This window comes from Phaseolus vulgaris, chromosome 4 (assembly GCF_000499845.2).
Source record: "Phaseolus vulgaris cultivar G19833 chromosome 4, P. vulgaris v2.0, whole genome shotgun sequence".
In the NCBI taxonomy this organism is placed as follows: Eukaryota; Viridiplantae; Streptophyta; class Magnoliopsida; order Fabales; family Fabaceae; genus Phaseolus; species Phaseolus vulgaris.
In genome coordinates, this window is record NC_023756.2 from 40,635,354 (window position 1) to 40,707,442 (window position 72,089).

At 32.4% G+C, this 72,089-nt stretch overlaps 2 protein-coding genes and 1 pseudogene across 2 annotated transcripts; 1 reads left to right on the top strand and 2 right to left on the bottom strand.

Moving 5' to 3' along the window:
* Window positions 1-13,465: 13,465 nt before the first annotated feature.
* On the bottom strand, window positions 13,466-16,136 carry LOC137837658 (cytochrome P450 736A117-like). Its single transcript, XM_068646752.1, has 2 exons — window positions 15,132-16,136; window positions 13,466-14,251 (listed from the first exon to the last, which is right to left on the bottom strand). Exons 1-2 carry the CDS (start codon window positions 16,077-16,079, stop codon window positions 13,640-13,642), a joined length of 1,560 nt encoding a protein of 519 aa, XP_068502853.1. The 5' UTR covers window positions 16,080-16,136; the 3' UTR covers window positions 13,466-13,639.
* Window positions 16,137-40,396: 24,260 nt separating this feature from the next.
* LOC137836514 (cytochrome P450 736A117-like) lies at window positions 40,397-42,242 on the bottom strand (annotated as a pseudogene).
* Window positions 42,243-52,600: 10,358 nt separating this feature from the next.
* Window positions 52,601-53,473, top strand: LOC137838825 (uncharacterized). Its single transcript, XM_068648047.1, has one exon. It carries the CDS (start codon window positions 52,601-52,603, stop codon window positions 53,471-53,473), a length of 873 nt encoding a protein of 290 aa, XP_068504148.1.
* The last annotated feature ends 18,616 nt before the right edge of the window (window positions 53,474-72,089 follow it).

Sequence of the window (72,089 nt, forward strand, 5' to 3'; positions counted from 1 at the left end):
TTTTTCTTTTGCTTTCCTTTTCATTTATCCTCACCCAACAATAAAATATGTATATTATGTTAATCACAAAACTATATTCTTTAATATTATCACAAAATAACATGTGGAGACAACTAAGTAAAGTAACGGGCCAAGATAACAACCACGCCACTCATTTAACAGAAAAATTAAATAGAAGAGACTCAATTGAAAAATATAACTTTTTTTAGTACTAATAGACGAAGAAAATTGAATAGGGACTCAATTTGAAAATACAACAAAAAAATATTAAGAACTTGAAATAATTAAGTATTTTTTTAATAATGAAAGAAACATTATTCAACAAAATCAAATACCAATCAACAAGTAAAGTAGTATATCAACTAAAGAGGTTATTTCTAATATTGTATGAATGCTAAATATACAAAATTAATGAGTAAACCTCTACTCTGATTTTTGAGATATGTAAACGTCTAGCCTTATTTCATTGGTGAAATCTCTTTACTTTTAGTCTTTTCTCACATCAACTTTGACATTAGGGATTGAACTAAATGATGTTTTTGAAAAGTAAATATTTTATGAAGTTAGAAACTATAGTAGTGATCAATTGGAAAATATTAAGAACTTATGCAAGATAACACATTGTATTAATCTTACTTACTAGGATTAAAGTCTTTATGGGCCTTTTATTAGTTTGGAACTGATAAGTGCCATAATTCAACTATATTTCATACAAAAAGATAGACACTTATAAATTTTAATTGATAAAATAGTTATAATTCAACTTCTAATTTAGGAATATGAATTTTTTTACATAATTCTGATTATAAGATGAATGTGAATGATTTATTTCCAAATTGTGTTAATTTTATGGTTTTAGGGGAAAATAGAGATAAAAAGGTTAAAGAAGAATGAACAAGTTAAAGACAAGATGAAAAGACAAAGTTAGAACATTGAAAACTCGCTCAAACTTGACCAATGATCGCTTAAGCGAGTTCACTCCCGTGAAGTTGGATTTTTTCTCGTAAAACGTGCTTAAGTAAGTAATATCTCACTTAAGCGAGATGTTCACTTAGCCCAAACCCAATTAAGTTAAATAGAAGGCGTGGGACATAACTATATATATCATTGGGAGGATGTGGAGAGATACAAAACCCTAGAGGAGGCATCCGTCAAGGGGAAACATCTTGGATCTTCTTTTCTTGCTTTCAATGTTTGTAATGACCAACATGAGTGGCTAATTCTTCCCTTTGGGATTGAGAGTAATCTGTTCAAACTCATGTATTAAGGTGATATTCATTTATAATTTTATGTTTTTGATTAATGATTGATATTATCATTTTATTATTAAAGTTTGAATCTTGATTCATGATTCTGATCCTTAGATTTGTCTGGAAAGTACTTCTAAGCATCTGACCTAAATGATAATGCTTAACATATTTGAATGTTAGGAATAGATTTGAAATGTTAATTGCTTTATAACATTTGTTCGTAATGATAAGGAGTTTTTATAAATATGCGAGGAATCGATATTTAGGAAACTATCTTAATAATTTTGTATGCGATGAATCAATATGAATGATTTTATATGTGCATTAATGTCAATCAAGATGAAATGTTATATGTTTTTTTTATTAAGAATACAAACGAGTGAGAATGATGAACCCCAATCCTAATTTTAGTAATTGACTCATCCAAATCATTTATTTGCTTTTATTTAATTTTTTACAAATCCATCATACAAGCTCTAGTGGTCTTCCTTCAAGCTCTAGTGATTCAACCTTCTGGGAACGAATGTGGCTCTTCCTGCGATGACACTCCAATGCTCAAGTCAGTAAGAGCATAAAATATAATGAGTATAATATAAAATAGAGTTGAGAGTACTCCATGTGTTGTTTATTAGATTAGATATATGAGATGATCCTTTCTGTATAGTGTAATTTGGTATATATAGATTGAATTGTAACCTCTCCACCTTTAGTCATGATTATGTCATAATTGAGTGATTAAGGCTAATTGATTGAAATCCCTTTATTTGTGCTCCTTCATAACGTTAGATACATAGGTCGGGAAACGACCATAAATGACCAACTATCGGGCCAATCCCATGACCTAAGATGCCCCCCAGCCTCAGGCGTAGGCCAATGAGGCAATGGTGAGTTTGAAGGTCGAAAGATGAGCCATTTGTTATATTCCATCGGGTCAGGCCCATGACTTAACATGCCCCCCAGCCTCAAGCGTAGGCCAATGAGGCTAATAAGTTCATAGGCATTATTTACATAGATCGGTATCAAATCCATTTCACCACATGATTGGGCTAGAAACTTCTTTTACCTGCAATAGATATAAGACAATTACTTCTTGCACCCAATCAATTTTGACTGACACCCGACGAAATTTTTAAAATCCCATTTTGCCCTCGTCTTTTTTATTAAGAAAAACGGCGATAACCTGGATATTGACCTCCGGATACACGAGTCCGGAAGGCATTGTTGTTCATTCCAGATATAAAAATGCGTAAAAATTAATATTTCCAGTTTAATATTCTAAACACACATATCCGTAAGACAAAGATTAATTCTAGACACAAATGTCCATAAGTGGAAAATGGGTTATGGATAAATTTATCCAGAATTAAGCAGTACAGTGCAAACAACCTTGCTTCCGGACATAGGCATCCGCAGTAGAAAATCACACTTTCGGATACCACACATCTGGAACCAACAAAATGACATCTGGATAACAATATTCGTAGGTGATTAAGCAATCCGACTTAAAATATCTGGAATGCCTAGGCAAAGAGAAAACTAAACTTATGCGTGTCGTCTTCTCCGGTGACTTCGTTTTTCTCGTTCTTTGTCGCCTTCCAATTCCCTCACAGATGATGTTGCCTTAGTCACCACAACAATGGACGTCGCTCCTCAGTGAAGATGAAGCGTCACTGCCTAAGTGAGAATGCGCGCAAAGAAGAATGAAAACGACAGTGGGTGGCTGCTGTGTGTGTTGGGTGCCTGGATTGGGTGCACATCCTTAACCTAATTTTCATTTCATTAAGGACATTTTAGTCTTTTCAAAAGAACGATTGGGTACCAGTCAAAATTGATTGGGTGCAGGGAGAATCTTCCTAGATATAATTTAAAACTTACAAACTGGAACGAGTGAGATCGACATCCCCTTCCTAAACTAGAAGGATCTTTGTTTCCATTTTCTTCATCTGATAGATCGCCATTTCTTTCACTTGCAAAAAATATAATAATTTTTTTTGTACCTTATCAGGCTCAGCTCCATGATCAAAATGAATTTTACTTGAATCAAGTGTCTAGCTTGACACCATGATCAACATGGATTTTATTTGGATCAAGCGTCTAGCTTGGCACCATGTCCTTTCATGGTTTTACTCGACCGAGCACCTCACTCAGCACCATGCCCATCACGGTTTTATTCGACCAAGAGCCGAGCTTGGCACCATGTCCTTTCATGGTTTTACTCGACTGAGCGCCTCGCTCAACACCATGCCCATCATGGTTTTATTCGATCAAGCGCCGAGTTTGGCACCATGTCATTTCATGGTTTTACTCGATCGAGCGCCTTGCTCGGCACCATGCCCATTATGGTTTTATTCGATCGAGCGCCTCGCTTGGCACCATGTCCATCATGATTTTACTCGACCGAGCGCCTAGCTCAGCACCATGCCCATCATGATTTTACTCGACCGAGCATCTAGCTCGACACCATTACCTTCATGGTTTTATTGGACCAAACATCTAGCTCGGCACCATCACCTTCATGGTTTTATTGGATTGAACATCTAGCTCGACACCATGTTAGGTGAACACCAGTCCATGATTTTTTCTTCAGATGAATTAACCAAAGTTGATCCCTTACAAATTGCAAACTTGTACAACATGTAGTATATTGAATAAACAATCTTATTTTCAATCAAGATAAATTTCAAATAAATCATATTGTACCAAACACAAAGTAGACAAATCCGCAAATTTTTTACAAATACTTAATTAGTTGTAATAAAAACATAGATTACCCACGTTCCATATTCTTAGTATAAGTCTCCTATCCAATAATTTAGAAACAACTAAATGAATACTCTTCAACGGAATGGCCATGGTAAGAGAAAATGTTCAAAACACATAAACATTCTATATTTTTTGTTAATTGCTATCTTTAAATCTTGAATTTCAACATTTTAATTTAATAAACTTTCTATCAAATGAGTTTCCAAAATTTATGAGATTCATTATTATCTTTTGTTGATCAAAATATATTTAATAATGAAACAACATAATTCATCCTTAGTGCAAAATCTTATGACCCATTAGTGCAACGTGCCAACCCATTAATTTTGGTATGCCAAAATAAAGTGAATTAATAGTATATGTATTCTCACTTAAGATAAGAATTATTAGAATAAATAAACTTGATATAAATTTGAACCTTCATCATTATTTTTCACTCTTTCACTTACTTCTATACTCTTTCTTAACAAAAACGTCATTGTAATATAGCTATTTTTTATAACAAAATGTGACATAATCTTAAAAGCTTTAAAATTAAAAAGGTAGTGATGAATGAGTAAGTTGTATAGGTAAATAACCAAAACATTAATTTTTAATTTTATTTATTTATTTTTAAATCTGTTATAAAATAAAATAATATTCAGAAAAAGATCATAATAAGTTTTCTAATGTATATACAACATAAAAGATAATTTTATAGTAAAAGAAATTTACCTAAATAACAATAATAAAAACATATTTAAAAACTTGTAAACATTTTCATATACTTCTATGGTTTTACTTTTCATCAATTTTGAAATCTTAAAAAGTTCGCCGTGTATATCAATTATATTAATGGAAAGCTATTGAATGATATTGTAACATTTAAGAAAATTCATAGACACTATATGAGCAACATAACATTTCTTCTAGTTTTCCATAAACACCTCTTAAATATTTTAACCAAATAAAATCCAACACAAGAGAAATTCAATCAATAAATAATAATATTCATTTAAGAATAGTAAAAAACTTCTTAAAATTCAGAAAAAATACTAGAGGTTGCGAAGGCAAGTAAATTTACGGAAATTTATTATATACACCATTGCCACCCAAAATCCTCCCAAGAATTTACCTCACCCACCTTTATATCTTGATCCATTGAAAAAAAAATAAAGTCTAGGAAACAAAAATTTAAGTTTAATGTTGTGTTCCCAGACGTCCTCCCAAAATCCAACTTTATCCCCATTACCTACTTTCCAAACAACAACGTTTTTGAACCATCATTCTTCCTCTCCCTCCTCACAGACTTCAGTTAAATCCCTCCACCACCATGATTGATATTTCGACTGAGCCAAACTTCTACCTCTTTTCGAGCCATATTTAGATATAAGGATGTATTTCCATTTCCCTTTTTAATCACTCATTAACCGTCATTTCCATTTCGTCAAGAGAGCGCAATTGAGCTTTCTTATATCATCAATCCTCAACCCACCTTCTTGAAGGGGCTTACAAACTTTCTTCCAACTTACCCAAGGGATAGCCTTGTTATCTCTGCCCCAGGCCCAAAGGAATTTCCTATGTATACTAATTATACTACTGCACACTGAAGCTGGAGCTTTAAAGAAAGACAAATAGAAAATAGGTATGGCGGTAAAGACCGATTTAAGTAGGCATATTCTTCCTGCCATAGATAAAAATCTCCCTTTCCAAGAGATGAGTCTAGCATTTATTTTGTTGACAACAAGCTCCCAAAACTGTTTCTTCCTAGGATTACCTCCAACTTCTATCCCCAAGTATTTAAAAGGTAACCGCATGGTATTGCAATTTAAAGATTTTGCATAGGTATTAAGGGAATACCTGTCAACACAAATACCTGCCAACTTAGATTTATGGAAGTTGACTTTCAAACCAGAAACGAGTTCGTGGCACCTAAGTATCGCCTTGATAGTGAGGATATTGGAGAAAGACTCGTCACACAAGAATAAAGTGTCATCAGCAAATTGTAACATACAACAATCAACACATTTCTTCCCACCTTCACTCCTTTGAGCACATTCTGTTTTAAAGCTTATCTCACAAGCCCGGCCAAGCCTTCGGTCACCATAAGAAACAGGAATGGGGCCAAGGGATCACCCTGTCTCAGCCCCCTAAAAGGTTTGAATTCCTCCGTGGACTACCATTTACCAAAATCGACACAGACGAAGAAACCAGGTATCCTCTAACCCACGAAATCCATTTGCTATGGAAACCCAACCTATGAAGCATATCACGCAAGAAGTTCCACCTAACCGAATCATATGTCTTTTCGAAGTCCACCTTCAAACAAAGCCCAAACCTCTGATATCTCCTTACCTCCTCAACCACTTCATTAGCCATAAGAACACTATCTAACACACCTCAGCCACTCAGAAAGGCGGACTGACAATCCTCTATGACCAGAGGTAGAGCATTTTTCATGCGACACGATAACACCTTAGTGATAATCTTATATAGAGCTCCTACAAGGGATATTGGTCTAAGTTGATCAAGCGATGAAGGATCTCTTAATTTGGGGGACTAAAGCAATGAAACACACACACACACACACACATATATATATATAACGATTTTAATTAAACCAAGAGTCTTTTCGGCATTTCGTTGATACAAAACTCCTTATGTCTGGGGGTTAGTGTATTGTCTAGTTAATAATATGATCGAGAGGTTGAGAGGTTGAGAGGCCGCAACTATAAGAAACTCTCACTCTACCAAATATCATGTGATTAATAAGGATCAAAAGACTTTATTATAAAATAGGAAAATGTAAAATAATGACCAGCCTTAATACTATATCAAAGTCCAAAGATTAAGTCCAAAATATTAAGAATAAACTCAATAAATATAAAGTACAAAAAGTAAAAGTCCAATAAGGTTGATAAAGTCCAATAAAAAGTAGTATAAATAGGTGACTTGATTAATAGTTAAGTAAAGTATTTTTAGAGAGATTATCACTTAATCAAATTGATTCCTACTTTATCATCGAAACACCTTGCAAATACACCCACATGTCTGAGAGAACTGAGACCAACCTGTTCGAGAGAACCGAGACGAATCTGCTTGAGAGAACCAACATCCACCTGTTCGAGAGAACCAAGACCCACTTGTCAAAAGAAATCGAGAGATTGTGAAGAAGAGATCACTGAAGTATATTAGAGAACGAAGGAGGAAGAACGAGAAGTTTTTTTTTATCAGCAAAAACAATATATATAATGGAGGTATTTCAGGGATACATCAACCCGTATACATGGAACCAAACACCTGCACTAAGCTTTTAAACACTAAGCTCTCAAGCGTAACATCTACCTTCTCACCCTAAAAACATAACGGACGACAACACCTCCTATACCTAAAGGTTCGTAGTCCTCTCAACCCCCCTCTCAGCTGGCAAACCTCTACCTTTTATAATTTTTAATAAATCTCATACATACTAGAGGTTCAAGACACCAGTTAGAGTAGGAAAAACATGTTAAACGTACCTTCGCAGTTACCCATGACCAGACCTTCAGTTGAGACATGGTGAAAATTTCAAGATGGTCAATACGTCCATTTTTAAAGATCTTCTTATTCCTTTATTTCCAAAAATCTTCCAAAACTGCTATCCACACACAGGACCAAACTTGGTTGATGGTTTTGTTAGAAATGTAGGGCTAAACAAGAGAGCGGGGTGGGGGGAGTGAATTTTTTTGAAGCATTTATGGATAAGAATGAAATTAAATACATAATTACAGATAAAACAATCAGATCAGCCAAGAAACAAAATATATTTAAACTGGTTCCAGAAAAACAATCGGTTATTTCTGCGAATCAATCGATTATTCTTACCAGCACTTCAACAAGAACATATTTAAAATAGATTTAAAAATAGAGAGGGAGAGAGAGATTTACACACAATGTTTTTATAATGGTTCGCTCATAACCTGAGCTACATCCAGTCCCAGAACAACCTTTGGATAATTCACTATGTAATCAACAACAAATTACAAAAACAAACACATCAAAGAGCCTATCTTGATACCTTCAAGACTGCACACCCTCTTTGATGTACCACCACCACACACAGTTAGAACACCCTCTGACTTGAAATACAACACACTTTACAGTATTCAAAAGTAAACAGAAATACAAGAATGAATAGGAAAGATTACACTTGATACAAGAAGAAAAACACAACTCCTATTTCACTCCTTTGACCAAGGCAAAGCATATATCAATCTTGCAATCTCTTTGAAAAAAATTCTCAAGCTATTTTCTGTAATTTGATTTATGTGTTGTTAATTGAGATTCAAAACCCAGTTATAAGCCCATAAAAATAGTTGTTTGATTCAGTTAGACAAAGCCCAAAACAGATGCATATCAAGCCAAAATAGTTTTGACAGTTAAAACATAATCTGTTATGTTTTTCAAAAAAACAATCGATTGAAACCTCGATTCAATAGATTGATATGGCTTTGACTCGTAAATTCAGCCAATTTTAGCTTTTCAAAAATCCATTTCAAAACACCAAGTGTAAAACAACCGATTGAAACGTAGAAACAACAGGTTGTTTTTCACTTACTTTGAAACAATTTTCTTTAAAAGATCTTGATTGTTTCAACTTTGGATTGGACTAAGAGTGATTTAACAAATTCTAAATACACTGAACAAAAGCCCCACAAGCAACAACCCAGCTTTAAGCATCCTTCTTGGATTTGAAATCATCAAAGCTTCATCTTCAACGGGTTTCACTTTCCATAACCATCCGAAATTGTGAAAAATGGATTTTAGGGTCCTGGTGAACCACTGATGCGAAGCCAACCCACTCATAACACTTTGATCAAACCAGCCAAGCTACCCTACAGATGCAAAAAAGGTGGGAAGTTGTTTCCTCTTCTTCCCACACATACAACACGTGTTACTTCCCCTTTATTCACCAAATTTACTTCAATCGCAATTTTATTCTTCAGAATTTTCCAGAACAATAAGTATTGAAGTAGTAGTTATTATTATCTTGTTGAAAGCCTATAATAATAAATTTTAATCAGATATTTGTGAGCGGTAAAAGTCATCTATATTTATATGCTAGGTGTATTTGTTCAAAATATGTATACGTGAGATGATTTCAGCGTTAAAGATATGTATGAAGCAATAATGTTAAACATTAATGAACCTTCTTAGATACATGGAAGAGAGTTTTACTAGTTAATTATTTATTATCATATTATTTTAAATTATTTAAATTTTTTTGAGTATTTTTTTTATCAGCAATGAATAAATTAAATAACAGAGATACTTAAGGGGTATCCCAACCCATATACAAACCCACAAGGTACTCCCCCTTGTGGTCTAGAACAAGAAACAACCATTATGTGGTATAATCTGCACTATAACAACAATCTGGGTACAGATTCTACACCAGAACTTAAAAAAAATCACAAAAAAACCAGCACCCCTTCCTGCAATGTAGCCTTGAAAAAAGGAGGAGTACATCATGTAGCTGCAGCCACTAAGGATTGCATCGAGGGGCACACCAGCATCACCTAACAAATTAAAATGACTGTGGCAGCAACCATATTAAAGATATATAACCTTCCAAGTTATGCAGAAAACTTGCCAATTAGCACAATCATTGGTAGCACGAATCAGACCTTACCATAGAATATATAAGCCCCTAGCCAACTTTATATCAGACACCTTAACATAAACAGAAGCTCACTCCAACGTTGCCAACACCTTAAACTATTCTTTTCTCAATTCCAAAATGACTTCAAGTCAAACGTGCCAGTCCTTTGCCAGTGACAAAATTTAGGATAGATACATAAGCGAGTCCCTCAGAGAGAATCCCTTTTTCATTTAGAAACACAGGGCAGTATCTGATAATCTTCCGCAAAACCACTTCACCTTCCTCTATTACAGTCATAAACAAAAACCTTCCAGCCTCTACATAGTTGAGCTCAATTCCTAAACAATCCACTACAGATTCCAAATATTCATTACCAAAAAACTCCCCTCTTCAATATAAAGTCTGTCCATACTCCAGCCAAAACAATACATTCCCAATTGAAAAACCACCTGCACCCCACCTTTTCCATTACCTTCAAATCCTTTTAGTTGGTTTGCGTGGCAACACCATATTACTAGCCACGCCTTTCACCCCTTAAAAGTACATCAGCAGAGAGCTCCCCCTCATATTGATAATGTATCCTTCCAGTTCTGAATTCACATTTAATCACCCGCCAACATTCTATTACTTGAAGCTTCTACAACTAATTAGTGGATTTAGAATCCAGTCCTTAGAGACCAATGAAACTGGTATGAGTGTAGTTGACCTCCAACAGCCACGACTCAGATCAAACACCTTCCCCTCAGTAGCCTTTGGCAAGGCACACAACAACCCTACAAAAACTACTCCTCCGTGGCACCAAAAAGATAAGTGCTTAGAAAAGTGATTCAACAGCACCAACTACCTGCACAAAACCAGGGTTGAAAATTTGAAAGTGGCCCTCCACTGTACAACTAGAGTCAATCCCTCCAAAGCCTCAGGGGCATGTTCTGTTCGTGCCCAACTACTCCAGCTTCATCACAACCTTCTCACAAGAGAAATATGTTGGAAAAAACCTTTACATCCTCACCACAACACCCCTTTTAACAGGAGGGATTCCAATATATCAGACAGAGAGCTCGCCTTCAAGAGCTCAGCTATCGTCCAACACTCCACTAGCTGATTCTGATAACTGAACCTCTAAAACCGCCTACCAGCAACCACTCACTTTGAACTTCTAATACAGATAATTGGATTGAGAATCCAGTCAGCAAGAGTGTAATTAAAAGAGTGACTTTTGTGCTTCAACCATTGCCAAGACTTGAGCTGAACCATCATGAAAATCTCTTCCCCATCTACAACACCTTGTTTGAAAACTATCAAGTTTCTATGGTCCCAAATACACCTCACTATGGTAGCCCATACTCCTTTCTACAAAAGATTTTGCTTGCTATTCAGATGTGGCAAAAAGAAGCTTTCAAAGTGTTTTGATAGCTCATTGTGTTGTACAAACGTAATTCCTATCCACTTAAAGCATAACGTCCACACCCTCTGGGCGAAAGGGCATTCAATGAAGATATGTTGGCAAGATTCCTCCTTCGTTTGGCAGAAAACACACAAAACTGTGTTAAGCATTACCCCTCTCCTTCTCAGACACGTTCTAGTTGGCACTCTACCAAGGAGAACCCTCCAAGCTGTTATAATAATATTAGGAAACGCTTTTATTTTCCAAAGGGGCTTGAACACTTCCTGATGGGGGTTGCTGGCCCTCTTCGCTAGAAATTCATATGCTAAACTAACAGTATAGGACCTTGCTTCTTTGCCCCCCCACGTCAGTACATCTCTCTGTTCCCTTGAAAGCCTTACCTGGGATATGTAGTGTAAGAGATTAGTTTCCAACAAGGATTCCCATTCAAATCTATCCCTCCTCCATCTCAAGTTCCACTGCCATTCTGCATCTACCCATTCTCCTACCTCATTCACCTTTAGACCCTGGTTCAAGGACAGAGTGAACAGCCTAGGGTAGAGGGACTGAAGGCTGTTGTTTCCTATCCACACATCCTCCCAGAATTTCACTTTATCGCCGCCTCCAAGTTTCCATGCAATATGTTGCTGGAACCATCCTTCACCTCCTCCCTCTTTACATACTTTTTGGAGGTCTCTCCACCACCAAGACTGTGTTTTCACTGGGGTACGCAATCCTTCTGTGACCATTCCATATTTTGTAGCCAGCAAGTCCTTCCACCTACCTTCCTCATTTGACACTAACCTCCATCTCCATTTGGCCAAGAGGGCAAGGTTGAATTTGCGAATATCTCTGATCCCCAAGCCACCATCCTCTTTCGACTTACATACATCTTCCCAGCTAACCCATTGTATCAGTCTCTTCTCCTTCCCCCACCCCCATAGGAACCTCCGTTGGATACTGGTAATGTTCTTATATATTGACTCTGGTGCTTTAAAAATGGATAGGTAGTATAGCGGGACCGAGGAGATAACTGTTTTGACAAGAGATATTCTCCTTGCCAGAGACAAGAATCTTCCTCTCCAACCATTGAGTCTAGCTTTCAGTTTGGTTAGAACAGGCTCCCAGAACTTAACCGTCCTTGGATTTCCTCCCACTTCTAAGCCTAGATACTTGAAGGGAACTCTCATCTGAGCATAATTCAGCATCTTTGCATAACTTGCCACAACATTTCCACCAATGTTTACTCCAGCAATCTTAGACTTATGAAAGTTTACCTTAAGGCCTGAAGCTATCTCGAACCCCCTTAGAATTGCCTTCAAGGTTACCACATTACTATGTGACTCCTCACATAGAAAAAGAGTATCATCTGCAAATTGCAGGATACACAGTTCTACCTCCTCTCTACCAATCTTAACCCCTGACAACAGACTGGCCTTAGTTGCTTGCCTTACTAGCCTAGCTAGCCCTTCTACAACCACAATAAAGAGGAAAGGTGCCAATGGGTCACCTTGCCTTAATCCTCTTGTTGGCTTGAACTCCTCTGTTGGACTCCCATTCACTAGCACAAAGATGGTAGACGATTTCATACATCCTCGCATCCACATTATCCACTTATTGTGGAACCCCGTGCAGAATCTTTACGTTGGGCTCGATAATTTTCGTAAGGTATCAATTTTGTCAAAAAATTAAGACTGAAAGAAAGTTACTTATTTGTTCACTTATTTCTTAACACGCGTTCCCATTATTTTCAATCCGAAGAAACATGAAGTGCTTATGGAAGTGCGTATGACTGTTCTTGATTTTGTTTTCAAATACAGCACGCATGTAGCTTCGTTTCCAAGACATTTTAATTATTAGAAAATTCTTGATGGTTCTTGGTGGTAAAAAGCTCTTACATTCAATTTTACTATAACTCTTTTTTTTTTCTTTTTTCTTTATAATCTTTTATGCAACAATATCTATTCAATCCTTTTTTTCTCTCAATTTTTTTGTTTATATAATTATAATCATTTCCATTTTATCCGAGGTTCCACCAAATACTTTTTCTAACTCATTTCGAATAACACAATCCTTTGTATTAACTATTCCTCTTCCTTTCTTGATTTATCTATTTTAGATATAAGACATGATTAACTTACCATTTACAATAGATACACTTTCCAGGAAAATTCTATAGCAAAAACACTGCTAAAAATTCTGAGACAAATTTTATGTCTTTGGTCTATAATAATGGTGTTCCTTCCCATTTTACATCCTTTGTCACAATTCCTATGAAAGAAGATTTAAGGTAATAGAGTCACTTGAAACACCAATGTGAATAAGAGAAACATGTCTTAGATATATGGTGTGCTAGCTATTGAAATGAAGGAAGCACTTAAGTCATTATTGGTAGATAAAAGAAAACCTTCCCATAAAGAGAGAAAGAGAGAGAGAGAGTTGACCAAATTTTAGAAAATAGAATCATAAAGATCACTTATCAAATATTACACATAAATTGAGGACAACTTATAGTTACAATAGCAAAATAACAAGAACATGATAAACCATTGTATATGGGCTGAGAATATAATCCCTTATTTTTTCTTCTAAGTTATTATGTTTATCTTTAACAGTAACTTCTTAGGCATCATAGGATGCAATTGCTATGAGAGGAAATTTTCTATGACTGGTCAAGCCATTAGTTTCAGTCATGTTCAATGTCTGTTGCCCCACTTCTCCGCTTGGAACTTCCCAATTAAATTGGAGAACAAGGTTTGCTAGGACCAGCTCAATCACATTCATGGCAAACATTATTCCTGGACAACCCCTCCTCCCTGCTCCAAATGGTATCACTTCAAAATCATGTCCTTTCACATCTATTGAACTATTTAAGAATCTCTCTGGCTCAAATTGTTCAGGTTTATCCCAGTAAGAAGGATCTCTTGCAATTGCCCAAGCATTAACTATTACTTGTGTGCCAGTTGAAATGTCATAGTCCATCACTTTGGCATCTTCCATGGATTCCCTTGGAAGCAACAAGGGAGCTGGGGGATATAATCGAAAAGTTTCTTTAATCACTGCCTTCATATAATGCATACTAGTTAAATCTTCCTCAGTTATGCGACTTCTGCCACTAACCACATTCCTTATCTCACCTTTTAGCTTCTGCATCACAGTTGGGTGCCTTAGGAGTTCTGTCATTATCCATCCTAGGATTGTGGAGCTAGTCTCAGTGCCTGCAGAAAACATATCCTGAAAGAAATACCCATCAATTGTCAATTTCATTGTCTACCTTGAATTACCATGAACGAAAATAAACTCAACATGTATTATGATTCTGTGCAACTAATGTGACTTAACTTTTTATTGGGAAAATAGTGTATATGTCTTGAACGTTGAAAAGAAATAACAAAATCTAATACAGTGTTGAGAGACTATAGAATAAGGATAGGATTAGAGTTGTGCGTGAATATCGTGAAGGATAAAAAAGACATACAACTAACCTGTTTATAATTTACCCTAACCTTTATTTTATTGTTATTGTTTTAGAGTTTAGGTTTTAGGAAAGAAAATAATAACATAATAAAATAACAATCACATTAATCAGTTAAAAGAAAAATTTAACTTTTGAAAAGAATTTTTGAGTAATAGACAACGAAATTTAATAAAAATTAAAATTACTGAAGTTTATTAAGAAGCAGAAACTTGATCTTTTTTAATAATAAAATAGATATATTCAACAAAACCCAATATCATTTAACAAATATTTTACAATTAAAGAGATTATTTATAATATTGTACTAATGCTAGAGGTACAAAATTAATGAGTAAACGAGTAAACCTCTGCTTTGATTTTTAAAATATGTAAATATGCCAACTTATCTTAAAACTTTCACCAAAGCTTGCTTTAGCCCTTATTTAATTTGTGAGATCTCTTTTCTTTTGGTCTTTTCTCCTATCATCTTTGACATTAAGAATTTTAGTCTTTTCTCACATCATCTTTCACATTAAGAATGAGCTTAATGATGTTTCAGAAAAGTAAAGATTTTATGAAGTTAGAAAGTAGAGTAATTGTCCATTGGAGAATATTAAGAACTTATGCAGGATAGCACATTGTATAAATCTTACGTACCAGGATTAAAGCCTTTATGGTTCTTTTATCAATCTGGAATCCCAAGGAGTTTGTCTCTTGGATCCTCAACAAAATGTCCACCAAATCATTCTTCTCTTCATTATCAGCACCATGCACATCATGGCCTCTCCTACTAACATGCTCATCAAGAACTTGATCAAAAAATTCATCAAGCTGTTTAGCCACTCTCTTTGCCCTACCATACATTCCATTAACGCTTCCCAACCAATCAAGCCAAGGTATGTAGTCCCCTATAACTGAAGCACCCAACAGCTCCATCATCTCATCCATTGGCTCCCGAAGCTTACTCCCTCCTTCTCCACTGTATCTCCTTCCGAGAGCAGCTCTACACACTATGTCATTTGCGACTGTAGTAAATAAATCAGTTAAATTCACAGGCATCGAAGAAGAACAACACTGCTTAATCTTATCCATCATTGCGGAGATTTCCTCTTCTCTCACTACACCAAAGGATTGAACCTTTTTTGCACTGAGAAGATGCAAGACAGAAATACTCCTTATCTGCCTCCAGTAGTTGCCATATGGAGCAGTTGCCACATCTTTGGAATCATACAACAAGATATCGAACATCTTACGATGTGGTCTGTTGGAAAAAACAAGGTCGTGTGTTTTCATAACCTCACGAGCTGCCTCAGCTGTGGAAACCACAAGAACTGGCACCCTTCCAAAGTGAAGTAACATTAAAGGGCCATAGGTTTGAGCAAAGGATTGGAGATTGCGATGAGTGAGGGCGCCAAGTTGGTGGAGATTTCCTATTATTGGAAGCTTTGGAGGAGATGGTGGTGAGATTTTTTTGCTCCTTGCAGAATTGAAATTGTGATTACATTTGGATAAAAGATTGATGAGAGTAGGTAAAAAGAAGATGATTAAGGTAGCGATTGGGAGGAAAAACCAGCATGAAGAGTTTTCATGCAGAGAAGTGAACATTGTGTCGTGTGTTTTCTTTAATTTGCTGTATAATTAATTAGCAATGCAGAACGAGGTATTTATAATGTTTGTAAGCTAGGTGTATTTGTATACGTTTCTTAGATTTTTTTTTTTTTTCAAATACAGTACGTATGTAGTTTCCGTTCCAAGATATATTTAGAGATTACGTGAATGATTTGAAAGTAGGAAAATGATACCTCTTAACACCACAGTTCATTAAATATATATCTAACTAACAACTAATTTTTTAATAAAATATTATATAATAAAAAAATAATAATCATATATGAATGTAGTAGAATGGTTCTAGATAGTTAAAAGCTCTTAAATTCAATTTTGCTAGAACTCTGTTTTTTATTCTTTTTTTCTTAGTAATATCTTTTGCAACAATATCTATTCAATCCTTTTTGTTTTTGTCAATTGTTTTGGTGTCATAATCTTTTTCATTTAGTCGATGTTCTATAATTTCCTGAACAGAAAGTAAAACATAAATACTTATTAAGTTTAATTTTCTTGACATGTTTGAAGAACTAGAAAAAGAAAAAGAATTTGGGAACAATGGCAATAAATAGATAAAGGTAAAACTTCCAACCATTTGCCACTAAATTAACAATACAAGTTTCTTTAATAATATATACAAGTTGTTTCGTTTGTTTCAAAAGCCCTAAATATTGGAACCAAGACTTTTCTATAATTGCAAAGTTTACTAAAATCACAATGATAGTAAATTTTATCTCGAGAATGGAAAACATATGTACGACCCATTTGACCACATAATAAGATACGTGTTACTTCTTGCAAACCTCCACTTTATCATTTTGTATGGTTTTTGAGCTTTGACTATGCTATGCATGAACTTTCAGCTATTCAGCCTAAGATCATCTTATGATAGTGATCTGATTTGATATTATAAATGTCAACGAGCCATTTTTTTTTTCCCAAAATAAATTATTTCACTGACTTTTAAACTTAAAAATGAAAAATTGTTTATAAAGATATTATAATCAAATTCTATTTATAATTTTTCACATGTTTAATAGAAAAGATGACTTTTAAACTCATCGACTAAATTTAATTGAAATTTTGTTCTCGAACAGGTTTTGATTAAAAGAATTATTACCTTTCTCTTTGGTTGGTCGGTCGTTTTCTACTTCTTTCCTTCACTGAATGTCTTCCTTCTCTTCTTCATTGTCCTCTTCCATGTAAATTCCAAATCTGGATGGTACTTTCCGTGAGATCTTAGTAATGGGTTTCACAACCTTTTTAAAATACTATGGGTTTTAAAACCTTCGTAAAATACTATGAGTTTTAAAACCTTCGTAAAATAGTATAAGTTTCAAAACCTGCGTAAAATATCATTGGTTTCACAACTATAAACATTCATGTGCTTTATGTATTTTTTGAATCATTTATTATTTAAGCATTCACGTGCTTTTTTAACCAAAAATAATTATTGTTTTTTGAAATACTTGTTCCAATTTTCACAACCTCTAAGCTAATACAAGTTTCAGAACCTCCGTAAAATAGCATAAGTTTCACAACTATAGACATTCATGTGCTTCATGTGTTTTTTTACTTATTTATCATTTAAGTATTCAAGAGCTTTTTTAACCAAAATTAATTATATTTACTGTATTTATTTATCTTTTATAAAGTACTTTCTTAATGACAGTAAAATGCTTTAAGTTATAAAAAAAAAAAATTTTATCAACTTAAATTATTGTTTCGTATTTGTTCCAATTTTCACGACCTTAGTAAAATAATATATAGTTAAAAATCTCTGTAAAATATCACATTATTTTAAAATTTTCATAATATATTTTAAATTTGTTCCAACTATAATCATTCATGTGCTTATGTGTTTTGTTTATAAATATATATATATATATATTTATATATATATATATATTTATATATATATATAATCAAAATTAATTATATTTATTTATTTATCTTTTTAAAGTACTTTTTTAATGACAATAAAATATCTTAATTTATAATAAATATTTTCTTATCAACTTGAATTATTGTTTGGTACAATACTTAAATACTTTTTCCAATTTTCACAACCTTCCTAAAATAATATAAGTTTGTGTTGTGTGTTATCTTTAATTTGCTGTATAATTAATTAACAATGCAGAATGAGGCATTTATAAGCGTTGGAAGTCATCAGTATTTGTAAGCTAGGTGTATTTTTGTATACGTTTCTTAGATTTTTGTTTTCAAATACAGACGTATGTAGTTTCCGTTACAAGATATTTAGAGATTACGTGAATGATTTCAAAATAGAAAAACAATACCTCTTTAACACCACACTTCATTACATATATATATATATATATATATATCTACTTAACAACTAATCTTTTAATAAAATATTATATAATAATAAAATAATAATCATATGATTTTAGTAGAATGGTTCTAGATAGTAAAAAGCTCTTAAATTCAATTTTGCTAGAACTCTGTTTTTTTTTTATCTTTTTTCTTAATAATATCTTTTGCAACAATATCTAATCAATCCTTTTTTCTCAATTGTTTTGGTTTATATAATCATAATCTTTCCCATTTATTCGATGTTCTATAATTTCCTGAGAAAAAGTAAAACATAAATACTTAAGTTTAATTTTCTTGACATGTTTAAAGAACTAGAAAAAGAAAAAACACTAGGAACAATGGCAATAAAAAGATAAAGGTAAAACTTCCAACCATTTGCCATTAAATTAACAATACAAGTTTTATTAAATTTTTTTTAAAAAAAATTAAAATAAATTTAGTGGGACACTTTAAGGATGTTCCAACCCTTTTACAAATCCATTAAGCATCTAGCTTAGATGCTTAATAAACATATACCACGAACAAATCAGGTTCAGGTGCATAGAAGCCCCTGTGAACAACTAACAATATCTAAGTTTCTAGACGTAGCACAAAACAGGGACCCAGGCATCAACACAGCAGCTTAAAAGCACCCCCTTAAGACAAAAAATCATGCTAAATTATGGATTCTAATTGTTGTTTGCACGGTCCTAAACAAGAACACGAAGTAGCAAGTTTGCAAAGTCAAACCAGTAATTGCCACCTCAACCAACTCCTTGCACACAACTCCTATTTCAGGTCACGTTACCCATCCACTTACAGATGCTTAGTCTAGCATAAAGTGCATACCAAGTGCTCACCAGAAAAATCTTAGAAGAGCCAAATAACCTGATATAACACAACACGGTATCTTCATTGCTCCTTCACGGCTTTGGACATACCTTGATGGAGATCAAGTAGAAGAGGATTTCACTAATGGAGGAAGGCCTTCCACCCAAGCATTTAAAGTTCTTCCTTCTAGTTTTCTCAAAAATAAAGAAGAAATTAAATAAAGAGAGGACCAAACTTAAAAGAAGACTACAAGCATTCAAAAATGGGCTCCAATTAATATCTCTCTTTGTAATTTTCTTTTGTATAAAATTGTAAAACATATAGGAGTAGTGTTTAGGAAGGTGCTAAGAGGGAAACCAAAAGACACCTCCTTTGTATAACACTTTAGACGCTAGTTTTGGTAGAAAGAGACTAGAAAAGTGCCTTTTCACACTCCTTCTCTCTTTAGGCGCTAGATTGTCCTAGAAGGAATTAGAAGGTGACCTTTCAAGCTTCCTTCTCTTTTGTAAATTTGTGACTAGCCCTCTCTATTATAAAAGGGGTGCTTGGGTCTTTGAAATAAGAAGTTAAGATTGATTTTTGAGAGTAAAGAACCTCTACCAAATTGGTGAGTGATTGAGAGAGACTTGTGTCTTCTTCTCTTCTAGTCTTATCTTGAGTGAATTCTTGGGCTCTCAAGTGACGGCAACAACACTCATCTTGAAGCCAACCATTTTTCAAGTGGCGTGCACAATTCCAAGAGCTCCAACCACATAAGTTTCCTTGTCCTTTTCATCTTCTTCTTCCATTTCCATTCAAAAAACAAACTCTAAAACATGTCTTTGTTGTTTCTTGTTGATTCAATCGATAGAACTTGTTTAGTTTGTGTTCATGTTCTGTAGATTGTCTTAGTTTGCTGTTCTTATGGTTTTAAGTGTGTTTCTTGAAGTTTTAATCGGTGCATTTGTGTTCTTCTTTGTTACATTCGGTTCATATGTCCAAAAACGGGTTTCTATGTGAGTTTGGCTTGGTTCTTGTGATTTGGTGAGTTCTTGAATGATTAAGAAGATTGATCCAATTCTTAAAAAGTGCCTAATCATATTCCAACTCTTATTGAATCCATAACATGTTCATATCATATCCCAATCATGTTCTTTGGTTCACATCATGTGGTATCACATCATGTGGTATCATGAGTCTTAGGTGTGTTCTTGTGTGTTAGAGTTGTTTTTTGACACTTTTAATTCAAGAAATTTACATTAGCATTCTGTTTTTACTGTTTCTTTGGTATTTCTTGTTGTTTTCTTGTTCTTAATACATTGTGTTTGTGTCATTTTGATTTTTGAGTCTCTATAAGTTTTGTCAAAGTCATGTTTCTCCAAAAATGTTATCAATTCTATGTAGTCCTTTTGTTGATAATTTTGGTTTCTTGATTTTTTATTGAGTGCAGTTTTATGTGTTTTTTTCTTGATCCTTTGGTGCCTTTTCTTTTTATATTTGAGTTCTTACTTGTATTTTAGATCTATACAAGTTCTTGAAACATCAATTCTATTATGTCTTTTGAAGTTCTCAATTCTGTTTTTCATTCCAATTAGGTTTCCTCTGTTTTCTTGAAAATGTGCTGACTGTTTCGATTTATTACAATTTCTGTGATTACTAGAAAATTCTGAAATTCTGGATTTGAGTTTTTGAGAGTGTTATAAAATAGTAGAAAAAAGAAGTCAGTCAAAATTCCAAGTACAAAAAAATGATAAATCAAATATGTCCAGTGTGTAATTCTGGCACAAAAAAATACGGTAAAGTGGCAGTAATTTTGCAAAATTTATCACAATTAATTGGCGCAATATTTTGTGTGATTCCAGTGCCATTGTTGAGATAAGATCTTCAACTTTCATTGGTTTAAATTTTCAGCTCCAGTTAAATCTGTAAAGTCACGCACAGTTTACATAAAATTCCAGTAGTTCTGTTTTTTTTTGTTTTCTTCATCTATTCTAGTGCTTTTCTTTAGGTTTCTTTTGAGTGCCATCTTTTAATTGAGTATCTTTTTTTTTTATTGTCTTTTCTTCACTATTCTTTGAGTTTGTCATATATCTTGTATTCCTTTTGCTATAGCCTTTTCTTGTTTACACCTTTTCTTGATTGTCTTTTATTGTTCTTTAAGTTTTGTGGTGTATTGGCCTTAAGAGAGAGTACTTTGCTTTGACATTTTTCATTTGAGAGTACCAAAACTTCAACAACAGATTGGTTGAGGGAAGTATTCTTTCTTGGAGTAATTTCAGTGTCTTTTAATTTTCATTACAGTACCATAACTGTTCCTTTTTCTAACCTTGTTTTTCTTGAAATTGTTTGTTCTTGTGTTTGCTGTTTTCTTTTTCTAATGATTGCATATTCAAGTGGTGACTCTTCCAAACCACACTCTCCTCATAGAGCTTATATTCTTAATGAATTAAAAGAGGCAAAATGTGTCCTTGCTCTAAAGGACGAAGCTATGAAAAAGTTGGAGGAAAAATTACAAAAAGTTGGATTGAAGCAAGATAGGTCATCTGCTTCCATCCATGGAAGCCACCATTCTCATAGACATTCTTCAAGAGGTTCTTTCAATGCTCACGACCATGAAGAAGAACATAGAAGGAGGAGACATCACCATCATTCTCATGGAGATAGACATCACCGTGAAGAAGGACATCACCATGAAGAAGTCTCATTTATCTTTTGTAAAAATACCTAGCTTTAGTGGTAATAGTGATCCTAATGTGTATTTAGATTGGGAAGCTAAGGTTGACCATATTTTTCATGTGTATAAGGTCCAAGATGACCAAAAACTTAGGACAGTTTCTTTACACTTTTTGGACTATGCCAAAGAATGGTGGCATCAAACTCTTAGGGACATTGGTTATAACAAGAGGCCTCTCGTGGTCTCTTGGAATGATTTGAAAAAGTGTATGCGCGCGAGGTTTGTTCCTCCTTCTAGGAAGGAACACTTGTTGAAGTTCCAAAGGCTTCCTCAAGGACATAGGACGGTAGATGAATACTTTAAATCTTTTGAAACAACTTTGACTAAAATGAATATGCATGCTAATGAAGAGTCAAAGATAAAATGGTTTGTAAGTGGTTTGAAAAGAGATATTAGAGAATTTGTAGAATTAAATGAGTAATCTTCTTTAAAGAAAGTGGTTCGCCTAGCCATCAAGGTGGAATCATACCTTTTAAAAACAACTTTCAAACATACTCATGATGATGGTTTCTACAAATCTTCAAAGAAGGATGAAAACATACTTTTGCCTAAACCTTCTCCTTCAAATTTTTCAAACGCTACCTTTTCTAACCAACAAGTTTCTACAAAGAATTCTTCTACATCTCCTAAGTCACCTATCAAACTTCAAAAATAAAATGTTTTAAATGTTTAGGTTTTGGGCACATAGCTCTTCACTGTCCACAAAAACGAACCTTAATGATAAACAAGGTAAAACAAGACCTAACTCAACCACCTACCAAAAGTGAAAATGAAAAAGACAGAAAGGGCCAAGTTGACATAGGTCTTATCCTTTCACCTCCAAGGTGTTTTCCTTCCTTATCTTTTTTATTACCAAAGGTTCTAACTTCACCACCATCTTGGTTAAAGAATGTTAGGAATGATTTTTTCATACCTCCTAATGGTTTTCACCATTTAAGAGGACTTTTTCCAAAAAATATCATCATTCCCAAACAATTTTTTCCAACTTTGTTTGTCTATAGGACCTCCTTTTTTGAACTCCCACCGTTTACAAATTCTAAGTCATGTTTGCCTTTCTCTTATTCAACTGTTAATTTTTATAGTAAACTGACTTTGTTATATGCAGGGATTCAGAATTCGTGGACGAATTCTCTCCAACTCGGGGAGTATGATGGAGATCAAGTAGAAGAGGATTTCACTAATGGAGGAAGAGGCCATCCACCCACTTCTAGTCTTCTCAAAAATAAATAAGAAATTAAATAAAGAGAGGACCAAGCCTAAAAGAAGACTACAAGCATTCAAAAATGGGCTCCAATAAATATCTCTCTTTGTAATTTTCTTTTGTATAAAATTGTAAAACATATAGGAGTAGTGTTTAGAAAGGTGCTAAGAGGGAAACCAAAAGACACCTCTTTTGTATAGCACTTTAGGCGCTAGTTTTGGTAGAAAGAGACTAGAAGAGTGCCTTTTCACACTCCTTCTCTCTTTAGGCGCTAGATTGTCTTAGAAGGAATTAGAAGGTGACCTTTCAAGCTTCCTTCTCTTTTGTACATTTGTGACCAGCCCTCTCTATTATAAAAGGGGTGCTTGGGTCTTTTGAAATAAGAAGTTAGTAAAGAACCTCTACCAAATTGGTAAGTGATTAAGAGAGACTTGTGTCTTCTTCTCTTCAATTATCTTGAGTGAATTCTTGGGCTCTCAAGTGGCGACAACAACACTCATCTTGAAGCCAACCATCCTTCAAGTGGCGTGCACAATTCCAAGAGCTCCAACCACATAAGTTTTCTTTGTCCTTTTCATCTTCTTCTTCCATTTTCATTCAAAAACCAAACTCTAAAACATTTATTTGTTGTTTCTTGTTGATTCAATCGGTAGAACTTGTTTAGTTTGTGTTCATGTTTGGTAAATTGTCTTAGTTTGCTGTTCTTATGGTTTTAATTGTGTTTCTTGAAGTTTTAATCGGTGCATTTGTGTTCTTCTTTGTTACATTCGGTTCATATGTCCAAAAACGGGTTTCTATGTGAGTTTGGCTTGGTTCTTGTGATTTGGTGAGTTCTTGAATGATTAAGAAGATTGATCCAATTCTTAAAAAGTGCCTAATCATATTCCAACTCTTATTGAATCCATAACATGTTCATATCATATCCCTATCATGTTCTTGGGTTCACATCACACCTGCTACTCTTCAACCTGTATTACACACATATTCTCCCAGCATGTACCTAATCATATTCCAACTCTTATTGAATCCATAACATGTTCATATCATATCCCTATCATGTTCTTGGATTCACATCACACCTGCTACTCTTCAACCTGTATTACACACATATTCTCCCAGCATGTACCTTACCCTGTTTTTGTGTATGCCTTTGAAAATAGGCACTCTCACCCTGTCCAGCCTTTCCCTGCACCAAACCAGCATCCCAGATGTTCCTGAACCATCAAGGCCTCCCAGACTTGGCCACCGAACCAGTATAGATGCTCCAGTAACCAACAAGCCTGCTTTACGTTCTTACTTTTCCAAACTCCATAGTTCCACCCACCAGCCAATTCCCATCCAGCACATGTTCCTTCAGCATACCAGAAAAAGAGAATATATTACAACACCCTCAACTTCAGCAGCTTTGCAAGCACTTGCCAGGATTGAGAATCCAATCCGAGAAAGCATAACTAAAGGAGGATTGCCCCATACTTCAGCTTCAGCCACACTGAGAGTTGGGCTAGGTGGAAAATTTCTTCAGCATCGGCTATCCCTTTCTTAAAGATAGCCAAATTTCTCTGATCCCATATACACCGGACTATAGCGACCCAAATTCCCTTCCATACCTGATTCTGTTTAGCATTAAAATGAGGCAGATAAAAACTCTCAAAATGGTCAAAAATGTCCTTATGTTGGACAAACAAGATGCCTATCCATCTTAAGCATAGGGACCAAACACGTTGTGCATAAATACAATCCAGAAAAAGATGTTGGGTTGTTTCTTGTGCTACCTTACAGAGCGCACATAGAGAAGAGTTTACAACCAAACCCCTCCGAATAAGATTATCATAAGTTGGAAGTCTGCCAAGCAAAATCCTCCATGCAGTAAATAACGCTTTTGGGTGTCGCTTTAGCTTGCCACCAAAGGGAGAAAATGTCATGCGAGGAGTTATTAAGTTGACTACACAAAGTCAAATATGCAGATTTCATAGAGAACACACCATTATGGTCCCCATTCCATACTAAAGCATCCTTGATTTCCTTACACAAACTCTTCCCTGTAATGAGATTGAGCAATTCTCCCTCCATAGAGCTTTCCCAATTGAATCTAGGCCTTCTCCACCTTAAACGGCAGTTCCATCCTAAATCCTCCCAAGTGCCTACTTCAGCCACCGTCTTTCCTTGGTCCAAAGAAACGGAAAACAGCCTAGGGAACAGAGTTATAAGCTTGTTATTCTCCAACCAAACGTCTTCCCAAAATTTGACTTTGTCACTGACTCCGACCTTCCATCCAAAGGATTTATGGAACCATCCATCGCCTTCTCCCTTATCACATGCCCTAGATAGATCTCTCCACCACCAAGAAAGATAGTTACCAGAATCTTGACTTCTTACTCCACTCGTACAATACTTAGATGCTAGAATCTCTTTCCATTTCCCTTTTTCCTCACTCAACATCCTCCATTTCCATTTTGTTAGCAAGGCACAGTTAAACATTTTAATATCCTTGACCTTTAAACCCCCTTCCTCCTTTGATTTACACACATTTTCCCACCGAATCCAAGATATATGTTTGTGATCATTACCCCATGCCCAAAGGAACATCCTCTGAATGCTAGAAATTTTATTAAACACTGATATCGAGGCTTTAAAGAAGGACAAATAAAACAGGGGTATGGAAGTTAAGACCGATTTAACCAAACATACTCTACCTGCTAGTGACAAGCATTTCCCCTTCCAAGCACTAAGTCTAGCTTTAACTTTATCCACTACTGGATCCCAAAACTGCATCCTCCTTGGGTTGCCGCCTACTTGTAACCCCAGGTATTTAAAAGGAATCTGCATTGCGCTACAATTAAGAGCTCTTGCATAAGTTCCTAACAAATTCCTTCCAACCTTAATACCTGACAGCTTTGACTTATGGAAGTTAACTTTGAGACCTGAAGCCAACTCAAAAACCCTGAGAATCGCCTTAATTGTTAAGATGTTGGAGTAAGAGTCTTCGCACATAAACAGGGTGTCATCAACAAACTGTAACATACAACATTCAATCTCAGCTCTCCCCACTTTCACTCCTCTTAATAGGTTCTCCTTTAAAGCGCTACGTACTAGACCAGCTAGACCTTCAACAACAACAAGGAAAAGAAAAGGAGCCATAGGATCGCCTTACCTCAGACCCCTGGATGACCTAAATTCCTCCATCGGACTACCGTTAACCAAGACAGACATTGTTGTCGACTTCAAACAGCCTTGTACCCACTTAATCCATTTCATGTGAAACCTCATCCTATGCAACATATCCAACAGAAAACTCCACCTGACCGAATCATACGCCTTTTCAAAGTCCACCTTAAAAAACACTTCACTTTTCTGACTTCTTTGTACCTCCTCGATCACCTCATTGGTCATCAATACACTTTCCAACATTCCCCTATCTTTCAGAAAAGCTGATTGATTTTCATCAATAACCAGAAGTAGAACAACCTTAATACGACACAACATCGCCTTAGTAATGATCTTATACAGGGCTCCCATAAGAGAAATGGGTCTGAACTGGTCAATCACAATAGGGTCTTTTACCTTCGGAACAAAAGTAATAAAAGACGCATTGCACCCCTTCGGAAAGCTCCCTGATTCATGAAAAGAATGCACCGCTTCCATAATATCCTTCTTTAAAGTCTCCAAATTGCTTTTTATGAAGTTGAAATAAAAACCATCTGGACCCGGCCTCTTAGATCCCTCACACTACCACACTGCGTCCCTTACTTCCTCCTCAGAAAACACATGGGTTTCACAACCTTCGTAAAATACTATGGGTTTTAAAACCTTCGTAAAATAGTATAAGTTTCAAAACCTCCGTAAAATATCATGGGTTTTAAAACCTCCATAAAATATCATAGGTTTCACAACTATAAATATTCATATGTATTTTTTGAATCATTTATCATTTAAGAATTCACGTACTTTTTTAACCAAAATTAATTATTGTTTCGTGCAATACTTGTTCCAATTTTCACAACCTCTAAGCTAATATAAGTTTCAGAACCTCCGTAAAATAGCATAGGTTTCACAACTATAAACATTCATGTGCTTCATGTGTTTTTTTACTTATTTATCATTTAAGCATTCAAGTGCTTTTTTAACCAAAATTAATTATATTTATTGTTTTTATTTATTTTTCATAAAGTACTTTCTTAATGACAGTAAAATGTTTTAAGTTATAAAAAAATAATTTTTTATCAACTTAAATTATTGTTTCTTAATGACAGTAAAATGTTTTAAGTTATAAAAAAATATTTTTTTATCAACTTAAATTATTGTTTCGTGTTTGTTCCAATTTTCACGGCCTTAGTAAAATAATATATATTTAAAAATTTCTGTAAAATATCACATTATTTTAAAATCTTCATAAAATATCATAAGTTTCACAACTATAATCATGCATTCATGTGCTTATGTGTTTTGTTTATCATTTAAATATATATATATATATATATTAATCAAAATTAATTATATTTATTTATTTATTTTTTTAAAGTATTTTTTAATGACAATAAAATAACTTAATTTATAATAAATATTTTTTATCAACTTGAATTATTGTTTGGTATAATACTTAAATACTTGTTCCAATTTTACAACCTCCCTGAAATAATATAAGTTTGTGTTGTGTGTTATCTTTAATTTGCTGTATAATTAATTAACAATGCAGAATGAGGCATTTATAAGCGTTGGAAGTCATCAGTATTTGTAAGCTAGGTGTATTTTTGTATACGTTTCTTAGATTTTTGTTTTCAAATACAGACGTATGTAGTTTCCGTTACAAGATATTTAGAGATTACGTGAATGATTTCAAAATAGAAAAACAATACCTCTTTAACACCACACTTCATTACATATATATATATATCTACTTAACAACTAATCTTTTAATAAAATATTATATAATAATAAAATAATAATCATATGATTTTAGTAGAATGGTTCTAGATAGTAAAAAGCTCTTAAATTCAATTTTGCTAGAAATCTGTTTTTTTTTTATCTTTTTTCTTAGTAATATCTTTTGCAACAATATCTAATCAATCCTTTTTTTCTCAATTGTTTTGGTTTATATAATCATAATCTTTCCCATTTATTCGATGTTCTATAATTTCCTGAGAAAAAGGAAAACATAAATACTTAAGTTTAATTTTCTTGACATGTTTAAAGAACTAGAAAAAGAAAAAACACTAGGGAACAATGGCAATAAAAAGATAAAGGTAAAACTTCCAACCATTTGTCATTAAATTAACAATACAAGATATTTTTTTATCGGCAATAAACAATAAATAATATATGAATAATTTTAGGGGTGATTCAACCCTTATAGAAGAACTCACCCATATTCTTCATCACAAGACTTAGTTCAAAGTCTGCCAAGACAGAACTCTCCTAGCTAACCTAGAGGAAGACCTCTAGGGGAAACTGTCAAACAGCTTGAATGAATACGTCATGAGATCATCCTCATACAAACCAACGGATGTACACACCAATCAGAAAAGGAAAAATTCGCAAACTGTGACTTGGATGTAACCCATGACCAAGCCTTTAATTAAACCAAATCAAAAGCTTCCAGAACATCCACTACTCCCCCGTTAAAAATAACCCTTTTTCTAAGCTTCCAAACCTTGTTGACTATTGCGATCCAAACAACACCCGAACCTCATTCACCGAACCAGACGCATTGTTCAACCTAAACTGGGAAAAATTTAATAATGGAGCGTTGTGAAACACGCTCAGCACGCCCAACCATGCACAACAATGGTTCCACAATAACCAAGCAAATCTCCAATAAAAGAACAAATGGGTGCTAGTCTCCTCCTCAACCCACAAAGGCTACACGTGGAGCTTGCAGCAATGATCTCGCGCCTTTCCAGGTTAGTCTTAGTGGCTAACTTGTTTTCCAACACCCTCTAAGTCGTAACCAAAGCAATAGGTGCAACTTTACTCTTCCAAAACTTTTTAAACATCGTCGCATTCTCCCCTACTCCATCCTCCCTTAGACGGAGGTATGCCGATTTAACTGTGTACCCAAACTCCTCTCCTTCCTTTCAGACCCACCTGTCCTCCTTATCCAAGTCGAAATTCACACCTTGGACTTCCTGAAAAAGTCGTTATGCTAATTGCTTCTCCCATTCAAATAGATTCCTTCTCCAAACAAAATTCCAGACCCAATTTTCGTTGATCAATCCCAAAAAACAGTCATCGCAGAAGCTTTTGTCACACTCAGGGAATACAACCTCGGGAAAACCGTCTTCAAAGGCCTTCTCCTACCCAATTATCTTCCCAAAACAAAACTTCCTTCCCAGTTCCCACCTTCCATATTAAGGCTTCTTCGAAATTTCGGCCCCAACCCTCCAAGCTCCAGACCTCCTTCAAGTCTTTCCACCAATGAGAGTCTTTACTATCTTTCCCTCCCTCTCTCAAACTTCTCCACCCCCCATACTTGGAAACAGTAATCTCCTTCCACAAACCACCCTTATCTGACCCCAACCGCCATACCCATTTACCAAGTAACACCAAATTGAAAGTCCTTAAGTCAATAATCCCAAGACCTCCGCGAGCTGCACACACCTTTTCCCAGGAGGCCCAAACGACCTTTCTTCCATCCGATCCCAACCCCCATAAGAAATCCCTTTTGATTTTCACGAGCTCGTTTGCCACCACCACCGGCATTTTAAATAAAGATAGGTAAAACAATAGAATGGTAGACAATACTAACTTTATTAAACAAATCCTACCTGTCAAAGACAAGAATCTGCCTTTCCACCTACTTAATCTTTTCTTCATTCTAACAATCACTCCATCCCAAAACGGCCTTCTCTTATGGCACCCTCCTACCGACAAACCCAAGTACAGAAAAGTGGTTATCATTACATATTTAGGAATTATATGTTCGGTTTTATTAAAAACTAAAGTTTCTTATACAATATTAAAATAATAATTTATTAAGTTACGAAAAATTGTCAGATTTGTTTCAAGAATTTAACAAACAAACAATTTGTTATTTACAAATTACGTCTTTTAAGTTTAATTTGTTTTTTAATTATTATTATTTACGAATTATATATTCAATTTTATTGGAAATTGAAAATTTTGATATATAATGTTAAATGAGAATTAATTGTTGTAACATCCCTAATTTTACCCATATATGATAAAATAAAAGTAAAACAAACACTATCTACTTAACATATGAATATACATGACTATCTCATAATTGTATCTAAAAAAAAATATCCTTTTATTACCTACAATCTCATCTGCTCCCGTGTACAACACGATCATCACAAATAAAGAAACAAACACAAACAAATAACAGCGTAAGCTAGCTATAACAAAATTTTCTATATAATTTAAATTTCAAATTGATACACAAAATTCATAAATTTTCATACAATTTCTCAAACATTTCACATAATCATCAAGTGTGTATCACGTTCATCATCCACATTACTCCTTTCAGATTTCTACTGACTCACATACTCAGACACTTGACTCTACTTCCAGAAGACTCGTGTATTGACATTAGCATCCAGAGACCTGCACCTGTCATACTACTGTTGTGAAACCCACACAGCCATGAGCATAATTATCTCAATATCTCATCATTTCATCATCTTCATATGACAGGATAAATCCATTTGATCTGCTCTGATCAATTCTTTCAAACCTCAGACTCAGCCAAATGGACCTCCTTCGACTCTCACCAACTGAATAACTTCATCTATGTTATTCCATTATATCAGTAGAGTCAGGATCGTCTCATTCACAGGACACTCACAAATCAATACACCCTAATAACAATCTCAACACAGTATTTCCTTTCCTGAAAATACTATGTCTTGATCACACTTTAACCTCATTACATACATCATTTAACATATCAATGCACTACTCAATCACATCATTATTTAAACTTTCTAAACAATCCAAATATATCTCAAACTTTACTTAAACACATAATTGATTCCAAATATATGCTCTTTAAATCAATCATCATCTAAAATCAAACAACCACTTCTCATCAAACATTCAAACATCTCACTTAAGTAATTCAATAAAATATTCAAAAAAGAACAGTTCAACTCATTTATATTATCATTCAAACACTTTCAATTCTTAATCACAAACACTTTCAACAATTTATTCACCTTAAAATCAATATAAAAGATTCAAAATCAACCATTCTAGTCAATATATTATTTTACATTTCAAAAGAGACAATCCTATAAGTAAATATTGGAATTGGTGACCACGTCATCCTCATATCACGATCTTTTAACCTAGGGTTCTATTGAAAAGAATAAGACTAGCTTCCCTTACTTGGACTTGAGCAGATGCTCACTAAGAGCTCTAACCCACCAAAAGCTTAAGATAACCCAACCTGCACCACAAAGTCCTGATCACAAATCTAACTATATCACTATGACCCTAATCTAACATAGACTAATTCTGAAGATAAAAACCTCACATGCAAACTTAACTAAAAGAAAACCCTAACCAAATCAAAACTAACTCCAAAGAAAATGAGCCAAGAATGAACTTACTCTATCTAAGATTCTGATCGGGCAATCTCGTAGAGTTCACTGCCAGGAGTCCAATGGCAGAATCTGATCATCAAACTGGTGAACGAGCAGGTCAGAATCATAAAGAGAAGGGAGAAGAAAGGAAAAAGGAACAAAAATGAACTTACTCTATGCAAGATTCTAATCGGGCAGTCTTGTAGATCTCGCTGCCAGGAGTCTAATGGTGGACTCCGATCGTTAAACAGATGAGCGAGGAGGTCAAAATCTTAGAGAGAAGGGAGAGGAAAGGAAAAAGGAAACTTCTAGAGAGATGGTGGTTCTTTTAAAATGAGACCTGAATAACTAATTTTTTATTTATATAGTTTTTTCACTTTAATAATAAAATATTTCGGTGTCATTTTAATTGTATCATTTATACTCTAAGACTATTTTCTCGGTCCTTACAATTATCAAATTGATTCACTCTCTATACGTGTGAATAAATTATATATATATATAATAATTTTTATTTAATTAATAGAATGAGTAATTAATTTAAAATTAAATTAGTACCTATTTTCTATCTTTTTATTGTAATATTTTTTGTTCCAATTATCTAACTTATATGATTTTTATTCAATATTATTTTAAAATGGATAAATAGAATTTAAAAAATTAGAAAGTGCAATCTAAATTTAATTTATCAAACAAAATATATCACTTACAACACACAAAGATCAAAATTATTTTTATAAAATAAACTAAGAAAAATTAAATTTACTTTACCATAAATATTTTATTGATTATTTTGAAAATTTTAAAATATTTTTTTATATGATTAACATATTTTAATTACTTATAAAAAGTAATTAAATCATCAACTTTAAATTTTTAAATTTAGTGTCTAAATATAATTTTAGACAAATAATTATATATTTCTTACAAATTATTTAACATTTTATTTTGTAAGGATAAATTTTAGACAGTATCATAATTAATATATGTATATATTAAAAAAATTATATAATAAATATATTACAATTTTATTAAAATATGGTCTAATTTTGTTTAAAATTTTGTCTCTAGCTACATAAATATTATTTTTTTAAAATAATTATATTAATTGGAAATAAGTGAATTTTATTACGAATAAGTATTAATACTCAATAATACATCATGATACGGAAAACTTTTCAATATATATATTTTATTTGGCATGTTTTATCATAAATGAAATGTTCTATAATTATTATATACATTATTAATATTTATTTATATATAAAATTACTTATGTTTTAAATTTTAAGTTAAACATTAAGGACTTGCTGGTTCAAAAATAATAATATAAAAAATATTTACTATTTTCTATAATTAAAATTTGTAATTTTTTTATGAATATAGACTTCAAATTATATATATTAAAATCACAATTATAAATATATTACAACTAAAATATTATTACTAATTTATATATTGTTTATATTTTGATATGATTTAGTTACTTATGTATACAACAATTTTTAAAAAAATTATAAATTATGTATTAAGAACTTAATATACATATTTACAAATTTTGATATATAACATAATTGAATAATAAATAAGATAAATATGATATTGTTTTTACTTTTTTATAAATTTTATTTCATACCTTAAATCAACTATATCTTATAATTATATTTAGAAAATTAATTTTTATTAATAGTAATATGGTTCTTTGTAAGTCTCTTCTTTTGACAAGATATGAAGTCAATGTTAATAAAAAATATTACAACAAGGTCAAATTCAATAAATTATTTCTTAAAATATATAAAAAAAAATTTAGATAAAGTCCTACATTGAAATTAGTGTTACTTCTACATATTCTACCTAAAAACCATAACAACTAATTATTAATGAAATAAAGATTGTTACTACTTATTACATTTAGAATTTATTTATTTATAAATTTGAATTATTTATATTTTAAAATTATTTAATTATTTATTATAATTAATATATAATAACTAATATATAATTATTTGTTTATATAAGATATGTTTTATATATTTTATAGGTTTCAAAATCTACACATTACATTATATCAAATTATTCTTAAAATAATAATAATTCAAATTAATATATACAATTCTGTAATATTTTTTATTATAATTATTTTATGATATAATAATATGTTCCTGATGTCTGTTTTAATATAATAAAATGTTTTTTTCAATAATAATAATAATATATAAACCAAAATTATTTATTTTTATTTTTTAAATTATTTTATTTTTATCAAACTAAATATATATATAATAAATATTCTACATTTTTAAAACAAAGTTTACAAATTCTGCTTTTTTTATATGTTTATTTATTATAATTATGTTATACTTTTTGTGCAACCTAACCTCAGTTCTATTTTTTTACTGTATTTTGTATAATAATGTTATGTTATTACTGTTATTATCACAAATTCATTAATATATATTTCCATTTTTTTACTGTACTATTTCTGATTTTATTACTATATTACTTGCAAGGTGATATAATGCTATGAAATTATACAAGTATTATTACATTTGAAAATTATTATTAATATAATATTTTTTAAACATATTCTATTGAGTATGACGGTCTATAAACATGTTTTCTTTGGACAGTATGATATGTATAAATCATTCTTTCATACTTCTTATGTTACTGGTCTCCTAATTGATGTTATTTAGACTTAAATTTGTTTTTGTGTTTATTTTGTAAGTCTATCTTAAGTCATTTGTTGTATGACATGTATGACATTAAGTTTCATATTTCTTAATTCTGAAATTGTGGCAGCTAAAGAAAAGAAACTTAGAATTTCATTATTTTACTTTTTTTTTATTATGTTATGTTTTGTGAATAATTGGAACGTTTTTAAAAATAAATAGGATATGAAATGAAATGCAAAGTGATAACAAGTATAATATATTTCAAGGTGTAGATTTGACAGTAACAAATTCAAACTGTTCTAATAGATTATGTTATTTATTAGTGAGATATTTAAACTTTTGTTCTATACAATTCCTTTAAGATCGGGTATGTTATGCTCTAAGTGATACTTTGCTGCCTTAAAAGTTATTTATTTAAGAGTGTAATGTGTTCAAATGTGATAGCTAGAACTTTTCACTTCTTCATTCTTACATATATGTTTATAGTTTTTTTTTTATAATGTTGAGTGTTGTCATATTAAAAAGGTCTTGACTCCATCTTTACATTGTCAACATTAAAAATTTGGCAGCTACACTATTCTTTTTTATCATCTCTCATTCTATTTTTGAATTTTTAAAAGTTGTGTCAAATTTAATATTTAATCATTGTAATTATGACTCTCCAATATAAATTTTATTCATTCTAAATTTTGTAATTTGTTATTATATGTAGGAATTGAATTATCAGTCATATTGCTTTTTCAGGTCTGATTACATATATAAAACAATGTAATTTTGTAACATTTTTACAAAAAAGTCTCATGCACACGGGTCACGTACTAGTTTTTTTATTAACAAGAAAAAAAAATATAAATCACTTTAAGGGTGGTCCAACCCTTTTACACAACACCTCACTCAGAAGCTTACCACAAATATCCTACTTGATGAGCAACTAAAAAACAAGCCATCAAATCAAAATAAAGACACATAAGAAACAACCTAACACCTCATCCTAACCTTTTAAAAAACAAAAGGCCTAGAGTTTCTAAGTTTCTTGATCAAATACATACAAACTAGAGAATCAAGGCAACAATCAGAATAAAAAAAAGCATGTAGAGAAAATTTAGAAGTAACCTAAGACCATACCTTTAATTGAACCAAGGAAAATATTTCAGAATGATCCTTCACTCCACCTCTAAAAATGTGCTTATTTCTGGGTCTCTACATCTCACCAACAACTGCAGTACCAACGCTTCCTCATACAACATTGATATAAACAAGTACATTAACAAGTTTGAAATGCTAGTAGCGTGAATAAGGATCACAATAATCTACTGAAGTCAACCATAACCATGCATAACATTGGTTCCAAACGAGCAGAGACAATTAAAAGCAAGAAAAACCCCTTTATAAATTAACTCTTCCCTCTTGCACTCCCGCCAACAAAAAGCTGCTACTCTTATAAAAGTCCACTTTTGTTAACATAAGAACGTCTCCTCAAACATGCAAAACATCTTGCTACATCCTCCCTAAAGCAAGGGGTTAGCTATACAAATTCTTTAAATCTAAAACACTACTTGTTAACATATATCATACATTCTTATTGTTCCAAACACTATATATTCAGAATAAGAGAACTCAGCATATTTTTCTTTACATGTAATCAAAGCTCGGGTTTTTCTATGTACCACCGCAAAGACCTCTAAATAATAAGCTCTCCCATTCTTAAAACTCTTATGTTCCTATTTTCCATATTTTACCTACCAAAGCAATCCACATCCCCTCAAACTCTGGATAATTGACCATTCACAGTAACAGGGCAAAACATCAAAAAATGTACCTTAACATCAAAGCGATTCATCGACAGACAACTCAGCCAAGACAAACACAATTCCCAAACTTCCCAGGCAAATTTACACTAAAAAAAGAGATGACTAACATTTTCCTCCTCCTCACGGCACAACCCATATAAACTATTTACCAAGATAACACCTTACCTCAATAGATTATCCTTTGTTGCTATACTATTTTGCAACACCCTCCAAGCAATAACTTGTGCAGATGGGAGGGACTTGACCTTCCAAAACCTCTCAAAAAGGATCATATCACCACCTCAAACCTCTTTCTTTAAAAGAATTATAAGCAGATTTGATGAAAAACCCATTTTTTCATCATCCCTTCAAATCCACTAGTACTTCACAAATTGAAATCATATTTTAGACAATAATAATTTTAGAAAAAAAAAATACAATGGCTCTGCCTTATCAGGAACAACAAAAATGATATTGTTTCAATTTTCTACTAGCACCGATTAGCAATAGATACACTTTCCAGGAAAATTCTATACCTAAAACACTCACTAGTGTTTTAAGTATAGAATTTTCCTGGAAAGTGCATCTATTGCAAATGGTAAGTAAATAATGTCTTTGGTTATAATAATGGTGTTCCTTCCCATTTTACATCCTTTGTCACAATTTCTATGAAAGAAGATTTAAGGCAATAGACTCACTTGGAACACCAATGTGAATAAGAGAAACATGTCTTAGATATATGGTGTGCTATCTAAACCTAAACCTAAACAGGAGGGTAATAAAACTATTGAAATGAAGGAAACACTTAAGTCATTATTGGTAGATAAAAGAAAACCTTCCCATAAAGAGAGAGAGTTGATCCACCAAATTTTAGAAAATAGAATCATAAAGATCACTTGATCAAATAGTGTATACATAACATAGAAACTGAGGACAACTTATAGTCACAATAACAAAATATTAAGGGTGGTCATGGATTGGATTTTAGGTAATTCGATCTAAATCCAAATATTTGGATCTGATTTATAATCCAAATCCATATTTTTTATAAAAACAATTTGGAAATCCAAATCCAAATATTTGGATTGGATTTTAAATCCAAATATTTGGATTGGATTTTAAATCCAAATTCATACTTTTATATATAAAAAAAGTAAATATTAAGAAAGTATAATAAAATTATAATTTAATAATACCAAAAAATTAAAGATAACATAATATATAAATTCTTAACATTAAAATACACCTACCTATAATACTTTAATTAAACTTTGAAAATATTATATTAATTTATTATATGTAAAATATTGGAGCAAAAACAATTATGAAAAAATATATATAAAATTTGATTGCTCCATGTGTGGGTGAGAGAGAGCAAATAAAATTTCAAAAAATGAATAAGAGGTGCCGCTGGAGAGAGGTTTTTTTTTTTTGATCAACAAAGAATATAATATAATAAAAGAGATACTTCAGGGGTATCTCAACCCGTATACAGAACCACAATACCCAAACCAACTAAGTTATAGGTTTCTAAAGAAGACAATAACACTCATTCAGAGTCAATGAGCATTCCTTCCACCAACCTACACAAGTGGTCTAATGAAACTATTGCTTAAGGTCCCCACAATACCACAATTCAACACTCATTATGACACTTGTGCAGTAAAACCAAGTATAATAATAATAAAAGAGACTGTGGCAGCATCTAAGGAATTAAATCCAAAGCTCATCTATCTACTACCTACGTATGCCCTTCTAGTAACACTTCTGCCCTCCCTTCCTCTCCATCATGATGCTCCCAATTTGTTCCAAGCTTCTTTGGCCATATTAACATCTCAATTCTGGCTCAGAGTCTCCCTTCCACATACTAGTTTACTGATATGCAATGTCTTGGCATTGTTCATCTTCCATGAACCAGCAGCGGTCTTAAGCGTCCAATATACCTTACATGGCCACCTGCAGGATTCATTTGACAGTGTTCCATTCCTTACTTCATCTTCATACCCAACACCAAATTCCCTACACCCTTACTAGCATTCCTTCAACCATACTAGCAAGCCAATTCCTACCATTCTGCTTCCATTATTCCTTATGTAGCATCTTCAGCAGCAGACCCCAATTTGATTTGTGTACTTCTACATTTCACCATATAAAAAGGGAGCTCGTACGATACTTCCACCATTACTTTAGCACCAACCAGCTGCTTCCAAGGCTATTACACCTAGCTCCCTGCAAGTAATATTCAACCCCACCAAAATTTACACCAAACACATAACAGAACATTCTGTTTACTTTAGTGTCTCCAACCCCAAACCAAAATTTCCACTGCATTCCCATTTCTTCTAAATAGAGCCCACTTCGTTGGTGCATGGTATTGTCACACAGAAAAACTTGCTCTGTTATCCCTTCATTAGTGACTCCGTATAGCTGCCTTTGCTTACTACACACCTGCATAACAGAACCGTAATACTAATAGCATCAATACAGTAGTAAACTAAACCATCACACCAAACAGTCCAAAAAGCCTTTCCCTTAAACAGAGCACACTTCCACCCTGAAATCTGCATAAACCAGCCATGTTATAATCATTTCTTTAGGAAAATTTTCCAACCTTCCATCGGCTCCTACACACGTTCCAGCCCTTCCATGTATATACAAATTCCATCAACCTAACCATTAGTCAGAACAATTCACTACTATTTAGGTTCAATCTATGGGCTCTTCAACCTCCTTAGAAGATTCCATAGCTGCCTATCTCCGAGGTTGATAACCAACATGTTATCCCCCCTAAGATACCTGCATACACAAAACAGGATTGTTCCCGTATGAACCCTTATGCTCCGGGCTAAACTTATCTTACACAAAGAAGGCATTGGACTGGATTCAATAACCAGTCGAAGAAATAAGAGAAAGCACTTTCCCTGTGTTTCAACCATAGCCAGGACAGTAATTAAGCAACTTGAAGGATTTCCTCAGAGTCAGGAACCCTTTGTCTAAAGATCACATTATTCCTGTGCTCCCATATGCAACGTACAATCGCCGCCCACACTCCCTTCCATACCTGATTCTGTTTCTCGGACATATTAAATAAGTGAAAGTTCAGAAAGTGATTACATATGTCCTTGTTTTGAGCTCCCAAAACACCTATCCATCTGAAACACAAAATCCACACTCTATATGCCACACCACAGTCCAGAAACAGATGTTGGGTGGATTCTTCGGAAAGGTTACACAAAGCACAGAGAGGGGAGTTCACCTCTACACCTCGTGACATAAGATTCTTGAAAGTTGAGATTCTGTCCAAAAGGATTCTCCATGCAGTGATTAGAACTTTTGATAAAGCTTTGGCCTTCCAAAGAAGTCTAAAGACATCATTACCCGATCCAGTTCTTTGGTCGACCAAGATAGAATATGCTGATTTCACAGAAAAAACCCCCTTGACATCCCATCTCCAAGTAATAAAATCCTTGGATTCTTTATGCAAAACTCCCGTAGAAAAAATTGATAGAAGTTCTTCCTCCATGACCGACTCCCATTGAAACCTCTCTCTCCTCCAATTTAAGTTCCAATGCCAACCATAATCATCCCAAAAACCGGAGTCACCCACTGTCATCCCTTGTTTTAAGGACAAAGAGAATAATTTAGGGTAAACATCCTTGAGATTATTGTCAACAATCCAAGAATCCTCCCAGAATTTGACTAAGTTCCCAGATCTGACGTTCCACACTAGAGCTTGTTGAAACCAGCCTACACCCTCGCCTTCCCCACATAAATTAACTAGGTCTCTCCACCACCAAGATTGGTAACACGGTCGGGTGTGATTAGACCCATTTATCTCCATATATTTCGACTCCATAATATCTTTCCATTTCCCCTTCTCATCACTCATTAATCTCCACTTCCATTTCGCCATTAAAGCATAGTTAAACTTCCTGACCTCTTTGATCCCTAAATGAGAAAGAGGTAGGTTTGGAGAGAGAAAGACGGAACTCCAAATGAGAAAAAATATAAAAAGGTAGGTTTGGATAGAGGACTATAGAGAAAAACTACTTCCAAAAATTTGGATTGGAAATTTGGATTTTTCAATTTTTAAAATTTGTATAAATAAAATGGAAATCTGGTAAATATATTTTTAATGGATTAGAATTGTGTAAAAATGGAGTAGTTTGACAAAATCCAACCTTACAAAATACCAATAACATGATAAGCCAAATCTACTATAACAATAGATTGTATATGGGCTGAGAATATAATCCCTTATTTTTTCTTCTAAGTTATTATGTTTATCTTTAACAGTAACTTCTTAGGCATCATAGGATGCAATTGCATGAGAGGAAATTTTCTATGACTGGTCAACCCATTAGTTTCAGTGATGTTCAATGTCTGATGCCCCACTTCTCCACTTGGAACTTCCCAATTAAATTGGTGAACAAGGTTTGCTAGACCAGCTCAATCACATTCATGGCAAACATTATTCCTGGACAACCCCTCCTTCCTGCTCCAAATGGTATCACTTCAAAATCATGTCCTTTCACATCTATTGAACTATTTAAGAATCTCTCTGGTTCAAACTGTTCAGGTTTGTCCCAATAAGAAGGATCTCTTGCAATTGCCCAAGCATTAACTATTACTTGTGTGCCAGTTGCAATGTCATAGTCCATCACTTTGGCATCTTCCATGGATTCCCTTGGAAACAACAAGGGAACTGGGGGATGTAATCGAAAAGTTTCTTTAATCACTGCCTTCAAATAATGCATGCTAGTTAAATCTTCCTCAGTTATGCGAGTTCTGCCACTAACCGCATTCCTTATCTCACCTTTTAGCTTCTGCATCACAGTTGGGTACATTAGGAGTTCTGTCATTATCCATCCTAGGATTGTGGAGCTAGTCTCAGTGCCTGCAGCAAACATATCCTGAAAGAAGTACCCATCAATTGTCAATTTCATTGTCTACCTTAAATTTCCATGAACGAAAATAAACTCAACATGCATTAAGGTTTTGAGCAACTAATATGTGACTTAACTTTTTATTGGGAAAGTAGTGTATATGTCTTGAAAAGAAATAACAAAATCTAATAGTGTTGAGAAACTATAGAATAAGGATAGGATTAGAGTTGTGTGTGAATATCGTGGAGGATAAAAGACATACAACTATCCTGTTTATAATTTACCCTAACCTTTATTTTATTGTTATTCTCTTAGGGTTTAGATTTTAGGAAAGAAAGTAACATAATAAAATAACAATCACATCACTCAGTTAAAGAAAATAATTTTTGAGTGATAGACAACGAAATTTAACAAAAATTAATCATACGTACCAGGATTAAAGCCTTTATGGTTCTTTTATCAATGTGGAATCCCAAGGAGTTTGTCTCTTGGATCCTCAGCAAAATGTCCACCAAATCATTCTGCTCTTCATTATCAGCACCATGCACATCATGTCCTCTCCTACTTACATGCTCATCAACAACTTAATCAAAAAATTCATCAAGCTGTTTAGCCACTCTCTTTGCCCTACCATACATTCCATTAACGCTTCCCAACCAATCAAGCCAAGGTATGTAGTCCCCTATAACTGAAGCACCCAACAGCTCCATCATCTCATCCATTGGCTCCCGAAGCTTACTCCCTCCTTCTCCACTGTATCTCCTTCCGAGAGCAGCTCTACACACTATGTCATTTGCGACTGTAGTAAATAAATCAGTTAAATTCACAGGCATCGAAGAAGAACAACACTGCTTAATCTTATCCATCATTGTGGAGATTTCCTCTTCTCTCACTACACCAAAGGACTGAACCTTTTTTGCACTGAGAAGATGCAAGACAGAAATACTCCTTATCTGTCTCCAGTAGTTGCCATATGGAGCAGATGCCACATCTTTGTAATCATACAAGAAGATATCAAACATCTTACGATGTGGTCTGTTTGAAAAAACAAGGTCGTGTGTTTTCATAACCTCACGAGCTGCCTCAGCTGTGGAAACCACAAGAACTGGCACCCTTCCAAAGTGAAGTAACATTAAAGGGCCATAGGTTTGAGCAAAGGATTGGAGATTGCGATGAGTGAGGGCGCCAAGTTGGTGGAGATTTCCTATTATTGGAGAGAAGTGAACATTGTGTCGTGTGTTTTCTTTAATTTGCTGTATAATTAATTAGCAATGCAGAACCAGGTATTTATAATGTTTGTAAGATAGGTGTATTTGTATACGTTTCTTAGATTTTTTTTGTTTTCAAATACAGTATGTATGTAGTTTCCGTTCCAAGATATATTTAGAGATTACGTGAATGATTTGAAAGTAGGAAAATGATACCTCTTAACACCACAGTTCATTAAATATATATCTACTTAACAACTAATTTTTTAATAAAATATTATATAATAAAAAAATAATAATCATATGAATGTAGTAGGATGGTTCTAGATAGTTTTTTTTTTTTTCTTTTGGCAAAGAATTAATGAAATTAAAAGAGGGACACTTTAGGGATGGTTCTAGATAGTTAAAAGCTCTTAAATTCAATTTTACTAGAACTCTGTTTTTTATTTTTTTTTCTTAGTAATATCTTTTGCAACAATATCTATTCAATCCCTTTTTTTTTCTCAATTGTTTTGGTTTATATAATCATAATCTTTTCCATTTATTCGATGTTCTATAATTTCCTGAACAAAAAGTAAAACATAAATACTTATTAAGTTTAATTTTCTTGACATGTTTGAAGAACTAGAAAAAGAAAAAGAATTAGGGAACAATCGCAATAAATAGATAAAGGTAAAACTTCCAACCATTTGCCACTAAATTAACAATACAAGTTTCTTTAATAATATATACAAGTTGTTTCGTTTGTTTCAAAAGCCCTAAATATTGGAACCAAGACTTTTCTATATATGCAAAGTTTACTAAAATCACAATGATTGTAAATTTTATCTCGAGAATGGAAAACATATGTACGACCCATTTGACCACATAATAAGATACGTGTTACTTCTTGCAAACCTCCACTTTATCATTTTGTATTGTTTTTAAGCTTTCACTATGCTATGCATGAACTTTCAGCTATTCAGCCTAATCATCTTATGATAGTGATCTGATTTGATATTATAAATGTCAACGAGCCATTTTTTTTTCCCAAAATAAATTATTTCACTGACTTTTAAACTTAAAAATGAAAAATTGTTTATAAAGATTATAATCAAATTCTATTTATAATTTTTCACATGTTTAATAGAAAAGATGCCTTTTAAACTCATCATCAAAGACTAAAATTAAATGAATTTTTTTCTCGAACGGGTTAGGACTAAGAGAATTATTACCTTTCTCTTTGGTTGATCAGTCGTTTTCTACTTCTTCCCTTTACTGAATCCTTCTCTTCTTCATTGTCCACTACAAGAAAATCATCAAATAGAAACCAATTTTTAGAAACCAAAATAATTAGTTGCAATAGTAACTAAATTAGAGACCATTTTAGAAACTAAAACAAAAATTGGTTTCTAAATTAGTTTCTATTATTTTCTATTATTGTTAAATAGTTTCTAAATTGGTATCTAATTAGCAACCAAGGTTTTATCTACCAATTATTTAGTTTATAAATTTAGTCTCTAAAACCTTGGTTACTAATTAGAGACTAATTTAGAAACTATTTAATAATAATAGAAAATAATATAAACTAATTTAGAAACCAAATTTTGTTTTAGTTTCCAAAATGGTCTCTAATTTAGTTACTATTGCAACTAATTATTTTGGTCTCTACAAATTGGTTTCAATTTCATGATTTTCTTGTAGTGGTCCTCTTTCTTGTAAATTCCAAGTCCAGATGGTACCTAGAAAAGACACTCCAATGTTCTAGTGACATCTTAGTATTCGGTCTAATTAATGCGTGATGATGATATACCTTTTTATCGAAATCTATGACTATTTATATGATTATCATGGGCCCTTTGTTATTGGGCCGAATTAGGGTTTTAGATCATAATTAAGAGTGTATTACCTAATGCTTAATCGTTATTTGATCTTGTTAATCTTCTGTTAGTCTTAATGAATTTGATCGTGTCGGTCGGCTCTAGTCGGATGTTGAGACCTCCATCTATCGTTCAGATCCAATCGGTACAACTTTTGTTACAAATTAAATACACTAAAAGAAAATGATTAAATAAAAATCAATTTTAGAGACAAAATATAATTAGTTGCTATATTGATTAAATTAGATATTATTTTAGAGATTAAAAAAATTATTAGTATCTAAATTTGTTTTTATTATTGATAAATAGTTTCTAAATTGGTATCTACACTACAATAAAAAAATGTTTTAACAGAGGTTTATTTTTACAATACCAAAGGTTAAAACCTTCGTTAAGTCATTTATCCTAGGTGGCAGTTTCCTCCGCTAAATCATCTATGGGGAATGTGTTACTTGGGGTGTTTTAAAACCTCTAAAAAAATCAGTATTAACCTTAGTTAAATACAATTGGTTTAAGAACCTCCGTAAAATACCATGGGTTTGAGAACCTCCATAAATACCATGGGTTTCATAGCCTCTTTAAAATATTATAGGTTTCACAACCTTCGTAAAATACTATGGGTTTTAAAACCTTCGTAAAATAGTATAAGTTTCAAAATCTCCGTAAAATATCATGAATTTTTGAAACCTCAATAAAATATCATAGATTTCACAACTATAAACATTCATGTGCTTTATGTATTTTTTGAATCATTTATCATTTATGCATTCGCGTGCTTTTTTAATCAATATTAATTATTATTTCGTGCAATACTTGTTCCAATTTTCACAACCTCTAAGCTAATATAAGTTTCACAAGCTCCATAAAATAGCATAGGTTTCACAATTATAAATATTCATATTCATGTACTTCATGTGTTTTTTTTTTTACTTATTTATCATTTAAGCATTCAACTGCTTTTTTTAACCAAAATTAATTATATTTATTGTATTTATTTATCTTTTATAAAGTACTTTCTTAATGACAGTAAAATGTTTTAAGTTATAAAAAATATTTTTTTTATCAAGTATTTTTTCATGCTATACTTGTTTCTATTTCCTCCGTAAAATAATATATATTTCAAAAATATCACATGCTTTTAAAATCTTCATAAGTTTCACAATTATAATCATTCATATCCTTATGTGTTTTGTTTATCATTTAAACATATACGTGTAACCAAAATTAATTATATTTATTTATTTATCTTTTATAAAGTACTTTTTTAATGACAATAAAATATCTTAATTTATAATAAATATTTTCTTATCAACTTGAATTATTCTTTCGTACAATACTTGTTCTAATTTTCACAACCTCCCTGAAATAATACAAGTCAACATTGTATTGTGTGTTATCTTTAATTTGCTGTATAATTAATTAACAATGCAGAATGAGGCATTTATAAGCGTTGGAAGTCATCAGTATTTGTAAGCTAGGTGTATTTTTGTATACGTTTCTTAGAATTTTGTTTTCAAATACAGACGTATGTAGTTTTCGTTCCAAGATATTTAGAGATTACGTGAATGATTTCAAAATAGAAAAAACAATACCTCTTTAACACCACACTTCATTACATATATATATATATATATATATATATATATATACACTTAACAACTAAATTTTTAATAAAATATTATATAATAATAAAATAATAATAATCATATGATTGTAGTAGAATGGTTCTAGACTCTTAAGTTCAATTTTGCTAGAACTCTGTTTTTTTTTCTTTTTTTCTTAGTAATATCTTTTGCAACAATATCTAATCAATCCTTTTTTTTCTTAATTGTTTTGGTTTATATACTCATAATCTTTTCCATTTATTCGATGTTCTATAATTTCCTGAACAAAAAAGTAAAATATAAATGCTTATTAAGTTTAATTTTCTTGACATATTGAAGAACTAGAAAAAGAAAAAGCACTAGGGAACAATGGCAATAAAAATATAAAGGTAAAAGTTCCAACCATTTGCCATTAAATTAACAATACAAGTTTTTTTAATAATATATATACAAGTTATTTCGTTTGTTTCGAAAACCCTAAATATTGGAGCCAAGGCTTTTCTATAATTGCTAAGTTTACTATGTACGACCCATTTGACCACGTGTTATTTCTCGCAAACCTCCACTTTATCATTTTGTATTGTTTTTTAGCTTTGAATATGAATATGCTATGCATGAACTTTCAGCTCTTCAAGGTCATCCTAATATAATTTTATGATAATTTTTTTATTAACAAAGAATAAAAAAAAATAAAAAAAAATACATGCCCTAATCCTTATACAAAAATTGGTCAAAGATGAACTTATTTAACACTTAAGGAACAAAAATCTTGTTAAACTTTATAAATCACCAAACCAAACATCAAAAACACATAAAAAAAAAAAAAAAGTCATAGCAACACACAAAACACCTTTTCTCAAAAGTCCTAACATCTTTTATGTGTTTTTTTACTCATTTATCATTTAAACATTCATTTGATTACCAAAATTGTTTATGTTTATTATATTTATTTATCTTTTATAAAGTACTTTTCTTAATGAGAGTAAAACGTTTTAGTTTATAACAAATATTTTTTTTTATCAACTTGAATTACTCATTCGTGCATTGTTCCAGTTTCTCACACGCACACCACCAACAATCTCTAATGCAGCAAAATATTTGTTCAGTTTCTTTGTACCTTTATTTCCGCTTTTGTGTGTCAAGATTCAATTAATTTCACCAACTTCATTGGATCCCATTACAATTACTAAGATTTTCACCTCAATCACGCTCACCAATTTCTCACACAAGTCCAAGTCCCACACAAACACTGACAGACCAATTTACAGCACCACGAAACTACATACACTATTCAAAAAATCATCAAATAAAATTTAATTTTAGAGATTAAAAATAATTAATTATTATATTGACTAAATTAGATACTAATTTAAAAATTAAAAAAATTATTATTTTTTAAATTAGTTTTTATTATTGATAAATAATTTTTAAATTGACACTAAAAGAAATCATGAAATAGAAACCAATTTTATAGACTATAGATAATTAGTTGTTACAGTGACTAAATTATAAACTATTTTAAAAACTAAAAAAAATGTTTCTAAATTAGTTTATATTATTGTTAAATGGTTTCTAAATTAAAATTTAATTAGCAATTAAGGTTTTTGTTACCAAATTTAGAATTAAATAATTGGTAGTTAAAACTTTGGTTGGTAATTAGATACTAATTTAAAAACCATTTAACAATAATAGAAACTAATTTAGAAACTAATTTTTTTTAGTTTTTAAAATGGTCTCTAAATGTTTTTCTTGTATGTGATATCTAATTAACTACCAAAATTTTAACTACTAATTATTTAAATTCTAAATTTGGTAGCAAAAATCTTGATAGATAATTAAATACTAATTTAGAAACTATTTATAATAATAAAAACTAATTTTAAAATCAATAATTTTTTTAATCTCTAAAATAATATCTAATTTAATTAATATAACAATTAATTATTTTTATTTCACTATTACATTAAGATGCATTCTACAACAGTTACAATTTGCTTTGTTGCCACGTTTTTGAACCGTGAGCTACTGCACCTCCAGCGATGATTTAATTTCAACTCAGCATTCCAATTTGTTAAACAAAAAACTACACCAATTTGGTTCATGTAAAGTTTATTTTGAATTGCAATTCAACTTTAATACCAAATTGTTCCTGCCTAGTACATTCCAGCCAAAACACCAAATTTGTACAGTTGAATCAAAGAATAGTTCAGAAATTGAAATCATATTTCAGAAAGTAATAAATTTAGAACAAGAAAAACACAATGACTCTGCCTTATCCAGGAACAACAAAAACAATAGTTTCAATTTTCTACTAGCACCATCAGCATATTCAAGCCACAAGTTAAAGCATCAATACAACATTATTTTTTCAAAATATTTGCTAATTACTCTTTTATAATATTTAATTATTTAATTATTTAATTATATCATGTTTTTTTATTATTATTATTACATATTTAGGAATTATATGTTCGGTTTTATTAAAAACTAATTTTTCTTTTACAATATTAAAATAATAATTTATTAAGTTACGAAAAATTGTCAAATTTGTTTATTCTCTTTCAATTATCGAGATTTGTTTTAAGAATTTAACAAAACATTTGTTATTTACAAATTATGTCTTTAAGTTTAATGTGTTTTTTTAATTATTATTATTTACGAATTGTATATTCAATTTTATTGGAAATTGAAAATTTTGATATATAATGTTAAACGAGAACTAATTGTCAAATTGATTCACTATCTACACGCGTGAATAAATTATATATATAATACTGTTTATTTAATTAACAGAATGATTAATTAATTAGTACCTATTTTCTATCTTTTTATTGTAATATTTTTAGTTTCAATTATCTAACTTATATAATTTGTCTCAATACTATTTTAAAATGGATAAATAAATTTACAAAATTAGAAAGTGCAATCCAAATTTAATTTATCAAACAAAATATATTACTTACAACACACAAATATCAAAATTATTTTTATAAAATAAAGTAAGAAATTTAAATTTACTTTACCATAAATTATTTTTATTGATTATTTTGAAAATTTTAAAATAATTTTTATCGATTAACATATTTTAATTACTTATAAAAAGTATTTAAGTCATCAATTTTAAATATTTAAATTTAGTGTCTACATATAATTTTAGACAAATAATTTTATATTTCTAACTATTTCTTACAAATTATTTGAAATTTTATTTTGTAAGAATAAATTTTATACAACACCATAATTAATATATGTATATATTAAAGAAATTATATAATAAATATATTACAAATTTATTACAAAAATGGTCTAGTTTTGTTTAAAATTTTGTCTCTAGCTACATAAATATTATATATCTTTTAAAATAATTATATTCATTGGATATAAATGAATTTTATGAATAAGTATTAATACTCAATTATACAATACGGTTAACTTTTGAATATATATATATATATATATATTATTTTTTATTTGGCATGTTTTATCATAAATGAAATGTTATATAATTATTATCTAAATTAATTAATATTTATTTATTTATAAAATTACTTATGTTTTAAATTTTAAGTTAAACTTTAAGGATTTGCTGGTTCAAAAATAATAATATAAAAAACATTTTTTCTATAACTAAAATTTGTAATTTTTTAATGAATATAATGATAGACTTCAAATTTTATATATTAAAATCACAATTATAAATATATTACAACTCAAAATATTATTACTAATTTATATAATGTTTATATTTTGATATGATTTAGTTACTTATCTATACAATAATTAAAAAAATATATAAATTATGTATTAAGCACTTGATATACATATTTACAAATTTTATTATATAACATAATTGAATAATAAATAGGATAAATATGATATTTTTTTTTACTTTTTTATAAATTTTCTTTCATACCTTAAATCAATTATATCTTAAAATTATATTTAGAAAAAAAAAAATTTATTAATGGTAATATGGTTTTTTTGTCTCTTCTTTTAACGAGCACTAATACAGAATAGTTCATTAACGACGATTAAAAAGGCTATAAAGATGATTTTCAAACTGTATTATCTTATAACATCAGATTGAATAACAGATGTTGTTCTTTCAAAGTTGGATACATTAGGGGAAAAAAACCTTAGGTCACATTTTTTCTAAATAATTTCTGAAATAATGTAGCCATATTTTCTAGTATTTCAATATGCGAAAATCATAGGAGAATGAAATAAACACAAGTACAATTATGGCAAAATACACTTTGAAATATATGAGAATCATATTTAAGATAATTTTTTCCCAAAATTATATTCTTAAAATAAACTACTCATTCTGCAAGCACATTGTTCATATTATATGTCAAAGATGATTTTCAATTTTCAAAGTTAGAAAACCCTAAGCTACTTGATGCTATGAATCCCAAAGATTTGATAACCAATAGGATGCAGAACCAATAATAGAGGTCTCTTTGGGAAGGGACTACGATTTACAAATGTAAGGTTTTGTGAAGCTGTAAAGGCATGTTGTTTTTATTGCTACTACAAGAAATTATGCAATATTTTATAGCATAATTATGCCATGCAAAGCACTAGAAGTGCCAAAAAGCAACGATTTCATAAAAAAATATGCAAATAAAATTTAACAGAGAACCAAAACAGAGCACAATCAAGACATTTGCATCACGCTAAAAGACAATCACAATAAAAAATTTCAATCGAACGAAACATTTAAAAAAATCCCAAAAAATATATATCAGAAATCAAATCCAATGAAGTTCATCCCCAAACCCTAAAATTGTTTTTAATCCTATTTTGACACTGAAAACCCTACCACATGCGAAAATGGAAGGAAGAAAACGTAAATTTGTCTCTTCACATCATTTTGCTTTTGGCAATGTCATTGTCGTGAATGAATTTGAAGAACGAACCGCTTACCTTACTCACATAATGCCACTCCTAGTTCGTAACAAATGGCTTAGGGTTTTAGAGTTGTCTTGGTTTTGACTTAGGGTTTCACTAGTGCAGAAAGGCAAAACAGGGGCGCCTTATTAAGTGCGGTTTTACGAACAGACGCAATCGTAGAAAATGTGGTGGCATTTTTTAAATTAAGTTCATTTACAAATGCGACTATTTGTAACAGCCGCACTCGTAAATCAAAGCGCTTGATTTTACGAGTGCGGTTGTTACAAATAGCCTCCCTCGTAAATCATTTTTACCTTAACTTCACTTCAGAAGCGCGCCATTCACTACTCTTTTTTTCTCCAGAAGTGTTCCGTGTTTGCACTATGCTCTCATTTGCGCTTCGAGTTCCTCTCTTTTTGAAGCGTTCGTGCCTTCGTGGTAAGTTTGTGAGCTTTCTTTCTTCTTCACCATTGTATTTTTTGTTCATACAATGTATTGATACTATTCATACTGTTGCATTGCCTTCATTGATACTGTTGCATTGCCTACGTAGGTTCCTCTCTTCTTGCTTGTGTGCTCCGTTGCTGCTTCCCCGTCCACCGCCTCGTTCGTTGTTGTCGTCGTGCCACCTTGGCAACGTTGCCTTCACACACAAGGTTGGTTTTATTTTTTGAATTTTTCTTTAGTGTTATGAATTTTTTTTATGTATTATAATTTTTATTTTTTAAAATTTATATTATTTAGTGTTTATTTTAATTTTAATTTATATTTGTTGATCAAGGATGATCTTGAAGCTTTGATGTCTCCAAATCCATGATGTTTGATGGAAGGCTGGAGTTGTTGTGTGTGTGGGAGGGTTTTGGGTAGAATGATGTGCAATCCACTCTTTGTTTGAATCTAAAACAGTTTGGAATCAAAACTTTTTTGAAAAATAATGTTTTATGAAGAAGTGGAAAAACAACCTGTTGTTTTGTCGTTTCAATCGGTTGTTTATCACTTAGAGGTTTTTGAAAAGGGTTTGAAGCTGTTTGACTTGGTTGACTTTGCTGTCAAACCAATTCAATCGGTTGTTTTGAGGATTCAACCGATTGTTTATTGAAAACCCATAAAAAAAATTTATTATGTTTGCAAATCAGCTTTAAATGTTTTCTAGCTGAATAGGCTCATACTTTAAATGTTTTTAACAACATTTGGAGTATTTAAAAAGGTTGTTATACTCTCTTAAAGTTTGATAACAAATTTGAGACATTGGTGAGAGTGTGAAAACAAATTTGAGTTTTCAAGATTTGCATTCAAGATTTTGGGTTTTCTCAAAGAAGTGGAATAGGATTGCGGTAATCTTTCGATTTGATCTTCATCAGGTGTAATCCTTTCTGAATCTATTGTATTTCTGAATACTGGTGTGTAAGTGCAGAATAAGAGGGTGTTCTGATTTCTGTGGTGTTTGTGTGCCAAAGGAAGTGTGTTTCTTGAGGTGTTCAAGGTCATTTCTTTGGTGGTGTGTTTGTAATATGGATTTTGATTGCATTGTAGATACCTAGTGGTTTCTGAGGACTGGATGTAGCTTTTGGGATAAGAGTGAACCAGTATAAATTGCTTATGTGTTTTTCTCTTACCCTTAACTCATTTAAATTTTGCTTTTAAGTTGTTTTTGCTGATATAAACAACTGGGTGAATCGCAAAAACAACCGGTTGATTTTCTGTTAATCAACTTAAACATTTTTAATTGATTGCTTTCTGGATTTCTATATCTGTGATTCTGATTTGAACTTCATTATACCTTTAAAGTTTGCGAAAATCTTTCATAAACAATTCACCCCCTCTTGTTTAAGGCCATATATTCTAACAATTGGTATTAAGAGTTTGGTACTTGAAAAATACTCAAGTTTGATCCTAATTTTTTTTTTCTTATGGCTGAAAAATTACCCTTTGGGGAGGGTGCATCAATAAATAGACCACCTTTGTTTTGTGGTTTGAATTACCAATTTTGGAAGTACGTATGCAGATCTTTGTTGAATCTCTTGATAAAGGAATATGTGATGCAATTGAAAATGACCATTTTATTCCTAAGCTTGAAAAGGATGGTGTTTCTATTGAAAAGCCTTGGTCCCAATGGACTGATGCAAAAAACAAAAGAGCAAAGTTTGATTGCAATGCAAAAAGTATTATCACCTCTGCCTTAAATTCTAATGAGTTTTTCAGGGTCTCTCAATGCAGATCTTCTAAGGAGATGTGGGATACTCTAGAGGTAACTCATGAAAGAACGAACGATGTAAAGAAGGCAAGGAAACATACTCTAATCCAAGAGTATGAGATGTTTAGAATGCTCAAGGGAGAATCAATTGCGGATGTGCAAAAACGATTCACTTACATTGTCAATCATCTCGTGAGTCTTGGAAAGGTCTTTGACAAAGAAGAGTTGAATATCAAAATTCTCAAATGTCTTGATAGATCTTGGCAACCTAAAGTTACGACTATCTCAGAATCAAAGGATTTGACATCTTCGACTACAACCTTCTTGTTTGGAAAGCTTAGGGAGCATGAGTTGGAGATGAATAGACTCAAGATTCAAGAGAGTGAAGATAAGCATGTAAGAAACATTGCCTTGAAAAATGCCAAGCACAAGAACAATCAAGTTTCAAGTGATGAGAGTGAAGGAGAAACTCTTAGTTTTCTGTCCAAAAAGTTCAGCAAATTCATGAAGAAGAATCGCAACAAAGACTCCAATAAAGAAAGGTATGACAACAAGAAAACTAGTGATTTTAATGCTAACAATTATACTTGCTATGGTTGTGGAGAGCAGGGGCACATAAAGACTGAATGCCCAAATAAAGAGAAGAAGTCGAGCAAGAAGGAAAAGAAAGCAAAATAAAAAAGAGCCTACATTGTTAGGGATGAAAATGATGTCTCTTCATCTAGCTCCTCATCAAGTGAAGATGAAGAAGCTAATATGTGTTTGATGGCCAAGGAAGAGGATGATGCAAACAGTGTAAGTTCTTGTACTTCTTTAAATGCTGAAAATTATAGTCAACTTCTTCAAGCTTTTAAAAAAACACATGAGGAAGCTAATCATTTGGCACTCTTAAACAACCGATTGAAAGGGTTGAATAACTGGCTTGAAAACAGAGTCAAGGCATTGGAAAAAGAGTTGGAGAATTCAAAAACTGATTGAAAATCTAGAAATAATTTACAAGAACTCTTCTTGCAAGTGTGACTCTCTTGTTTGTGAAAATTGTGAATCTCTTGAAAAGAAGGTTCACTATCTTGTGAAAACTGTGGATAGACTTTCAAAGGGTAAATCCAACTTTGAGAATGTCTTGGCATCTCAAAATTGTGTTTTTGGAAAAACAGGTTTAGGTTTTAATCCACAGAGCAAGAAGAATGAGTTTTCAAAGTCTTTTTCAAAACTGGCAGAAAAACAACCGATTGAAAAATCGAAACAATCGGTTGTTACATGATTTATTGCATGAAGAGAGGCCACTCTGTTAGATTTTGCAATACTAGGAAATATTTTGTTCCTAAAGGTGTTATGAGATGGATTCCCAAGAATTGTGAGGTTCCTCGTGATAAAGTTAATATCAAAGGACCCACATTTGTAAGAGGACCAAATCTTGTTGCTTGATTTCATGGTTTTGCAGGATTACTAATAGATTAAGGAGTCTTGAGTCACAAGATCAAGCTTATGAAGGAACTTTCTGGACTTCCAATTACTGTTTTGTACAAGCTTAGTCTTCTTGAAAGCCAAGAGAAGTTACTTGATCATGGACAATGACTCATTGAAAGAACTACATTGGCAAAAGGATAAAACTTTCCTTGTTTTAATTTTTTTTAATAGTCTTTAATTCAGGTGTATGATAATTGATGTCTGTATTTTTCATCTATGTGAAGGTGCATGTAAAACTTTCTTTCTGATGCATCTCTGGCAATCTATTATTAATCTATGAAATGCTTTAATCTTTGTCACAGAAAAACAACCGATTATTTTCACGAAACAACCAATTGTTTCCCTCTGGCAACACTGCATTAAATTGAGTTAATTTCTCTATGCATTGTTTCTGTTGTAGATTCTTTTCTCAAGAAGTTACAAGTCAAAATTGCTTTTATTGTTGGTCAGATTTTGTGCAGAAAGAGTGTTATTTTGGTCATGAATGGAATATATTCCATATCTTGGAAATTCAAGAGCTTTTATGACTAGTCAAATCCACATGTCATGACCATGTGCTTTCTGGTATTAGCTGACATTTTTCTATGCAATCTTGGACCAAATAATTCTTCTTGAAGACTGAAACCCACTAAATGGCAAGAATTGAAGCTGCTACTTGTGCATTTGTAGAACCCTATGCAGTTGTTTTTCTTCACAAAAACAACTCATTACCACATCTCTTGCTGTTTTTCAAATTTGCTATTCCTTCTCAAACTGGTTTCTGTTTTTCTCTTTGCCTTCATGGATGCCACACCTCTTTCATCAAAGAGGATCAAAACAAGGGTTGTAAGAAGGGGAGGACGCATTTAGGCATGGTTCTCGGGTGAAGATAAAAAGATTGAGAAATATCTTCATGAAACAAGTAGGAAGACAATAAACAATCCAAAGCTTATCTCTTTCACTTGGTTAAAGGAGCAGAAGTTGGGTGAGCTGAGAAGTCTTCTCAAAGAACAAATGCTGAAGAGGTTCTTGGAGATGTCAGGGAACACATACCCTGAACTTAAAAGGGTATTGTATACCGACCTTCAATTTGTTGGAAATAACCTTGTTTCTCAAGTAAAAGGGCTTGATATGGAGATTACACATGAAGTATGGACTGCCATCACTGGATTAAAGTATGCAGGGCTGCGAATCAACAAAGGAAACATTGGTGTGGTGGAGGAATTTAATAAAATTCAGTTTTACAAGAATTGCTTGGAGAATCCTCAAGCTAAAGTGACAAATTTTTCAGTGGGAGGTCTAAAATTGAATGAAAGGCTAATTGCCTTAATTGTGACATGGATGCTTACACCTAGGGGGAGCAATCCTTTTGTGCTTACTGAGGAGGACCTTGTCTACATGTATTGCATTATGAACAAGGTCAAGATCAATTGGATCCACATCATTAAGGAACACATCCAGAAATCAATGAGGTTAAGTGACTATCACTATCCATATGCTGTATTGATTTCTAAATTCTTGAATTATTTTGAAGTGGACCTTGAGGAAGAACAAACTGAAGTTGTGAAATCATCTCTTGAAGTGAACAATGGTTCACTTAACAAGATGGGTTTCACCAAGATTGGTGGAAAATGGGTGAGCAAAGATGGTGATCAAGGTAGTTCCTCAAGTGGTGTGCATGCTGGACAATAAGAGAAAGATTTTGATGCTGCTGAAGGTGTTGGAGTTGATGCTCAAGAAGAACATACTGTTACTGATATAGGTGCTGGAACAAGTGCTGGAAATCAAGGAGAAATGATTCTCTCAATGTCTCCTTTTGAGAGGTTTATGGTTAATAGAATGAACAACTTTGCTAAAAACCAAAGGAATCTCCATGAATTTTGTGTTACAAATTTTCATAACTTTGATGACAAATTCCAAAGCATGGATACACGTTTCTAGAACCTTGACGAACAGATTGAAGTTGTTCAAAACCAAATATTTGAGCTGCAGTATGGAAAGGAAGATTAAAGCAAAGTTTTAGTTATGTTTATGCTTATCTTGCTTTAATTTTTGGACATTTCTTTCTTATTTTTGTTTTTATTCCTTTCTTCATTATATTTGTGAAGACAAATAGGGGGAGAAAATGTTGGTTTATGTGTTGTGTATGCTGCTATTACAAACTCTGATTTCAAGTTTTTAATTCTGTTGCATTGCTGCTGCTACACTCACTGCTTTTGGCATATTTTTGGACTGGTTTTTCTACTGTTTTGATTATGCATAAAACTAGTGAATGTGCCTTGATAACCTGCTACCATATATGTTCTATGTTTGTATAGTTTTTGTTTGCAAGTACTGGTTCATATTCAAACAGATCAACACAAGCAACCAGGGATTTGTCTTCATCAAATAGGGGGAGATTGTTGATCAAGGATTGTGCATGAAGCGAAAATACATGATGTTGTCTATGATGATATCCGGTCCGAAACAGCCAGGGAATGACATAGATGTTTATCTAAGTTCCCTAATAGAATATTTGAAGTTAATGTGGGACTAGGGTGTTGAAGTATTTGATGGATTTGCTACTGAAACTTTCAAGCTTCATGTCATGTTATTTTGCACCATCAATGACTTTCCGGCATATGGTAACTTATCAAGTTACAATTTTAAGGGTCATAAAGCATGTCCAATATGTGAAGAAGACACTGCTTCTCAACAATTGAAAAATGGAAGGAAGACAATATATCTTCGGCATCGGAGATTTCTTAGAAGTCATCATCCTTACCGGAGGTTGAAAAAAGCCTTTAATGGACACCAAGAGACTAGTGGTCCACCAACTCCATTAACTGGTGTTAAGGTTTACGAAAAGGTAAATAACATAGACCATACCTTTGGTAAGTCAAACAAAGAGTCATCTGTGACAAACATTTGGAAGAAGAAACCAATCTTCCTTGATCTTCCGTACTGATCAAGGTTAGAAGTCAAACATTGTATAGATGTAATGCATGTTGAGAAGAATGTGTGTGATAGCTTAATTGGTACACTTCTTACATTAACGGGAAGGCGAATGATGGTCCAAATGCTCATTTAGATTTGATTGAGATGAACATACGAGGCAAGTTGGCACCCATAGAAGTCGGTAAGCGTACATATTTGCCCCCAGCCTGTTACACCATGTCAAAAGATGAAAAAATCAGTTTTTGTCAATGTCTAAAGGGTGTGAAAGTGCCACAAGGATATTCCTCAAATGTGAAGAGCCTAATGTCAATGCAAGATTTGAAGTTAATTGGGTTGAAGTCTCATGATTGCCACATCTTGATGCAACAGTTGTTGCCGGTAGCTATTCGTGGGATCTTACCAAAAAATGTTAGACATACCTTAACCCGTTTGTGCTCATTCTTCTCTTCCATCTGTTGTAAAGTCATTGATCCATCAAAACTAGATGAACTTCAAAATGAAATTGTTGTTATCTTGTGTGAATTGGAGATGTTTTTTCCTCCATCTTTTTTTGACATCATGGTTCATCTAATGGTGCATATGGTAAGAGAGGTTAGATTGTGTGGACCAGTGTACTTAAGATGGATGTATCCTGTTGAGTGGTATATGAAAATTTTGAAAGGTGATGTGAAAAATCATTATCGTTCAGAAGCTTCAATGATTGAAAAGTACATAACTGAAGAAATTATTGAATTTTGTTTATAGTACATGTCAAAAGCAAATCCAATAGGTCTTCCAGCTAATTCATGGCACCACAGGCGTTCTACAAGTAAATGTTTACGTGGTGTGAATATTGTAAGCAAATCTCGATTAGAAGTCTTGCAAGCACATTTGTATATATTGAATAACACAGATGAAGTTATACCTTACATAGAAGCTCATAAAGCCATTGTGAAGGCAAATAACCTAAGACAAGTAGAGAAATGGGTCTTGATGGAACATAATTGAACTTTCATGCCTTGGTTTAAAGACGAGGTGTTAAAGAATTCAACGGCATCAGAGACCTTGACCTGGTTGGCTGCTGGATTGAAGTTTGATGTCATTTCATGTAAAGCGTACAAAGTGAATAATTGTATATTTTACACGAAGTCTATGGATGAAAATATTACAGTTCAAAATTCTGGTGTTACTCTTGAAGCCGAGTCAATGCATTTTTTGACTTCGAAAGATACAAATCCTGTACTTGGATCAATGGCATACTATGGGTTTATAAAAGACATATGGGAGGTTGACTACACTAAGTTTTTCGTTCCAGTTTTCAAGTGTAAATGGGTTGACAATAAAAGTGGGGTTAAAATTGATGAATCAGGATTCACACTAGTGGACTTTCGAAGGATAGGGTATCGATATGAGCCATTTGTAATGGTTCAACAAGCATCTCAGTTTTTCTACGTGAAAGATCCTATGTCAGAACATTGGTATGTCATTTTACACGGGAAAAAACAAGGGGAGGCCATAGATGATACTGAAAATAGTGGCCCTCGTTCATTCACACCAATGATAATTAATAAAGATGACGATGTACTTGATGATGTACATGCAACCTGTAAAGACCACAGTGAAAGAATTTACATATGAACATTCAACCCACATGCAACCCGTAAATACGCATTTATAATTTTATGTATTTGTTTTATATGATTTTAATTCGATGCAGATTAACTAATGTTAGTTACCTAATTTTTTTAACACAGCTATGAATGACGATCAAAATCCAATCAGATCTTGATCCGGACGAGTCAGCATAGGACCTACTAGATTGAAGTGTCTCGCATTTAAACGTGTTGTTGGTGAGAAGACACGTGTTGACATTGACGTCAACACTAGAGTGGCTTTTGGTCCTCAAGCAGATGAGTTTATGAGCTATCTTAGAGTTGTTTCTCGTGAGAGGCTCTCCATTTTAATTAATTCATGGGATGTGGTGTCAAAGGTCGATCGGAACATGATCTGGGAGGATGTTATGGTAAGATTTACATTTTTATTGTTACCATATAATGCTTTTTAATATTCATTGATTAATTTTAATTTGGTGATGATATTTTGCAGGCAAATTTTGAAATTCTTGATGTGGAACAGCTTCGATCAAAGATTATATTCAATACCGGACTTAAATTCCGTCACTTTAAGTCAAGACTAACTTCAAGATATGTTTTTGGCGACCTTAAAGACGAAAATCCATGTTTTTAAAGTACAAAAATATTTGATGAAGAGACATGACGTCTTTTTAAAGAAAGCCGTGAAAATGAAGCTTGGATGGTAAGTGAAGTTACTTAACTATTTTTATTTATATAACATTAATAAGTTTATCTTATTTAATTCACTTTGTTTATTTCAATTATGACAGGATTGTCGGAAGAAAGCTAAAGAGATAGCTTTGAAGAATGTTACCTCGCACGTACTATCTCGTTCGGGGTATTGAAAGCTTGAGCAATCACTGTTGGTGGAAAAGGAGCAATCTAGACAGGGGACGTCGTCTGAGAATGTGGAAACAGGGGTCACTTCTGCTCCATCACCACCTTTTCGCCATGTAAAATGGAAAAGGGCCCAAATTAAAAAGTCGGGTGCACCAAGTTCTAAGCAATCCGGGGTTTTCATCGAAAAAATTGTAAGTTATTTGTTGTTTTTTTTCATTTATTTTAAATCATTAATTATATTAAAACTAATATGATTTTTGTCTCTTGCAGGATTCCTTGGAATCCCAAGGTAATCCGATCAGTCATCCTCCTCCCCCAAAGAGAGCAAAGCAAAAATGAAGACTAAGATACGTGAAGAATTAATGGAGGAGATGAGAAAGGAGATTGATCGGATGTGGCTAGAGATGCGAAAGGAGAATGATCGGATGCAGCAAGAGTTTCTATCGAAAGAACTTTGTGCTGAGTCGATTCAACCCCTTGTTAGTCCCATTCCCAAGAGCACCAAGGGGAGTTGTGCGGCTCCTACAACATCAGGGGAGGATATCATTGGGTAGATGAGGGAATGTGAGCTACTGGTAGCGGGCGGCAAGCTCCCTCAGGTGATGACCCTTGGAAAATTCTATGAAGAGGCCACCACCTTACATAACGTTCCTCTCTCCCCTAATGTGACGAAGGTAACAGTTGAAAAAGTACGAGTACCTGATGCTCGTGTTCCACTACCTTCAAATGAGGTAACCACTGTGGCTGATGCATTTCAGACATTCGTTGCCTGGCCCATACACCTCAATTTGAATTATGCCAGGACCTCATGTAATAATTTAATTTCATTATATTAGTTTATATTTATATTTATATATTACATATAATTTAATACAAATGTTCTTTATTCTGTAGAAACCTCGTCGGAAACCAAGTTCAGAAAAGAAGCATTAGGTTCTGGTTGACGATCCTATAGCTTCCTTAGCTCTAACTGCTAGACAAATTGGTCAAGATCCTTTTGAAGATCCCTGGGATGATACATTTTTTCAAATAAACACTGATCTGCCACTGTACATGTACATGACAGATTTATTAGAATTTGTAGCTGGAGATTAGGAGTTCAATATAAATATAATTCAATTTTTTATGATGTAAGTATCTTTACCTATATTTCAATTTACTTTATGTTAAATTATTATTGATTATGCTTTAACTAATAACTTGTAGGTTTTTGCATGGAGTCTGTCTCAATGAGGAGAAGGAAAATGTGTATAGATTCTTAGATCCTGCATATACTAATCCCACTGGAGCAAAAGCAACAGAGACCCAATCATACATCACTAACACCCTGAAAAAAAGAGGGAAAACAAATTTATTTATGCCTTTATATTAATGAGTAAGTTTAATTATATGTTCTCAATTATTATTATTTCATGTTTTAAATATTTACTAACTCTTTTCATGGATAATATAGGCGTCATTGGTAGTTACTTGTCTTATTAATGGTTGATAAGACTGTTGTGTGGTTTTGTTCCTTACACAAGAAGATACTCCCAAATCTTAAGAATATCATTGATACGTAAGTACATTATAAACTTAACTTTGTATGTTACTAATTAACCATCTACTAACGAGGTTTTTTTGTCTTAACCAGTTCATTTGCTTGGATATAACATCCTAAAAGGTCGATCCACTTTAAATAATTTGAATTGGATAAGAATAAAAGTTTGTAATTTTTTTTCTTTCTCTTTTCATTGTTTATCAATATACTAACATTTACTTTTTATTGAATTATAGTGTAATAAACAACCAGGAAGCTATAAGTGTGGCTATTACGTTATGCAATGGATGATTACCATTGTAAGACTATGCATTAAAAGTGGTTGGAAAGAGGTAACATGATATGTTAAATTATTTTTATAATTCTTGAACATATATGTATCTTAAAACTAATTTATGTCAACTATATTGTGAAATTCACTTCTTCACGGAAGAAGTACCAATGACTTCGGAAGCCATAGCATATGTGAGACATTCTTGGTCCATATATTTCATAAATTTTTATAACTCCAGGATAGTTGATCAATAGTGTAGGGATTATATGTAATTTGATTAGTGTTTGCAATGTACATTTTGATCAATATATATTTGATTCTCTGAATTTATGTATTTTTCTGGCTGGGTATATATAATTGAACAAGTTAATTTATATGATAATTAGCACTAAACAGATTGCACTAAAAAAACACTATTTACAAGGGCGGCTATTAGCATAGTTGCACTCATAAATGTGATTTACAAAGGTGGTTATTTACCAAAGCCGCTCTTGTAAATCACATTACGAGTGCGGCTATGGTAATAACTGCACTTGTAAATGCATTACCCCTAAACCCTGATTCAGAAGCATATACAAGTGCGGCTACCAGAAATAGCCGCCTTTATAAATAGTATTTACAAATGCGGTTATATAGCCGCAGTTGTATCTCTTCGATTTAGGAATGTGTGCTGATCAAATGCAGTTATATAGTCGCCATTGTTTAACCATTATGCATTAGTGTTAAGACATGATTTCTCCTGGTTTCAGCTTAGGTTGTGTATATACAAGAGTCTTTGTCCGTGACGACACAGGCTATATGACTTCTAGCTCAATGACGAGGTTCGTGACAAGGTTGATTCTTAAGGATTACATGGACTTAATTAGCACAATTTAAAAACGTATTTAATCTTTTTTTAAAATGTTATCTAAAATAGTAGTTAAAGCACCACATTTTTAAAAATATTGTCTAAAATGCTATTTAAAATATCTACAATTTTAAAAATGTTGTTTAAAGTACTCACACTCTAGTCCACATTTTATAAGATGTTGTTTAAAATAAATAGGCAACACTTTTTTAAAATGCTTTGATATAAAGTAAAAAATCTTACTAAGTGGGTAACAATAAAAAAGTATTGCTTATACTCACTTTCGGCAACACTTTTCTAGCCATTTTCACTCACTACACCATTTTTTTTACCTTAGACAATGCCTAAAAAGCGTTGCCTAAAGTAGGAAAAGTGTTGTCTTAACTTTAGGCAACGCTTTGGTAACGTTTTTTTAGGCGTGGAATATGCAACCGTGGACTTAGGTTTAGATAATGTTTTTTTGCAGTCGTTGCCTTATACTGGTAGAATAAGCAACATTTTCCCAAAAAAATTTAGGTAACGCTTTTTCTCTTAATGTTTAGGTAACACATTTTTAGTGTTATTGCCACATTTTTTTAAATGTTGTCATTGGTATAATCAACATTTTTTTTAAATGTTGTCATTGGTAAAGGCAATGCTTATTTACATGTTGCCTATCTTTTTAGGCAACACTTATTTACATGTTGTTCGTCTTTTAGGCAACACATTTTCAGTGTTGCATATTGATAGAATAGGCAACGCATTTTCAGTGTTGCATATTGATAAAATAGGCAACGTTTTATTTTTCATAATGTTTAGGCAACGCTTATTTACTTGTCTGTCTTTTTAGACAATATTTATGTACATGTTGTAAGTATTTTTTACAACACTTTTTTAATGTGAAAACTTATGAAAAACATCTTAATTTATAAAATTACGTTATATGCAACATTTTAAACTGATTTAAAACATAATTTCATTGTATACCAAAATATTTCAAATGTGCAAGTTGCATTTTTCATTGTATACAAAAATAGTAGAAGTTGTAATCATTACAACTAATTAGAGTTAGGAAATATCTCAAAATTTCTACATTTCTTCAATCGATCATAAATCTTGTGACACCAAAATTAGTTTTTATTATTGATAAATAGTTTCTAAATTGGTATCTAATTAGCTACCTAAGTTTTAGCTACAAATTATTTAGATTCTAAAGTTGGTATCTAATTAAATACTAATTTAGAAATCATTTATCAATAATAGAAACTAATTTAGATACTAATCATTTTTTTAGTCTCTAAAATAATATCTAATTTTGTCAATTTAACAAATATTATCTCTAAGATTGATTTATATATAATGATTTTCTTGTAGTGTTTTAATTACATGATTTGTCTCCTCAATTTGCGTCTTATATACACAACTTTAATTTAAATTTATTAATCTTCATGGCCATCTCAAATTTTAAAAATGCAAAATAGTGAAAGAAAAGATGCCAAATAAATCAAAAAAACTTGAAACGATATGATAGAATTTTTGTATGGTAGATGACTTTAAAAAAGGCGTTAAGATTGTTTTTGAAGCATAGATTACATACCAAATAATGAAATTCGAGTTATTCATCTTTTAAGATAATTTTTTTTACAGAACTGTTTATTATTATTTATTTTCCTCAAAATTTGTGTCATTGATACTTGAACAATTTATTTATTTACATATACTATTTATGTTTATGCATTTATTAATTTTAGTATATTTAGTTTTTTATTTATTTATTCGTATATGTCTGATGTTATTTCTTATATATTAATATTTGTTTTGTATTTTTTTTCTAATTTAAATTTACATTTACATTTACATTTATATATATATATAATTATATAAAAATATATTTGTACTTCTTTATAATTCATAAATTACATGCTAATTAAATTTGTAAACATGTTCGTACTTATTGTTAATTGATTTAAATATTTATATCTTTTTATAAAAAATAATAATTAATATATAATTAATGAACAGTGATGATAACATAGTTAATTTAAATATTTATATCTCTTTACAAAAATTAATGATTAATAATTACTATATAATTAATGAACAGTGATGATAAAATAGTTAATTTAAATATTTATATCTCTTTACAAAAATTAATGATTAATAATTAATATATAGTTAATAAGCAGTGATGATAATAATTAATAAATATTTATATATCTTCATAAGAATTAATAATTAATATATAATTAATGAATGATAAGATCATTAATTTTTTTTAAATAAAAGCTTTCATGTTAGGCATCACTATGTCATTTAAGATCTCAGCTAGGCTGAGACTTCAAGTAACAACAATCATTTACCATCACATGAAAAAAATATTATTAAATAAAAGAAAAAAGAAAGAAAATACAAAAATACGGGGGGACTAGACCAAAACCCTTATTTTAACAAAAACGATACGTAGGTAGACTATACCTATTCATAAAGAATTCTAAGAACAGACAAGGTGGAAGCCTATTATACCAAAGAAAAGATTCTCAATGAAAAAGTCCTAAATTAGTCAACTTATCAGCACACGCATTTCCTTCCCGAAAAATATGAGTAACCGTCGATAAGATCATTAATTTAAATATTTATATCTCTTTAAAAAATTCATAATTAATTATAGTAATCTCTATTTATCTTGAAAGGGAGGACTGATGACTTCCAACACTTATAAATACCTCCTTCTGCATTGCTAATCAATTATGCAGAAAATTAAAGAAAACACAGGACACAGTGTTCACTTCTCTGCATGAAAACTCTTCATGCTGGTTTTTCCTCCCTATCGCTACCTTAATCATCTTTTTACCTATTGTCATCAATCTTTTATCCAAATGTAATCACAATTTCAATTCTGCAAGGATAAAAAAAACCTCACTCATCGCAATCTCCAATCCTTTGCTCAAACCTATGGCCCTTTAATGTTACTTCACTTGGGAAGGGTGCCAGTTCTTGTGGTTTTCACAACTGAGGCAGCTCGTGAGGTTATGAAAACACACGACCTGGCTTTTTCAAACAGACCATAGGTTTGAACCTTTTTGGCACTAAGAAGATGCAAGACAGAAATACTCCTTATCTGCTTCCAGTAGTTGCCATATGGAGCAAATGCCACATCTTTGGAACTATAAAAGAAGATATCCGACATCTTACGATGTGGTCTGTTGGAAAAAACAAGGTCGTGTGTTTTCATAACCTCACGAGCTGCCTCGGCTGTGGAGACCACAAGAACTGGCACCTTTCCAAAGTGAAGTAAGATTAAAGGGCCATAGGTTTGAGCAAAGGATTGGAGATTGCGATGAGTGAGGTTGCCAACTTGGTGGAGATTTCCTATTATTGGAAGCTTTAGAGGAGATGGTGGTGAGGTTTTTTTGCTCCTTGCAGAATTGAAATTGTGATTACATTTGGATAAACGATTGATGACAGTAGGTGAAAAGAAGATGATTAAGGTAGCGATAGGGAGGAAAAACCAGATTGAAGAGTTTTCATGCAGAGAAGTCAACATTGTGTCGTGTGTTTTCTTTAATTTGCTGCATAATTAATTAGCAATGCACAACAAATGCTTCTCATAAACCAGTTTGTATCTTGAAATGGTGAATGCACAAAAGAAATAAGTTTTTAGGTTTTGTAGATGTACATAAAAACAAAATTATTTGACTTAATGAATAACAATATCATGAGAAAAACCGAATGGAGAGCAATATCATGAGAAAGACTGGATGAAGAGCACTATGATGAAAAAAACAAAACATTTAAATTGTATCAGTAAATGCAATATAAAGAAACGCAAAAGAGTAGAATCATGTTGTAAAGAGAAGCTTACCAAGAGCTCTTGAAGAGTTTTTGGCACCACTAGGATTGAGAAGTGTAGTGCGGGATCCATGAAGAAGTGCGCGTATAAAGAATGAAAAAAAGGCTCTAAACTTCATTTGAAATCAAGAATCAATTGAGATTTTAAATTTGAAATTAAAAAACGATTATCTTGTTTATGTACACGGTCTTTCTACTGTACCGTAATTTAGGCTTGCGTGTGAGAGAGAAACGGAAACACCAATTTCCTCCATCCAAAGCAGCTTTAGGGTTTCGTGACAGAAAAAAAGAAATCCTAATCCAACTTGAGAGCATCTTGTGACTTTTGCAAATTGTCTTCCACACAGCAAGAAGAAGCTATGTCAGTGTGCCACATGTGTTGTTTCTTCTTTTAGTAAAATTGCATTTTGATTTTTTCTTAAAAAAATGTGGTTGTGACATGTGGCAAAAGTTTTCGATTGCTCCCATGAATTATATTAAGTATAGAATTTTATATTATTATTTAAGTAGAAAAATAAAATATTTAGACACTACAAGAGAAAAAAACCATTTTGTGTGGGCCAAATACGGACGCAAAAGCTAAAAAACTGACGCTTATGCATCGGATTCGCGTCCGTTCCACATCCCACGAAAAAACCGACGCATGTGATGAAGAAAAAAAAAAACATTTTATTTTGCTTTCTAACCAGATTACCTGTAAAAATTAAATACCAACCAAATCACATTCAAACAAATTACTATCATTCACAATACATCTATAAACACCCAAATCCACAAACACATCCAAAGCATGAAATCAAAATCCACAAACACATCCAAAGTAGAAAAGCAATAGAAATAGTTAAACAAAAGATATGAATACTTGAAAAAAATATTACAACTAAAATTGTACATTACAAATTTAACTAGAAGTAGCAAAATGAATCTCATAGTGATGTGATAAACCTGTAAAAAAATATAAACAATATAAATAAATAAATCAAATAATTAAAATATTTAGTATATAATAAAAATATCAAATAGTTAAACTTACATTATAGGATGCACTTTAAGGAACAGGTTGATCATCCTGTTCTGGATCATACTCATGATCGAATTGTGTTGTGCTATTGGAAGTAGTTTTGTCACGTTCCATAGAGATAAGTTTATCTTTTATAACCTTCAGCTCATCCTCCAGGTGTGCATACTTCTGACTCCACATACTAAGTTTAGCATGAAGCATTTGATTTTTAGTCACATGTCCAGATTGTGAAGTGTCGGGCGCAGAGGCTTGGGTGAGAGAAGAGACTCCTTGGCGGATGTTAGCAGCCAAGTCTGTCGTACCATACACCCGACCTCTACTCTTTCCTCCGACAACTTCCTTCCATGTTTGAAGCTTAGTTGCAGGATCAAGTTGGTGGACATCAATGTTAGAGTCCTAAGAACTATTTGCTTGAAGGGCCTTCAAGTGCTCATGATACTTTTCCTACACAGATCATTACAAAATGAAAATGTTAGAAAATTAAAATATAAATATAAAACAATTTAAAAGAATAACTTACATAAGTTTCTCGAGCACGAGAATCAACCCATTCACCCTTCTTATTTGTGTGGGTGGCCATAAATAGTTCATCAGGTTCTGGAGGACGACCATATTGACGTTCCTAATAATGTTGTACAATTAAAAGCATTATAGGTTGCAAATGCAAAATGATTTTCATGTAAGGCAGTGACAAGTACTTATCAAGGTAACTACAATATCTGAATGTGATTTTCTACCTGTGGAGTGCAGTGCTCCACCACGAGCTGAACTCTTATTGGCTTTATTTTGAGTTGATTTATCTTTGAATTTTTGTGAATCCCAATAGTTTAGAAGTTCAACCCATGCTTGCTGACCTATCCAAATAGGGCGGACAACCTTTCTCCTAGCCTTAGTCAACATGTCACAAAGTCTTTTTTTGACTTTAGACTCGTAGACCTTTTTAATTTGGCATTCATCATGGGGTGCCCAAGTGACTCTAGTCTGTTAAAAAGATGAAAATAGTTACTTTGAGTCCACAAGAAAACAAGTGACTGTAGTTTGTCAAAAATTAAAATTACCTGAAAGTCAGTCCACCATTTTAGTTTGTCCTCCTCAGGCATGGCATCATAATGATGATATGGACCTCTAAATTGAGATCGAATGCAATGTCCAATGGCCTCACTAGCAAAATGATTTGGTGTCCAACTACAAATACAAACAAATAAAATTACAAACATAGTAATATAAAGATAAAATTAAATGTACATTTAGGATGACTTACCCTCTACCAAGAAGTCGGATGATGACCCTACCAGTAGGGTCACGCTGGACCTCCTCAGGGGGGAGGTTATGCTCTGAAGCAGCAGTGGCACCATGGTCAACATGGTCAGAGAGGCCTTGCACAGAGCCAGTAGTAGTCGGGACAGATGAAGAAGATGTGGTGTGGACAATGGGATAAGGAGTAGTCTGCACCAATGTACCAGGGGTGGGCTGCACAAATGTACCAGAGGTAGGGTGGAGTGGAAAACTCTGAGTCTGGTGGAGTGGTTCAGGGACACTCTGATGGTAAGTCGGAGCAGAGGATGATGGTCCTGGTGGTACTGGAATACTAAGAGGACGAGGTGATATAGTGGGGTGTGGATAAGCATGCCGAAATTCTCCTGCCCAGAGGACGAGGGGATGGAGGAAGACGGGCTAGAAGATGGTGTCGAGGAATGGGATGAAATATATGGACTACCAGGATCAGACGATGGTAAAATACCAGAATAAGGGAGGTTTCCCAAGTCTATAGCTAGCTCACCGTGCATCGATGTAGAAACTCCACGTCTCGGCTGCCCACGTCTAACAATCCTACCATCCCTCCCTCTAGTCCTAACCATTTTTCCTGAAAAATTATCTGTTCATAATATTAGTATAAATATGTAATGATCACATGTTTTGTTTATAATTGATTACAAGTAATATACATTAGTCTTCATTGTTATCAAAATCTGAATCGTCAGTGTGTATGTGATGTTCTGAATAATCTTCATTTAAGAGGTCAACATCTTCATCATCGTCATCATTACGTGCTTCAATATCATTATCGTCATCAAGTAGTTCGACATTAGATGTGTCAGCTAAACATTGTAAATGTTCAATTCTTGTAACTGGTAACACATTAGACGTCTCCTCAGCTTGATACGGCAATTCATCATTGATGTTGTCAACTTGCACATATCCTCGAGGTTTTGTTTTAATTGGAACACACCACCCACGAAGGTTTTTACATATGTTTGGATAAGTGAGATAATAAACTTGTTTGGCCTTTTGCGGAAGAATGAATGGATCATAGGGTCCATATCTGCCACTTAACTTGATTTCAACTAAATTATATTGTGAATGAAATCTAGTCCCAACACTAATTGTAGGATCAAACCATTCACCCACGAGGCTCTTATAAACGTGCGACATCACAATAATCCGTGACCCACGAGGCTCTTATAAATGCGCGACATCACAATAATCCAAACCAGCAATAATCAGACCAGAAACCAACAATAATCCAAACCAGCAATAATCCAAACCAGCAACCACAACTCAATATCCAAATAAAAAATTAGTAAAATGTGAACTTGAGGAGGAGGCAGAGCTTGATCGGAGGTAGAGAAGGAAACGGAAGGAGAGCTACACGCGCGGAGGAAGCTTGACGTGGAGGGGAAGCTCGCGCGGAGGAAGGTCGACGCGGAGGGGAAGGTCGACGCGGAGGAAGCTCGCGCGGAGGAAGCTCGACGTGGAGGGGAAGGTCGACGCGGAGGAAGGTCGACGCAGAGGAAGCTTGATGCGGAGGGAGAACTTGACGCAGAGGAAGCTCGACGCGGTGGAAGCTCGCGCGAAGGAAGCTGGACGTGGAGGGGAAGCTTGAAGAGGAAGCTGAACGTGAAGGAAGCTCGCACGCGAAAATTGGGAATTAGGTTTTCAGAGATTTGGGGGTTTTGAAAAACTGGGAACCCCAAAAAATTTCTATATACCCAAAATAAATTAAAACATTTTTTATATAAAAATATTTAAATTTAATATAAAAAAATTAATTTCATTATATAACAAAAACTTTTATTAATTTATAAAAAACAATTTAATTTAATTTATACAATACAAAAATTAATTAAATTTACACAAAAATATTTAATTTAATTTATACAATAAATATTTACTTTAATTTATATAAAATAATTTAATTTAATTTCTACAACATAAAATTAATTTAAATTGTAAAAAAATATTATTTAATTTATATTAAATTTATAAAAAATATTTAATTTAATTTATACAATAAAAAATGACTTTAACATCTACTACCACAAATATCAATGAATCCTATTATTGAAATTGCTCATGAGACCTTCATCATCCCTTCTAACTTATAATCCAAAATCTAATAATCAACTATATTCCATGATTTTAAGTTACTTCTATAACTATCACGAAATGACTCATATTTCTCAAATTGCTTATGATACTCTCTTTCAACCTTTACAATGCACTTCTTAGTTCAACTCTTACCTTGACAATGGACTACGGTTATTAACTTCTTCCTGCTAGGGAGATGAGACCTAGAAAACTATTGAAGTCTTCGTCTTCTTCCCTCGGTCGGGCAGATTGTTGGGTGCTTGACTGGGATCTTTCTCATCTTCGTGCTTCTTTCCTCGGCTCTCGGTCTATGGCGAACACCGATGGGGGGTACCTGCGAAGGCACTCTGACGCTAAGTCAATGAAGCGGGTGATCATTATTTTGGTAGGTGAACAGTAATAAATGACGTACCTTTCTTCTTGGAATGTGTGTTGTGTATATTATTTTAATGGGCTGACCTTATTGGGTCTGATTAGTGGAGTGGATCTGGCTTAGGGTTGTATTACTTTATCCTTAATGACAGATTAGCTTCACTGACCTTAGTTTCAGCGTTAACGGTAGTATGGGTCAGCCGACCGTGATGATTCCACTCGTCTCGGCCAACCTTCCATGGCACATAACTTATAATCCAAAATGTAATCATGAACTCTATTCCATGATTTTAAGTTCATTCTATATCACACCCAGTCAAAACTTACTTATTTATGTTACGTTTATTAAAAACTAAGTCTACTAAATTTACTATGTCAAAGACCTATTATTTAGTATATTGGGAAACTATATTAACACACTTATAAGGAATATTGCATATGTATCATCTCGTTACTTACTACATTATTATGTGCTTCAGTTGGAAAACATTAATTTCTTTTCGAAATCATACTAAGTAACTATAACAATGACATTTATAGAGCATGTAGTCAACTTTGGAACACTTTGGATATTGTATCAATCTAACAATGAAGAATAAGTTACTTACTCACACACTTAATCTTAATATGTTTGTATCATATACATTTTCGCTAATTCATTAAGATGATCTTATGATTCATTTATGAGAAACATTTTTAGATCAAATTTATTCTCTATTTTTAAATACATCCATTACAATTTGCATTAATTAATTACTTCATCTTGAATTTATGTAAATTTTATATAATATTTACAAAATTTAAATACGCATTTTATTTTTATTTTTTTTACTATTTTTTGATTAATTATTATTTTTCTATATGCTTTCAAATCTTTATAAACTTTTTAAGATAACTTCTTTTAAATAATTTTAAAATTAAACACTTCATCAATTTAATAAATGTAATTTAACTAATTTATATCATAATTTCAAAAATAAAATAGTTATAACAATATATAAATAAAAAAAATTTAAAATAAATAATTTTTGAAATAATAAAATATTTTATATAACATTTAAATAATTTAAATATATATTTTCTTTTACTCAATTAATTTAATTTAATAAATTTAATTTAACTAATTTATATAAAAAATTGATAAATTAAATAATTTATTATAATATTAAAGAAATAATTTTAAAATAAATATAATAAAGAATTA

What these genes read in the sequence shown, in the direction of transcription:
- LOC137837658 (XM_068646752.1), bottom strand. Translation starts at nt 16,079, where the DNA reads ATGTTCACTTCTCTGCATGAAAACTCTTCATGCTGGTTTTTCCTCCCA. An exon ending in CCATAAAGGCTTTAATCCTG is followed by an intron (nt 14,252 to 15,131) that starts GTACGTAAGATT and finishes TATTTCTTTCAG; the next exon opens with GATATGTTTTCTGCAGGCAC.
- LOC137838825 (XM_068648047.1), top strand. Translation starts at nt 52,601, where the DNA reads ATGCAGATCTTTGTTGAATCTCTTGATAAAGGAATATGTGATGCAATT.